At 37.2% G+C, this 72,089-nt stretch overlaps 3 pseudogenes; 2 read left to right on the top strand and 1 right to left on the bottom strand.

Moving 5' to 3' along the window:
* Nucleotides 1-23,869: 23,869 nt before the first annotated feature.
* On the bottom strand, nucleotides 23,870-25,646 carry LOC149178477 (cytochrome P450 86B1 pseudogene; annotated as a pseudogene).
* A 5,661-nt stretch (nucleotides 25,647-31,307) lies between these two features.
* On the top strand, nucleotides 31,308-52,282 carry LOC149178476 (cytochrome P450 86B1 pseudogene; annotated as a pseudogene).
* Nucleotides 52,283-53,705: 1,423 nt separating this feature from the next.
* Nucleotides 53,706-57,475, top strand: LOC149178475 (uncharacterized; annotated as a pseudogene).
* The last annotated feature ends 14,614 nt before the right edge of the window (nucleotides 57,476-72,089 follow it).

The following is a 72,089-nucleotide window of genomic DNA, read 5'->3' as shown; positions in this document are numbered from 1 at the left end:
TGCCCATGATCATAGATCAATCAGCTCCCATGTGTGTAAAAGATAGTTGAGTCTCGGCTCAACTCATGCCCCAAGTGTTGCCATCAAGGCATCATCATCATCGTAACTCCATCACTCCAAAGTGTCTCATATCGATCCTCCACATCAAGTCACACCCATGCATGTACTTGAAAGTATGCACCTGCATCAAAGTCCCTGACCTCAGCTCCTCAAAGCATCAGATCTTCTAAGTCCACCATGTATGAAGTCCCCCAAAGTCACAACAAACTCATGTCATCATGAGCTCCATAAGTCATCCCCAACCAACACTCTAGCAAGCATACAAGTCTCGGCCCAAAGGTCCCTGCAGATGCCTCAGCTCTCTATGTAGTAGGAATGCTCCATAGTCTGCTCACAACTCCACCCAAGTCCATGGTCTTGTTGCACAAGAGTGTACAACCTCTCCATAGGCTCATAAGTAATAAGTCTCCATGTCACACTAGCAAATCCACCTGCACAACATTCCTGCCTTGGCACTCCTCATTGGATGCCCATAAGTGACACCTCTACAAGTGCTCCACATAATGTCCCGGCATAAGACTGCCATGCTTCATGTCTCCAACCTGATGTCCATGACTAAGTTGCCCATGTAGTCCAACCAAGTAGACTCATCACAACCATCGGCCATCCTCATCCAAGTTTGCAATCTTCGGTCTAGTGAACTCGGTCACCCAACCATATCATCATCATAAGTCCCTTCCATCATAGCTCCCCCACTGAAGGTTCCACCAAGACTATCTCTTGGTCTCGGCCATGAGAAGTCCACCCAAGCATCATCAAATCTGTGCCCTCCTCAACTTGTCCATGAGTCATGCCGGGCACTTAGCCAAAGTGGCTAAAGCATGACCCAATCATCCACAATGATCATCAAGTTCCACCCTTGTCACGGGCCTTTGTACCTTCTACCATAAGGTCACAAACAACCCCAACAAGTCCTGCAACAATCAACAATCCTTGCTTCTCCATACAAGGTCTCATCATAAACATCCATGGTAAGGTGCTCCCTAGCATCGACAAACTGACTTTGTCCTTCCCTGCATACGGTCCATCTACCAAATGCTCAAGTGAGACACAGGTATCAATACTTGCTTTATCATCATGAGGCTCCACCATGAGAGTACCCTCATCCATACATGTCTGCAAACTGCACGATCCTAGTCCAACTTGATCAATCTCAAGCTCATCCTCCATCATGGTCATGTCTGCAACATCTTCAATCATCATCACTTCCTCTTCCTTGATAGCACAATCTGCAACTTCATCTTGCTCCATTGTCCAACCAAGTTGAAGAAGCTCTCCTTCAACATTCTTTTCCAAGACTTCAAGCTTATCTCGGATCCGGGGATTCTCTTCCTTCAACCTCTTCAACCTGTATAAGGTGAGCAAGAGCTTCCCTTCACCTTCTCCCAAACTTGCCATGCCTTGTACTTCGTCTTCCCCGGTTCGTACTTTGTTTGGTCCACAGATGCCCAAACCGTGTATACCTGCCCACACACAGTCCCACTTGCCCACCTGACAAGTGCCCAAATCGTATGATCAGCACGTAGTACCGCCTGCCCAACTCTACGATACCCGGTTCCAACCTTTACCAGCTTCACCAAGTTCCTTGCAACCATGAACCAGCCCTTGTTCACTTCGTGTGAAACAGCTTCCTTCACCTGCAAGTACCCTTGTCACTGTCACGAGCAACCCTGCTCAAACCGAGTCTTGAAACTACCTTCAAATGCTTCAACACCTGAACCTTGTTCAAGCCTCAATATCACCTGTCAAATTTCCAAGTGTATACACACTTGCTTCGCCCAGCTTCCTGCAAGACTTCTCCAAGTCTTCAGACTTGCTATGATACCAACTGTCAAGTTGTGTATCAGCTTCAAACCTTCACGAGCAAACCTTGCTCTGATACCAACTGTCACGCCCCCAATTCTTTTTTCGTTTAATTGAGCGGGTGCGGCACCGCCTAAGTTAATAACTTGTTCACCGTTAGTTAACTTTACGAACTACGCCTTCAACAATTCATAATAAACATGAATTCATATTATTAATGTGCGGAAACCATCAACAATATAAGAATAATAATACAACTCGTCAATAATATAAAAGAATAATCTTTTATTATATAATGAGAATTTACATGACCGGGAGCCGCGCTCAACCGGCGTTCAATAAACAGGAGGGCGCCCGCCCGTGCAAGAGCGCACGGCGGTCTGCCAAGACTCCACCAAGAATACAATATACAATATCAAGTTTACACCATTCGGCGTTGGGCGGGTAGGCGCACCCGTGCACGGCCCTCACCCGAACCACAACCCAAACCTGCGTAACCTACGTGCGGTGGGCGCCCGTGCGCACCACTCCACACACTCTACAACTCGCGCAGCACAAGATCATTTTGTCGTGCCCGACTCGGCGGGCGCATCCCCAACATACTCCAAACTGCGGCTAAGTGTTGCCTCGCACCTCCTGTGCGCACCTATATCAAGTGCGAAGATCCCATGCGAAGTTGTCTCCCCAAATGAGCGTGCGCATCAAGAGTTTATACCATTGCTTCGTGTGGCGACCAGCTCCATGGCCGACCCTTCAAACGCCCAACCGTTGTGTCTTTAAGTGTTTTATGCCGTCGACTTGCTTAATCAACCCTTCGGTCGGCTTATGTGTGGGGCGAGCTACCAAGTCGCCCTATAAACGTGCGGGCACTCTCCCACCTCTGCGCGCATATGTGGATGCCTTCGTCGATTATGGAGCGCCCGCGTTTATACTTAGTCATTTTCCACACTTCGTTGTCTCTCGCCTGAGCTGCGCGCCCATCGTTCACCGTGCGCGCGTGCACGCGCTCTTGGTCGCCCGGTGCTTGCCCGTCATATCACAACGAAGGCCTTACATTCTCCTCCACCTGAAGTCGTTGTCGTCCTCGACAACATACCATCCTCCAAGCATCAATATCCATGATGTCGACTCCCCTCACATATGGCAAACATCCCGGCAACATATGTAGGACTCCATCTCCACCATGTCTCATCTTAGCAACCAACTGTCACCAAGATACTCCATACCAATGTATGTCATATATCAGATGTCCATGATCATTGACCACCCTGTCACAATCTCCCCATGCTGCTCTCCACCATGGAAGGTTGATCCCTCCAACTCAAGCTACATGTCTGCCGCAACAATGTGTCAAACCTCATCATGTGTCGTCCTCATGTGAACCGCTGCCATGATACTCCAACAAATGCTAACACATCTCTGCACACTGCTAGCCCTCATGCCTGAACTAGTTGGGTAGCTAATCCAACTATCACGCTCAAACCATGAGAATGCACATCCTCATGCCACCATCAGTTGTTTCTCAAAACATCCTGTTACATCCTCAACTCGATCAAGAACCCATCTCCATATAAGTGTAAGCCATGCTCAGGTCCATGAAGTAGTCCTCATCCCATCTGCACCATGCTGTCCATGATGTTTGGTGTCGATGTGCTACATGAAATCAGCCACATCTACTCCAACATCATCCATATGTGTGCCTCCTCCATATGAAGAGACCTTCTCATCAAACCCCAACTCTCGGTATGCCACATCCAAGTTCATGAAGCTACCTCCATCACATTTGCAATGTGTCAACCCTCAAGTCCCCATAGAAACAGTTATACACCTGCCTCATCTATCCATGTGCTGCCCATGATCATAGATCAATCAGCTCCCATGTGTGTAAAAGATAGTTGAGTCTCGGCTCAACTCATGCCCCAAGTGTTGCCATCAAGGCATCATCATCATCGTAACTCCATCACTCCAAAGTGTCTCATATCGATCCTCCACATCAAGTCACACCCATGCATGTACTTGAAAGTATGCACCTGCATCAAAGTCCCTGACCTCAGCTCCTCAAAGCATCAGATCTTCTAAGTCCACCATGTATGAAGTCCCCCAAAGTCACAACAAACTCATGTCATCATGAGCTCCATAAGTCATCCCCAACCAACACTCTAACAAGCATACAAGTCTCGGCCCAAAGGTCCCTGCAGATGCCTCAGCTCTCTATATAGTAGGAATGCTCCATAGTCTGCTCACAACTCCACCCAAGTCCATGGTCTTGTTGCACAAGAGTGTACAACCTCTCCATAGGCTCATAAGTAATAAGTCTCCATGTCACACTAGCAAATCCACCTGCACAACATTCCTGCCTTGGCACTCCTCATTGGATGCCCATAAGTGACACCTCTACAAGTGCTCCACATAATGTCCCTGCATAAGACTGCCATGCTTCATGTCTCCAACCTGATGTCCATGACTAAGTTGCCCATGTAGTCCAACCAAGTAGACTCATCACAACCATCGGCCATCCTCATCCAAGTTTGCAATCTTCGGTCTAGTGAACTCGGTCACCCAACCATATCATCATCATAAGTCCCTTCCATCATAGCTCCCCCACTGAAGGTTCCACCAAGACTATCTCTTGGTCTCGGCCATGAGAAGTCCACCCAAGCATCATCAAATGTGTGCCCTCCTCAACCTGTCCATGAGTCATGCCGGGCACTTAGCCAAAGTGGCTAAAGCATGACCCAATCATCCACAATGATCATCAAGTTCCACCCTTGTCACGGGCCTTTGTACCTTCTACCATAAGGTCACAAACAACCCCAACAAGTCCTGCAACAATCAACAATCCTTGCTTCTCCATACAAGGTCTCATCATAAACATCCATGGTAAGGTGCTCCCTAGCATCGACAAACTGACTTTGCCCTTCCCTGGATACGGTCCATCTACCAAATGCTCAAGTGAGACACAAGTATCAATACTTGCTTTATCATCATGAGGCTCCTCCATGAGAGTACCCTCATCCATACATGTTTGCAAACTGCACAATCCTAGTCCAACTTGATCAATCTCAAGCTCATCCTCCATCATGGTCATGTCTGCAACATCTTCAATCATCATCACTTCCTCTTCCTTGATAGCACAATCTGCAACTTCATCTTGCTCCATTGTCCAACCAAGTTGAAGAAGCTCTCCTTCAACATTCTTTTCCAAGACTTCAAGCTTATCTCGGATCCGAGGATTCTCTTCCTTCAACCTCTTCAACCTATATAAGGTGAGCAAGAGCTTCCCTTCACCTTCTCCCAAACTTGCCATGCCTTGTACTTCGTCTTCCCCGGTTCGTACTTTGTTTGGTCCACAGATGCCCAAACCGTGTATACCTGCCCACACGCAGTCCCACTTGCCCACCTGACAAGTGCCCAAATCGTATGATCATCACGTAGTACCGCCTACCCAACTCTACGATACTCGGTTCCAACCTTCACAAGCTTCACCAAGTTCCTTGCAACCATGAACCAGCCCTTGTTCACTTCGTGTGAAACGGCTTCCTTCACCTGCAAGTACCCTTGTCACTGTCACGAGCAACCCTGCTCAAACCGAGTCTTGAAACTACCTTCAAATGCTTCAACACCTGAACCTTGTTCAAGCCTCAATATCACCTGTCAAATTTCCAAGTGTATACACACTTGCTTCGCCCAGCTTCCTGCAAGACTTCTCCAAGTCTTCAGACTTGCTCTGATACCAACTGTCAAGTTGTGTATCAGCTTCAAACCTTCACGAGCAAACCTTACTCTGATACCAACTGTCAAGTTGTGTATCAGCATCAAACCTTCACGAGCAAACCTTGCTTTGATACCAACTGTCACGCCCCCAATTCCTTTTTCGTTTAATTGAGCGGGTGCGGCACCGCCTAAGTTAATAACTTGTTCACCGTTAGTTAACTTTACGAACTACGCCTTCAACAATTCATAATAAACATGAATTCATATTATTAATGTGCGGAAACCATCAACAATATAAGAATAATAATACAACTCGTTAATAATATAAAAGAATAATCTTTTATTATATAATGAGAATTTACATGACCGGGAGCCGCGCTCAACCGGCGTTCAATAAACAGGAGGGCGCCCGCCCGTGCAAGAGCGCACGACGGTCTGCCAAGACTCCACCAAGAATACAATATACAATATCGAGTTTACACCATTCGGCGTTGGGCTGGTAGGCGCACCCGTGCACGGCCCTCACCCGAACCACAACCCAAACCTGCGTAACCTACGTGCGGTGGGCGCCCGTGCGCACCACTCCACACACTCTACAACTCGCGCAGCACAAGATCGTTTTGTCGTGCCCGACTCGGCGGGCGCATCCCCAACATACTCCAAACTGCGGCTAAGTTTTGCCTCGCACCTCTTGTGCGCACCTATATCAAGTGCGAAGATGCCATGCGAAGTTGTCTCCCCAAATGAGCGTGCGCATCAAGAGTTTATACCATTGCTTCGTGTGGCGACCAGCTCCATGGCCGACCCTTCAAACGCCCAACCGTTGTGTCTTTAAGTGTTTTATGCCGTCGACTTGCTTAATCCACCCTTCGGTCGGCTTATGTGTGGGGCGAGCTACCAAGTCGCCCTATAAACGTGCGGGCACTCTCCCACCTCTGCGCGCATATGTGGATGCCTTCGTCGATTATGGAGCGCCCGCATTTATACTTATTCATTTTCCACACTTCGTTGTCTCTCGCCCGAGCTGCGCGCCCATCGTTCACTGTGCGCGCGTGCACGCGCTCTTGGTCGCCCGGTGCTTGCCCGTCGTATCACAACGAAGGCCTTACATTCTCCTCCACCTGAAGTCGTTGTCGTCCTCGACAACATACCATCCTCCAAGCATCAATATCCATGATGTCGACTCCCCTCACATATGGCAAACATCCCGGCAACATATGTAGGACTCCATCTCCACCATGTCTCATCTTAGCAACCAACTGTCACCAAGATACTCCATACCAATGTATGTCATATATCAGATGTCCATGATCATTGACCACCTTGTCACAATCTCCCCATGCTGCTCTCCACCATGGAAGGTTGATCCCTCCAACTCAAGCTACATGTCTGCCGCAACAATGTGTCAAACCTCATCATGTGTCGTCCTCATGTGAACCGCTGCCATGATACTCCAACAAATGCTAACACATCTCTGCACACTGCTAGCCCTCATGCCTGAACTTGTTGGGTAGTTAATCCAACTATCACGCTCAAGCCATGAGAATGCACATCCTCATGCCACCATCAGTTGTTTCTCAAAACATCCTGTCACATCCTCAACTCGATCAAGAACCCATCTCCATATAAGTGTAAGCCATGCTCAGTTCCATGAAGTAGTCCTCATCCCATCTGCACCATGCTGTCCATGATGTTTGGTGTCGATGTGCTACATGAAATCAGCTACATCTACTCCAACATCATCCATATGTGTGCCTCCTCCATATGAAGAGACCTTCTCATCAAACCCCAACTCTCGGTATGCCACATCCAAGTTCATGAAGCTACCTCCATCACATTTGCAATGTGTCAACCCTCAAGTCTCCATAGAAACAAGTATACACCTGCCTCATCTATCCATGTGCTGCCCATGATCATAGATCAATCAGCTCCCATGTGTGTAAAAGATAGTTGAGTCTCGGCTCAACTCATGCCCCAAGTGTTGCCATCAAGGCATCATCATCATCGTAACTCCATCACTCCAAAGTGTCTCATATCGATCCTCCACATCAAGTCACACCCATGCATGTACTTGAAAGTACGCACCTGCATCAAAGTCCCTGACCTCAGCTCCTCAAAGCATCAAATCTTCTAAGTCCACCATGTATGAAGTCCCCCAAAGTCACAACAAACTCATGTCATCATGAGCTCCATAAGTCATCCCCAACCAACACTCTAGCAAGCATACAAGTCTCGGCCCAAAGGTCCCTGCAGATGCCTCAGCTCTCTATGTAGTAGGAATGCTCCATAGTCTGCTCACAACTCCACCCAAGTCCATGGTCATGTTGCACAAGAGTGTACAACCTCTCCATAGGCTCATAAGTAATAAGTCTCCATGTCACACTAGCAAATCCATCTGCACAACATTCCTGCCTTGGCACTCCTCATTGGATGCCCATAAGTGACACCTCTACAAGTGCTCCACATAATTTCCCTGCATAAGACTGCCATGCTTCATGTCTCCAACCTGATGTCCATGACTAAGTTGCCCATGTAGTCCAACCAAGTAGACTCATCACAACCATCGGCCATCCTCATCCAAGTTTGCAATCTTCGGTCTAGTGAACTCGGTCACCCAACCATATCATCATCATAAGTCCCTTCCATCATAGCTCCCCCACTGAAGGTTCCACCAAGACTATCTCTTGGTCTCGGCCATGAGAAGTCCACCCAAGCATCATCAAATCTGTGCCCTCCTCAACCTGTCCATGAGTCGTGCCGGGCACTTAGCCAAAGTGGCTAAAGCATGACCTAATCATCCACAATGATCATCAAGTTCCACCCTTGTCACGGGCCTTTGTACCTTCTACCATAAGGTCACAAACAACCCCAACAAGTCCTGCAACAATCAACAATCCTTGCTTCTCCATACAAGGTCTCATCATAAACATCCATGGTAAGGTGCTCCCTAGCATCGACAAACTGACTTTGTCCTTCCCTGGATACGGTCCATCTACCAAATGCTCAAGTGAGACACAAGTATCAATACTTGCTTTATCATCATGAGGCTCCTCCATGAGAGTACCCTCATCCATACATGTCTGCAAACTGCACGATCCTGGTCCAACTTGATCAATCTCAAGCTCATCCTCCATCATGGTCATGTCTGCAACATCTTCAATCATCATCACTTCCTCTTCCTTGATAGCACAATCTGCAACTTCATCTTGCTCCATTGTCCAACCAAGTTGAAGAAGCTCTCCTTCAACATCCTTTTCCAAGACTTCAAGCTTATCTCGGATCCGGGGATTCTCTTCCTTCAACCTCTTCAACCTGTATAAGGTGAGCAAGAGCTTCCCTTCACCTTCTCCCAAACTTGCCATGCCTTGTACTTCGTCTTCCCCGGTTCGTACTTTGTTTGGTCCACAGACGCCCAAACCGTGTATACCTGCCCACACGCAGTCCCACTTGCCCACCTGACAAGTGCCCAAATCGTATGATCAGCACGTAGTACCGCTTGCCCAACTCTACGATACCCGGTTCCAACCTTTACCAGCTTCACCAAGTTCCTTGCAACCATGAACCAACCCTTGTTCACTTCGTGTGAAACGGCTTCCTTCACCTGCAAGTACCCTTGTCACTGTCACGAGCAACCCTGCTCAAACCGAGTCTTGAAACTACCTTCAAATGCTTCAACACCTGAACCTTGTTCAAGCCTCAATATCACCTGTCAAATTTCCAAGTGTATACACACTTGCTTCGCCCAGCTTCCTGCAAGACTTCTCCAAGTCTTCAGACTTGCTCTGATACCAAATGTCAAGTTGTGTATCAGCTTCAAACCTTCACGAGCAAACCTTGTTCTGATACCAACTGTCAAGTTGTGTATCAGCTTCAAACCTTCACAAGCAAACCTTGCTCTGATACCAACTATCACACCCCCAATTCTTTTTTCGTTTAATTGAGTGGGTGCGGCACCGCCTAAGTTAATAACTTGTTCACCGTTAGTTAACTTTACGAACTACGCCTTCAACAATTCATAATAAACATGAATTCATATTATTAATGTGCGGAAACCATCAAAAATATAAGAATAATAATACAAATCGTCAATAATATAAAAGAATAATCTTTTATTATATAATGAGAATTTACATGACCGGGTGCCGCGCTCAACCGGCGTTCAATAAACAGGAGGGCGCCCGCCCGTGCAAGAGCGCACGACGGTCTGCCAAGACTCCACCAAGAATACAATATACAATATCGAGTTTACACCATTCGGCGTTGGGCGGGTAGGCGCACCCGTGCACGGCCCTCACCCGAACCACAACCCAAACCTGCGTGACCTACATGTGGTGGGCGCCCGTGCGCACCACTCCACACACTCTACAACTCACGCAGCACAAGATCGTTTTGTCGTGCCCGACTCGGCGGGCGCATCCCCAACATACTCCAAACTGCGACTAAGTGTTGCCTCGCACCTCTTGTGCGCACCTATATCAAGTGCGAAGATGCCATGCGAAGTTGTCTCCCCAAATGAGCGTGCGCATCAAGAGTTTATACAATTGCTTCGTGTGGCGACCAGCTCCATGGCCGACCCTTCAAACGCCCAACCGTTGTGTCTTTAAGTGTTTTATGCCGTCGACTTGCTTAATCCACCCTTCGATCGGCTTATGTGTGGGGCGAGCTACCAAGTCGCCCTATAAACGTGCGGGCACTCTCACACCTCCGCGCGCATATGTGGATGCCTTCGTCGATTATGGAGCGCCCGCGTTTATACTTAGTCATTTTCCACACTTCGTTGTCTCTCGCCCGAGCTGCGCGCCCATCGTTCACCGTGCGCGCGTGCACGCGCTCTTGGTCGCCCGGCGCTTGCCCGTCGTATCACAACGAAGGCCTTACACTTGTGGTTTGATTGTCCTCCTAACATGCGCACCAATTAATTTTCAAAGTGAAATTGTTCTTCCCCTCCCACCACTTTGATATAGTTTGCGGACGCGAAGATTTTTGAAGAATAGACAGGTTTAATGGTAAAATGCTTTTGTGTCGTCAATGTGAAGTAATTAAATTACATGAACTTGGTGTAATTTATCAGGTTGCAGTAGTAAAACATTGTTTGATTGCGTCATTTAAATAAGTTAAGAGACTTCTAAAATCTCAAAAGAGTAGTTATCGATTCTTAAAATTGCAAAAGTACGCAAAAAAAACAAATTGTCAACTAATTGAATCTTATTTATAAACGCCTCCAACATCAAAGTATAATCATTTCAGTTTTAACACGTCTTTGTAAAACAGACCTAAACCTGTAGAATGGATTCCCAGGTTTCCTTGACTAGGGCTTCGGAAACTCCACTTCCTACAGAAATCTGAATGTCAGCATGGCACACAACTTCAAATCCTTTTCTTAGCTCCCTTGACTTTTAGTTTCAGACAGTAGCTTCAGAGTCTTGACATTTGTAGAATCCAAAGCTCTATGGTTTTAACTTTTTTAAGATGTAAGCTTCTCATTAAATAAAGTAAATAAAGAGGCTAGCTTCTCATTAAATAAAATGAATAAAAGGATGCTATCTGTCGCATTAATATTTGTCCATCCATGGTGCCTCCTTAGTATTGGGGATGCAAGGATATGGTAACTATGTATATGAATGTAACTATGTACATATGCCGTTGGGATGGGATGGTAACTATGTACGGATATGGTAACTATGTATATGCCGTTGGGATGGTACCTGCACTACACGGAATTATGGGCAGTGAATACAAAGTCTGTTAGCAGACAACTATTTGACTCAATATTCTGCACATTAATGCTCGCCACCTGCTTTCTAATGGTTACAGACCTGTCCCATTGCGATACGAATTGTTTCATAGATCATGTCTGCATGTTCATGTTCCACTGCTGTCAATGCTAGTGAAAGCCAACTGTTCATCAAAACCTTCTAAAGCCTAGGTTGATATGTTGATTTTGCTCAATATACTTTGTTTCACATACTTGCTACGGTTATCAGAGAGAAGGAAAATGAAGGTCAAAGAAAAATCAAATTTATTTATCTTCAAAATCTAATACTACAGACAAGACAATTACATTTTCTATATGAATCCGTCGGTGATTTTCTAGGAAAGATTATCAAGGCTCGTGGCTGCGATATTATGTTGACATGGATCCACTTTGTATTCTTTCGTGGCCATGGTTTTGCTATTATATACTTCATCCGCAATGTACTTGATTTGGCGGCCCTGCGTTTTTGACACAACTGTATTTTCGCCATGATTCTCACATATGATGTCAATCTGCCATACCATACATAAATTTAGATATTAGAAAATGATAAAATAGAAATGCACAGCAATTTAAACCAACAAATTCAGATAATTCAACACAATTTTACCTTTTGATAGCCCACCCCTATTAATCAACTGATAGGTTGTTGCCTCTGCATGCTTAAAGGAGAGGCCTTTGCAATTCCAACGAGCTATTAGCTTAACTAGTGGGTTAACATAATAATGCTGCCCATTCTCCGTTACTCATCAAAAACCGCGATCAATACTATTGCCTTAACCAATTCAGGCCAATCTAAATCATGAGCTGAGCATGCTCCTCATATGAAGCTTTGGTCTAACTCGATAGAGTAGGCTTAGGCTTTATGGGAAGGTCTACCATTCTGTGTCCACTACTTATGGGCAGGGACTTGCTGTTTAACAATTTCTCTGGTTCTTATATCTCATTATAGAAAAATTACAAGTTTATTATACCTTACCATAAGAAAATAATGTCTACCAGTCTGAGTCCACTACTTATAATCAGGGGGACAACTTCTAGTTAAGTTATTATATCTCATTATAAAAAATAACAAGTTTACTATACCTCACCATAAAAAAATAATATGGCCATTCTAGTGATAAGATTATTATTCACTATTACACTGGTGGAGTATAAAATGAAATCCCATAATGTTATAGATGGGTTATTCAAATATATTGGGTAACAACATATTACTTAGTAAACTCAATATATATAGTGAGGCTATTTTTAAGTTAATTGTAATTTTGGAAATATTTTGTAATTTTACAAAGTTAAACAATTAACTTTATTTATATCTAAAATATTCTTGAAATCTATAATCTACATAAATTTATAAATCTAAATCTAAAAACTATTAATATTATAATAGATCCTAAATCTAAATCTAAACTATTAATGTTGTAATACATCCTATAAACCCCATGGAACAAGATTGTACAACATTAATACATCATATAAACCCCAATTGACCAAGGTTGTACCTTTCTTTGATGAATCCGTACTTCTCGATCGACGTTAAACATTCCGTCGCTGCAAACATCTGTAAACGCGCGTCTGAAAGTGGGACCCTTTGGAAAACTTGAAAACTTAGTTGTGAGAATGTACTCCACATTTGTTGGATTGCTGGTACGGACAGTGGTTTGCGGAAGGCCTTCGGCAATACCGCATCCGATCAGCATTTGTGAAATCCAATCGTATAGATGGTAGAATCCCTAGGAAAGGCCATTCTGGAGGGATTCCGTTCTTTGCTTTTCTGTTGAGAAATAGAAGATAGTATGTGAAGGCCAGGAAACCGACGATCAAAACACCGGAGATACCCATTAACGCCTTCTGAAGAAGCATGGAGCATGCAAGCAGTTGTAGGCATACTTAACGTCATTGGTTTGGTTCAATCATGAATTTATTGCATTTTATTTTTGCACCAATCAACGTACCATGGATTCATTGCCTGGTTCAACGAATAAATAAGAGAACATGGACACTGCATTGACGGTACGCTACATTAAGTGCACAATTTTTTTGAAGAAACTTCTACCATAATTCAAGTAGTTTTTTTCCAGAAAGAAAAAGCATGATCTATTATATTGAGACTATATAAAGGTTTCAGATAGTACATATCAAGCAATTTGATGTTGGAAAGTCTAGGACCATAGGATACAAAAACTGGAGGATGAGATCCTCAGAGGAAGATGTAGAAGCTTTGTATAAACAGATACAAGATATTGGGACACCTCATGCATATTCGGAGATGAAGATCAGAGATAGATAAGAAGCATTCATAAGCCATACATATGCTAGGAAAAAAAGCAAAAAGATGAAAAACAGACCTATGGGAAGAGGAAAGAGATTAAAAGCCCAGGAGAGAGAAATCTTGAATGAAGAAGGATTCCTAGCCAGAAATTACCTTCATGGACCAGGTCCCTGTTTCTAGATGAAGACCCTCCTTTGACAAGCTGTTGGCAAGCTGGTTCTGAGCTCTATATTACTCATAAGGCCCCCAAAAAACATAATCTTGTCCATCCAAGCAGAAAGGTGTGGGCAACTGATACAGCTTTTTCCATTGACATGATCGACCATGGTTTTGGAGTCCCCAAAGATAGAAATGGATTGTATATCAAAAAATATACAGAAGGCGAGAAGACTCGCAAGGGCTTTTGCCTCAGCCATGATGTTAGTGCCCTTCCCTGCATTCCAAGAAAGACTATATTGAAGATTCTCGTCCATTATAATGAGAACCCCGCAGCCACAAGAGTTTTGCTGTGCAGCGCCATCAAAAAAAGCCCTTGGGGCCCTGGAGAGGAAGTCTTCTTGTCCATTTCTGTTGACAGCTTTTGATTTGGGTTACTTTTTTGAAACAGAGTCGTAGATGGTTATGATGCGTTGTAATATATCTTTTAGAGGCTCTTTTACATCTTTGAAAATAATTATGTTTCTCCATTTCCATGCACACCATAAGACGATGATAATGAAGGATCTCCATGAATCTCTCTGTCCGCTCCACCACTCAAAAGCTGCATGCGTAGAAGCATGAGAGACGAGAGGGAAGCGATATAAAATTGCCAGTTCATGCCATATTTGCTGTATAGATTTGCATTGGAAGAACATATGAAAATTGGTTTCCTCTTCAGATTCGCACATTAGGCACCTGCTTAGCCCATGCCATTTTCATTTCTTTAAATTTTCCCAGGACAGATTTTTATTGTTAAACGCCAGCGAAGTAAATTAATTTTGGAGAGCAACCTGTTTTCCACAAAGATGAAGGGAAAATGGGATTAGAGTGCACGGACTTTAAGCCAATCAGATCGGTGTATATATCCTTGATGCAAACCTGTATTTTTGCATTTGGTGTCCTCCAGATTAGATAATCATGCAACCTGGACCTGTGAAAACCGCAGCTTCTCAGGACATTTATGACTGTGTTCCATTGACTTGCCATAGTCTCCAACATACTAAGATCATCGGTCGATTTCCAAGAAGGGAGGGGGCCTTGCCATCCTGCTATAAGCTTGTCCCATGTGAAATAGCCTTTATTATGGAGGAAGATCAGGATCCTTTCGGGAAAGGAGATATTCTCATGTCCGCTCATGATGGGGTCTATACCAATGAGGATTCGACTGCCTATTTGTAGGCCCATTTCAGGTTCATTAGGAAATATTGCTCGACTTTGCGAAGTTGAGCCATATCGCAGACCCAAGCTTGGCCCCAATCGTTCCTAGTCGAAACCAATATTCTATGTCTTTGCCTCTCATGTATTTCATTTTAATGGTAGTGCTCCAAGGCCCTTCCCCATATATTCCCCTCCATAGAGATTTGCACAGAAGTGCTTTACCGAAGACCCTCAAATCCAATAATCCCCATCCATTCAAGTAGTTTTATATACCATGAACCATTTTTTTAGAGGAAAAAAACACTACTTTTAGATCAATATAAAAAAGAGTACTATTGGATCGATTTTCTATCTTTCCTTTTCTGGATTACATAATTCTCTGATCAAACTAGTTAGCTTTCTTTATGACAAAACATATTTGATTTGTGATTGTTTTCCTTTTATCCACAGTATTTCTATACTGGAGAATATAAACTACTACAAAAGTGCATAGGAAAGAGATATACTCTAGAACCGTATCTGTTAGGATAGGGAAAATAATTCATTACAAAGCTTATTTTCAACTACTTTTAATCTATATGTGTTTTTTACTTTTGAAACGTTATAACATAATTTAAAAATAAATTAATTAACATGTTTTAGATTTACTTGTATTTTTTTATTGTTTACTTAATTTTTATAGAAATTTTATTTCAAAATATAGAAATTTTGTTTAAAAATATAATTTCTATTGCTGATATAAAATGTGATTATAGTAATTTTAATTTATTTTAAAAATATCTAAATTCTGGGAATTTAGAAAAATAATAAATCAAACTATAATTTTATCTTATTTAAAAGGGAAAAATCAAAAACCTAATTTAAAAAAAAAAAAAAAAAATTCACCAAAAATTTAAATTTAACTATTTTTAATTTATTCTATTCAAAATAATAGAAACATTTATTTAATTTATTGAAATTTATTAACAAATACAACAAAATACAACCTCACAATTAAAAACGACTCTCTCACAACCTAATTTACCTCACAATTGAAAACAACTCCCTCAAAACATAATTCTCCTAGTAAAAAGATGAACATAAACCTTTTACTTTTAGTTTTGTATCCAAAAAACCCTTTATCAATTACATAAATTTGACCTAAGGTACAAAATTAAACCATACTCCAAGTTCTTTACATGGCGAGAAGGTTCTTCTTAAACTTGAAATCACCTTTGAATTGATAAAAAAAATAGTTTAGATGGAACTTGTTACTTGGCTTGTCATATGAATATACAGACTAAACGGAATTTTATTGCGTAATTAGGTTAAAACAGAAAATTATTACTTATTATAGAGCTAATCTGAATTATTACAGGAATGATGCAGATATAAATTATATTAACTAAAGAAATTCTTTTTCATTGTAAATGTAATAAAGATATACAAAAATTTTAAATGAAATTTTTTTTAGCTTAATTCAAATTTCATATATAACATATTATTTGGAATTTTAAATATTATTTTAAATAAAATAATAGTTAAATAAAATGTTTTTATGTATAATAATTATTTATTAAAAATATTTTTTAATTGAGCTATATTTAAATTGGAACCTATCTTGAAGGGAATCGAACATAGGAAAAAAAAATGGTGTTTTAAGTTTAGACCCTCAACTTCATGTTGAACGGAGCCGAACGGCACCAATACTATTACTTACTAGGCTATTTATCTTACATTTTTAATTTAAAAATTACAATTCAGTTGAAGGAAAAAAAATAAAATAAAATAATGTTTATGTTTTTTTTTTTTTTTTTTAACCTGAAATCTTGAATGCAATTTCATTGAAATTCGTTATAAAATTGATCGAAATTGCAACTTTTGATGCCCCATCAAATACAATTACTTTAATCTTGAATTATGCAATATATGTATCTTACACAATCTTTGTATTTTTATATGTATCTCGAATTGCGCAATATATGTAAATTTGTTACACAAAATGGTTGATTCTTGTAATACACCTATCTACAAGTTAGTAATTTTTTTTACTTAATGTTAACTTTTGTATTAAACCTAAAGTGCATGAATAGGTTTACTGGTTATTGATATTAATTTTCCCAGTCTCATTATTTCAACCTGAAAAGTCGAGGGTAACGCATTTTCCTTTTACGTTATTGGAAAAGATTTTCGGTGGTTAGTGGATATGACGAGGTTTACTGCTGGCACTGCCAGCCCTTAACACTTGGCTCCGGAATTTAATTCCACCGGCTCTATCACGTGAAGGGGTGAGGTCCGGGTACCCCTGGAATTCGCGCCCTCGATCCTACCACCCTCATCGACAACTTGGATGATCCGCTGCCCATCCAAGGGCTGTGCTGTAACAAATGGCTTCTCCTTGGTTTATTCGGGGGCGCGAGGTAACCAAAAAAATTTCCCAGTATCATGCAGCCGCTCTGACTTGCCTGCTATGAACCCGTCCATACTCCTTTGCTCTATGTGGATGCCGCCGGTCCTTCATCCTGCCGAGCACCAACCTGGAACCTGCCTTGGTTATTACAGCTTGGTCTTCTGGTAAGTGTTGTGCCATGCAGTAAAATTTTTTTTAAACATGGTTCGTTTCCTTATCTTGCCCCTTACAGGGTTTTGTTTGAATTATTGCTTAATCATCTAATGGGTTTTCTTATTTGGCTTGTTCCATGGTCGAGAATGGTGCTGTCAACCTCCAACATCTGCTCATTGGGTCTGGTCGATGCTATTTGGCCTCTCGAGTTCCTCCGGCTCCTAAATCGCCTAACAGGTATGTTCCTATCAGCAGCACTCTTGTTATGGTCAATTGCAAGCCTGGTTGCTAGTACTCATTCCTCGAATGGTAAACAGAGGGGTTTCTCTTTTTAATTTTTTTGGAAAAGGCCAAGCGGCCCAAGACCTTACGTCTACTCTTCGTTGTTTGACACAGAGAGATGGCGAATTCTTACGCCATACCAGAGTGCCCTGCACCCTCCCGGCTTCAGGGAAACTTGTCCTCGGTGTAGCTATGCCGAACTGAGGCCCTGGATATTTTGGTGTTTATAAACATTGATATGCCTTTGGGCTTCTCTTGAATTGTTATGTAATTAATTTTTATTTATGGACACAGCACAGGGTATAACCCTGGTGGATACCTCTCGTTTGGTTACAGTTTGTTATTACAGTGCACCGTTGTTGTTTATTTCCATTTGCCGAGTTTAAGTTATAGCCTTCGCGGCCATTCTATATGCTATTTCCAAATGTGTTGGCTTAACCTCTTCTGTGCGGTGCGTCATCTGTTGTAACGTTTTCTTTAGCTTTTCTCTCCAGGGTTTCGGAATTATGGCGGTTTATCTGTGGATATCTCATTGTAATTTTTTTGTTAATGCACAGTTTTGTACATTGAAGCACCACTGTAATATTTTCGCATGTTAAATTTTTCCTTGTCGCATTATGTATAAAGCGCACCCCCGCATGGGAGCTGGATGTCTGTTTGGCTAACCTGTGATGCATGAGGGCATTCACCTTCGGAACTAGCGCTAGCATTCGGCTGGCCTACCCTGTGAATAGTTTTATGATTTTGTATTCTTTTTTTTCCTAAACCTAATATCACTTCTCAGAGGTCTAGTTAATGGTTATTGTAGCGGCAGCGTGAATATCTACCGTCGTATGGTTGGTTAAATGCAAGTTCATTCTTCTGTTATATATATACATGGATATATCTTTGCTTTTCTTTCAATTACAGTTGTGGATACTTGCGAATGGAAAGAAAGACAAGGGTTCTGTATTTTTTTTAAATAAATGAAACCCTTACGAATACTAACTCTGCCACTTCAATTGTTTTCCTCAGACTCTTGTAGATAGTGGTCCTACCAACCGCACATTAAGCCCCTATACTCTGTTCCTTAAAGCTTACTACGTTCTCATGCATCTAAACGTGCTTAGGAGGTAGTCTTTAAAACATCCAACAACTGCCTACTGTGTAAGTTTTCCTTTTTGCCCATTTTCAGGGTCGGCCTCTTGCCTTTCAGATTCTGCTGTAAGTTCTTGAATTTCCCACCTTATATTTATGTATATTTTATTGTCAGTCCCTGTAGACTTTGCCCACGGTTATCACTTAATTTTATTATAAGAGAAAACAAAACTCTTCACATCCACTATCTCGTGCCACAGTAAGAATAATTCTTGAGGAAGACAACTATATCACCCTACGGTTACTGTAAGAGGAAACCCTCCATACCCTCCTACAATAGAAATGTATTTCAAAACAGAAATTTACCAGCTATTCTGTTCCAAGGGATTCTTTTACATACCTGGAATTGCTGACTGTTAAGATCTTTCTGATAGTCACCCAAACCTGGGTTTGCTTCAATTCAACCGCCCGTCCATGAGATTCGTCTTTTGAGACCAGAATCTCCCCCCTTGCTTCTTGCTAGACCACAGTCTTCTGCACGATGCTCGTACAGTGAGCAAGGCTATCTGGTCATCACTAGACTTAGCCACTTTTCTTTCCTTATTGGATTCTTTTCTTTTTCTCTTCCTGTCCCTAGAGCACAGATTTTTCCTCCTTCCCCCCTCCTTTTCTTTGAAAACTTTTCCAGTTAGGGGAGGTAGTTAGGGTTGCTTGCACAGCAACTGTCTTCCACCTCAAAAGGACAACTTCCTCCTTGAGAATTACCTCCTTTAAGGAAACATGCCTTACCTCTCATAATGAAAACAAATTATATTTAAATTTTAAACAGATAATAATAACAGACTCAGTTTATTTTTACCACAGTAAATCAAATATTTACATTTTATCCCGGGGCATTACAATTCTGCGGGCCAATAAACTATAATGGAGTTTCACGGATTGGTTAGTTTTTGCGTTCAAGAAATTTAGCTGGACATAACTGACTTGAGGTTAAACTTGACAATTCTCGATACAAAAAAACAACAACAAACCAAAAAAATAAAATAAAATAAATGGCTATTTTTTTTAAAATAATTTATTTAAAATAAGAAATGATTATTTTTTCGTATGTGTGATGGAACTATATTTTAATTATGTTCAATATATCACTCCAATCAAGACAGAAAATTGAGCAGTGACTTTACATTGAGTGTCTTCACATATATGCATAATGACTATTTAATACGTGCCTCTTATGTAAAAAATAATTAATAGCAAAAGTTATTTGTTCCACAAATAACTTGTCATTTGATGTATAATTAGCATGAACATGATTATTATTTTTGTCATTTGAAAATTGATGATTGATTAAAAATACTTACTTTCATTAGTTCAATAAATCATATAAAAAATGTCTACTTTCTTTGTATATATATTTTAGATCTTTATTATTCTAAAATCTAAATTATGAGATTCAAATTTTTGTTTATAAAGGCTCATCAAGCTACATAGTTTGATTGAGCCATAACTCTCAATTGAGCCTCTAATCATGTAAATGGCTCAATCGATGGTTTATCAAACCCTTGATCGAGCTATTTGAATTTGAAATTTAAATGCTTGATGGAGCGTTTAAAAGCCTTTGAAGTCCCCAATCCACAATTTCAGCACCCCTTCTGCAAAATTCCCTACAACATCATTTTATGCCGTAGCAAACTTAGGCAAAAAATTGTCCTTAGGTGGCAAAGTTGGTTATATTGGATTCATGAAAGAATCTTCTATCTAATGACATATGAGTTTCATATTTTAGAATTCATATGATATTTTTCATCTAATTTCTTTTAAACATAATGCTTGAAATTTTTTTGAACAATTTTAAAAAGGTTGAATAAAATATTATCATAAAATATAAATAATAATTTTTTTTCAAAAAATACTACTATCTTAGTTTACAAGTTCTCTTCAAAAATGTACCCTTGGCTTTTCAATTTATTTAAATAGTTGAAAAAAACCCTTAAGCTAACACGTGTTTGCAAAATGCAATTGAAATATTACTTCTTCAACTTCAATATATATATATATATATATATATATATATATATATATAAAAATTACACATTTTAGACTAAGTTATGCTATGTGAACACACACATACATTTTAAGATGTGTGAAAATTTGCAAGGACAAGCATTTCATTTAATGGAAAATTGATATAATACAGGACACTATTTTTTTTTTGCAAAATGTATCATTAGGACAACACCATAATTCTCCACAATTTGCCTTTTCACTCCAAATCAAAATCACAATGCTTGTATGAATTTTGAGAGCTTCAATTCGATAAAAGAAGAAAAACTTGAAATTTCATCACCACATTTGGCCCAAAAGTATAATCCATCTTAATGCATTCACCCAATTATGACTACACAAGTCAATAAAAAAACAAAAAAAATGAAATCTATACATCGTCCAAAGAGTAGAAAGTTGAAACTATGAATTCCACAATCCTCTTGCAATCTTGAGGTTTGGTAAAATTAGCGAAGCAAACAACACCTTTAGCCTTGCATTCTTTGGCTACTTCAATTCGACCGTGTCGTTACCACCACCAAATTTGCACCTCTCTTCATTTTCTTCCGCACCATGGGCTGTGAATATACACCCACTTCAATATCAATTACTTTTCTATTTGCCTCCCCAACCGGGTTCGACCCCCAGCTACATGTTGCGCTACCGTCAGTTTGGCACAACTATTGTATTCTTCCTCATATTGTATATATTGTATATATGTTGTACTGGGTTAATATAAACACTTCTAAAGAGGATCTTACCCCTCATTAAAAAAAATCTGTTCATTATATTTCCATATAAGAAAGTTTCAAAAATTAATGTATTATAATGTTTCTGGTTACACTCCAAAAATAACTTCAAAGATCAATGTAGTTAAAAAGATCGTTTAAAAAACACCTCCACTATGTTTTCACAAGGGAGCACATACCCATTATGGTTGTATTGGCCTTTTTTGTTTTTTTGCCTTTGGTTGTGTTCCCTCATAATGCAATTTAATGGTGGTGTTACAAGGAATGGAATAGTTAAAAGACAGAAGTAACATGGTTTCCTCGTGTTGTTATGTGTCATGCATTCTTTGAAGTATCGTATGGATAATATAAGAAACTCTATTTGTAGGCAATTTATTGGTCAGTTTTTAAGATGGAATATAATGTAATGCAGTTATTATTGGTTCATTTAGCTTATTGGTCATTCTTCAAGATAGAAAAAAATGTAATGGAGTTGTTATTGGCTCATTTCGCAGAAAGGGCTTTATGAAATCTGAATTTTATTTAAGGGAAGATTTTGGTAAAATCTTAATTATAAAAGGAAACTAAATGATTTCACCTCATTCATGGCTTGATTCTGATCTCCCACATTTTGAAATGTTTTCAAAATTTACAATGTATAATGGTCACTCATGAATCTTCATGAACAAAGATCAAAGACAATTGCAATGCTTAATTTTGGGAAAAAGAAATGTGTGGGAAAGTGGTCATAACCACGAGGAAGTAATTAAAGAAAGAATTTGAGGCAATGACATTAAAACTTTGAAAAACGAAAGATTGTAGAGGCCATCCAAGGACGCCCAAATGCAATTTAGCATTTCAAGTTTTTCTAAGGACGCCCAAATGCAGTTTAGCATTTCAAGTCTTGTGTTCCTCTCCTGTCTCATTTCGATTGTAGAGGCCATCCAAGGACGCCCAAATGCAATTTAGCATTTCAAGTTTTTCTAAGGACGCCCAAATGCAGTTTAGCATTTCAAGTCTTGTGTTCCTCTCCTGTCTCATTTCGATTTGGCACTTTACATTCAAAAAGTTGCATATAGGATATTTTTTTTTAACCAATATTCTTTATAATGTTTTTTTTTTTCAGAAGAAAAAAACTCTCTATAATTACTTCTTGTTTTTTTTTTTTTTCTTATAGCATTGAACTTCACCAACTTTTTCAAAAATTAAATATTTGTCTCTATATGATTTTATAGACTCGAGAGAGGTAGTGCCAAAAATATTAGGGGCTTCACAATATTTCAGTCACGATTTATAGAATTATATTAGTTTACAGTGTTTTATTTTATTGGTTTATTTCTGGTTAATATGAATTTAAAACTTTATCGTAGATATTTTGTATTTCTCATTAAGATATTAAATTTAAAATATTTAGTAATTTTAATATTTGTTCTAGATTATTGAAGTAACACCATTATAATATTAAATGGAGGGAAAATAAATTTTAATTAATAAAATAATTTAAATCATATTTTATAATAATTAATTTTTTTTAATTATTTTAATTTCATAGGTAAATCAATATACAAAAATACTATATAATTAAATTAATATATAAAATTCTAATCTGAGTGTTACTTTATATTAACAAACATATTTTTCTCCATTTAACTATCATCAACTCCTTAGTTTATTTTATTTTAAATTGGTTTACATTATTATTATTACAAATAATTAATTGTGTTATAATTTTATTTTAAATTGGTTTATATTTTATTATTAATTTTTTCAACCAATTAAGTTAATAAATTAGTTTAATAGGTTTTACATTATTACTATTACAAGCAATTATACATTGTGTATATATGTGTAAGAAAGAGAATTCGTAAACGTCATTTGTTTAGAAAAAGGGTGGTTGGCATATAAAAGGATTACATTGCAGAGGCCTATAAACCAATATGTTGGTCTAACTTATACATTGAGACATGGAGACCTACAGAGTATGAGTTACTAATTTTGAAAAAGACAAAATTACCAAAAACTAACATCAATAATTATAATTTATCTTTATTTTCAAATCAAACAAACTAAAACTACATGCACACCAAATAACTTTAATTTAAAAAAACTATATATATAAATGACATACTACCAAATAACTTTAATTAAAAAACCATATGAATTTAGTTTTCTTATTACACATTTATTTTTCTTTTCTTTAAAAAGGAAAAACCTATTTTTTTAATATTTCATAGTGAATAAAAAACATACAATCCCTTTATTTATTCATAAATCAATATTCAAATTATTGATAGTAGACACAAGACTACGTAGTTGAAAGAAATCGCATTATGTAGCAAAATGCGCTTTTCGACACACAGTCACCGATACTAAATTACTATCGTGCAAGTACAATGGCAAACGCCGTGATATATCATGTAGACCTTATTTGTCAGTTCCTCTTGGTTGGAGTGTAACCCTCAGCCCATTTTTCATAAAGAGAGTCAATCCCCGTACCTTATAATTCAGCGGTTCACCTTCGTTAACCAGTTTCAGTTTGTAACGATATAAGATGGATGCCGCCACGTGCTTCATCTGCAAATATGCAAAATCTCTCCCCATACACATTCGAGGGCCTCCATGGAAAACAGGATATTTGTAAACAGATTGGTTCACGAAAACACCCTCATCATTAAGCCATCTCTTTGGCTTGAATTCCATGCAGTCTCTGCCCCAGATGCTCTCCATTCTTCCCATGGCGTAAGTAACGTAAACAATAGCAGTCCCTTTCTTCATAGGTGTCCCATCAGGCAACACGTCGTCCTCTATCGCCTCCTTTCTGCCCAATGGCACAGGAGGGTAAAGTCTCATTGTCTCGGACAAACATGCATGCAGATAATGCATTTCTTTCAGCTCCTCCCTTCTCAAACAAAGTGGATCACCGGGTTTGACATGACCTGATCTCTTCTTTAAAATGCGGTGGATCTCCTTCAAAATATTTTCTTCCACATGGGGATGTTGAAGAAGCAGCCAAAAGAACCAGGAAAGTGCCACAGATGTTGTGTCGCTGCCGGCAAGAATGAAGCTCAGACAAATGCCTCGTAAGAAAGTGTCGGAATATGGGATTCCATTTTGGTCCAAAGATTTCATAAAAATAGATAATATATCTGCATGGCTACGAGACATTCCAAGTTTTCCCATACCCAATTCCTCCCTTCTAGCTGAAACGATCTCCATGACAAACTGGTCGATGATCTTCAGAGCAGACTGAAGTTTCGCATCGATCCCCAAACCGAGAAATCGCATGATCTTTCTCAAATATACAGGCATTAAAAATCTACTATATGATGCTTCAATAGCATCATCGAATGCTTTCACGAAAGGAATGGCTGGCAGAGATGGAGATAAACACCCCACATCCACCCCAAACGCAATTTTGCAGATGTTGTCAAACGTGAAACGAAAGAGCATGTCTTGAAGATCGGTGGCGCTTCCCTTGGATATGGTGTTGTCCAGGGCAGGAATGAGATTTTGGCGCAGCGAGTCTTGTACGGAGTTCAAGACATAAGTGAGACTAGATACAGAGTTAAATTCTACCACAGACGCCTTTCTTTGTTGAATCCATAGTTCTCCATCGACGTTAAACAATCCATCACCGAAAACATCTCTAAACGCGCTCCTGAAAGCAGGACCCTTTGGAAAACTTGAAAACCTAGTTGTGAGAATGTACTCCACATTTGCTGGATTGCTGGTAAGGACAGTGGTTTGCGGAAGGCCTTTGGCAATAAAAGTTCCCCCGCATCCGATCAGGATTTCTGAAATGGAATCGTATAGATGGTTTAAATGTATAAACAATGAGGGGAGAATCCCTAGGAAAGGCCATTCTGGAGGGATTCCGTTCTTTGCCTTTCTGTTGAGAAACAGAACATAGAACGTGAACGCCAGAATGATGACGATCAAGATAACGGAGATACCCATTGAGGCCTTCTGAAGAAGCATGGAACATGCAAACAGCCGGTGAATTCCAGGCATACTTAGCAGCACGCTGCCTCTAACAACATTGGATGAGTGGGAACATGCATTTATTGCAAATTTATATTTGCACCAATCGCAGGACTATGGATTGATTGCCAGGACCATGGTAAACGTTACATCGACGAAACGTGGAGAACAGCCTTTCATTCCGGACGATAGTTGGTGTGACAAGCTAATTGGTCGTTGATATGTCTTTTCATAATTAAATTAGTCAGTTTCTTATTTACAGAGTTGCTTCTCTGGGAAATTATTTTAACCGTAAGTGTTAACTTTATGTTCAGCCAGGGATATTGGGCATGAAAAGAATTACATATTTCTATCGTATTGAATTGTACCATTAAATACAATAATAAAAATATTTTAATTATATATTGTTAAAAAAATTGCAATTTCTAATCTATTAAATAATGAAAATCATTTTCTCTAAATACTAGAAGTTAAAGTAAAATATTTATCTATATATAAATATTGAAAATATGATATAAACTTTTAAATATTTTCTATAAAGTAAGTATCCATATATATTACTCTTATAATAATATAGATAAAACTCACATTTAAAAGATAAAATCTTTACTGTTTTTTTTCTCTTTTTTTAAACTTATTGTCACTATTTTGAAGAATTCACAATAACTAGTTATGAGTTAGAAGGTCAAAAATAAAGTTTCTTAAAAAATACTAGTTCCTTATCTATATTGGAAATGTCAATTTGATGATGGTTTTTCTTTCCACATAAAGGCTTCAACAACCAGAATCTCTCACTAAGAAGAAAATCCCACATCTATTTCTTCTAATCTATCTCTCTAAACATGATCTAATTGGTACATTTGGTTTTTGTAATGCCCTACTTTAATCAATATGAATAATTGGTTGCTCATTTTCCTCCATCTAATCAATGTCAATAAGTGAAATCAATTCCTTCGAAAAATCCAAACTCTGATTTTTATTTTGTCTATTGGTAAATTTGGTTTTTGCAATGCATTACTTTAATCAATATGAATACTTGTGTCAGGCCAGGGTAACTCCAGCAATTGAACGAGAGAAAACAAGAAGGATTGATTGATTTATTCATTAGCCAACACTTTATTTATACACATATAAAACGGATCAGTTCATCTTCTAGATGACTGTCCGACTTCACCTCATCCGTTTCGGATTAGGTGTCAACATTCCCCCCCTTAATCTGAAGGGATGTTGGTGAGTCCAAGCATCATTCTGAATTTTTCAAGCTTTTCTCTTCCAAGCGCTTTGGTGAAGATGTCTGCAATTTGCTCGTTTGTGGAACAATGACGAAGATGGATTGTTTTGGCCTCAACATGATGTCGGATCAGATGATATTTAGTATTGATGTGCTTAGTACGATCATGGAACTTTGGGTTCTTGGCCAACTTTATTGCAGATGTGTTATCAATCATGAGTGGAGTTGATTGTATTTGTTTTACCTGCAAATCTTCAAGAATTTTCCTGAGCCACACAATTTCTTTCGTTGCTTCAGCTGCTGCCACGTATTCTGCTTCTGTTGTGGAATCTGCTGGTACTGATTGTTTGCGTGATCTCCAGGAGACAGCTCCTGATCCAAGACTCATAGCATATCCTGAAGTAGATACCCCGGTTTCTTTGTCTCCATCGAAGTCTGAATAAGAGTATCCAATCAAGTTGAAGTCGTTCACCTGTGTATACTTGATTCCAAGGTCTTGAGTTCCCTTCAAGTACCTTAGAACTCTTTTTGCAGCAGACCAATGTCCCTCACAAGGCCTTTGCATAAACCTGGAGAGGATTCCAACAACAAATGAAATGTCTGGTCTGGTAGTAGTGAGGTAGATGAGACTTCCTACAAGCTGTCTATACTTTGTTGCATCCTCAAATTCCTTTCCTTCAGTAGATGTGAGCTTCAAGTTTTGTTCCATTGGAGTAGAGAGGGGATTGCACTCTGTCATGCCAAATCTGTATAACAAATCTCCAATGTATTTCTTTTGAGAAAGAAATATGGACTTTGGATGTTGGGTTACTTCAATGCCAAGATAGTAATGAACATAGCCCAAATCAGTCATTTCAAAGATTTTTCCTAATTCTTTCTTTATGGATGCAATATAGCTTTCATTGTTCCCTGTCATTAAAAGATCATCTACATATACCACAAGATATACAACTGTTTTTCCAACTTTCTTGACAAATAAAGTTGCATCATCAAGATCAAAATGATTGAAGTTGAGTTTCAGAAGATGCTCAGTTAGTTTTTCATACCAGGCTCGTGGTGCTTGTTTGAGGCCATACAAGGACTTCACAAGTTTGCATACTTTGTGTTCATGTCCTTTCACAGCAAATCCTTCAGGCTGGGACATAAAAACATTCTCTTTTAGATCTCCATTCAAGAATGCAGTTTTTACATCCATTTGATGGACTTTCCAACCGTTCTGAGCAGCTAGTGCAAAGAGTGTCCGGATGGTGGCCCATTTTGCTGTGGGGGAAAAAGTTTCCTCATAATCGACCCCTTCCTTCTGTGCAAAACCTTTTGCCACAAGCCTAGCTTTGTGCTTGTCAAGTGAGCCATCAGCTTTGTACTTGTTCTTGTAGACCCACTTGCAGCCAATTGGTTTGGTTCCAAATGGAGGATCAACCAGCTTCCAAGTGCCATTCTTTATGAGGGCATCATACTCCTTCTGCATCGCTTCTTTCCATTCATCATGAGAAGCAGCTTCTTTGAAGGAAGTTGGTTCAAAATCTGTAGACAAGTTCAATTCACAATCATAAGTAACATCCATATCAACAGGTGAATTAGAGTTATCTACATCACCTCCATCTTGTCGGTTTGAATTTCTGGTTCCTGTTTTTCCAATTTCATCAGGATGAACACTTTCAAGTGTCTTTGTCAGCCACTTTGGGGGACCTTTCTGAGATGGTCCAGGCTGTTCTGTTGATTGAGTTGGGTCTGAATCAAGATTGAGTCTCCCAATTCTATCAATTACATCACTTAAAGCATCATCCGTTGTTGGAGTGTCATGCAGGGGAGATTGTTCTTCAGAAGGAGATTCCACATGTTGATCTAGTATAGGAATCCCCCCTTCAAGATGTGGAATCTGATTATCAAACTCTTGAAATGATTTCGGTTTTGTGAATCTATCCAAGCGATCAAGTTGCCGCTCAACAACATTGTCAGATTTGGATGATTCAAGAAAAATGACATCTCTAGATAAAACAAACTTTTTATTTACTTCATCATAAAGGCGGTATGCTTTAGATGTGTTTGAATACCCCAGGAAGATACACTTACGACTTCTTGCACCAAGTTTGTTTCTATGTACCTTTGGTATTAAAGCATAACAGGTGGAACCAAATATCCTGAGATGTTTGACCGAAGGAACATGTCCATACCACAATTCATAAGGAGTCTTGTTTCTTATAGCACTAGATGGACATCTATTCTTTATATATGCAGCACATAGAACAGCATCAGCCCAAAACATTGTCTTTACATTTTTGAATAAAAGCATGGATCGTACCATATTCAAAATTGTTCTGTTCATTCTTTCAGCTACACCATTCTGTTGAGGATTATAAGGCACAGTTGTTTGATGTTTAATCCCATGTTGGCGAAGATAGTGTTCAAATTCATTTGATGTATATTCTTTTCCATTATCAGTGCGAATAGACCCAATATGAGATTGTGCATCATTTTCAATCCACTTATGAAAATTCTTAAATGTTTGAAAAGCATCAGATTTGTTCTTCAATAAGTAAACCCAACACATTCTGGTGTAATCATCAGTAAATGTCATGATATATTTATTTCCATTTGCAGAAGGAACAGGCATTGGACCACATAAATCTGAATGAATAAGTTCAAGCTTCCTATGTGCTCTTGAATGTGAATCATGAAAAGACTGTTTGCTATGCTTTCCTAGAATGCAAGCATCACATTGTTTATGTTTTCTAGGAATTGTAGGCAAACCAGCAACACCATTTTTCTTCAACAAGCGGAGACTATCATAGTTTAAATGCCCAAATCTAGCATGCCATAATAAACTTGATGGAAGTGCACCTTCTTCATGATGAGAAATATATGAGAAATGCTGTGCATGAGCAGAGGTTCCTTGCAGTTTAAGGAGTCTTTCTTCTTCTATACCCCTCATGACAAGTGAGTGGTCAGATGCCTTTCTTACCTCAAGCTTGCCATCAAACATGTGAATGGAGTGACCTTGCTGGCGGATGTGAACCAAGGACAGCAAGTTTCTCTTCAGCTGTGGGAGATATAGAACATGATCCAGAAGAAAGTCTGGAAGACCAGGCAGTTTAAGCCTGACTGTGCCAAGCCCTGATGGCTTGATTTTTGACTGATCTGCAAAGTATACTGCTCCATCAACATTATCAGTGAAATCTTCAAAAAAATCTTTCCTATGAGTCATATGACAGGTTGCTCCTGAATCAAGCAACCAGTCATTTTTCGACGAAGTAAGTGAAGCATTAAACAGATCTTCATTTACTCCAATGTTACATTGTGCCTCAATATAGTGAGCGGATTCAGGTGCTTTACCTTTGTCTGAGTCATCAGTTTTACCTTTCTGCTGATTTCTTCTCTGCTCAATCTTTTCCCATGGTAGCTTGCATGTAGAAGCATCATGAGATCCTTTTTGTTTGCAGCAAATGCAATGTAAGTCTGCCTTTTCTTCTTGAGGGTGTCTTCCCCCCCTGCCTCTGAAGTATCTTCTTCTTTCTCTTGAATGCATACTGTAACAAAATATCTCTGCCAAAAAACTTATGTAAACAAAATCCTTCTGAAAAAATATCTCTGCCAAAAACTTCTGTAAAAACATCCTTATATCATAGCCTTATGCATTTTATTTTTCTTCCTATGTTTGCAATATTACTATGTTTGAATGCATTCACTTTAAAACACATAAAGGATATATTACTTCAATATATATTAAGCAATACTAAAGCATTCTGGAAACATAAAAGCAATGCTCTTCTGTTGATTGATATAAACATAACAGCGATGCTCTCATATAAACTGCTCTCATAAAACACATTCCCATTATAAAAAACGCATCTCCATATAAACTGCTCATATAAAAAACTCAGGAAAACGCATCTCCATATAAACTTCTCATATAAACTTCTGTTTTAAAAACTTAGGAAAACGCATTTCCATATAAACTTCTCATATAAACTTCTGTTTTAAAAACTCAGGAAAACGCATTCCCACTATAAAAACGCATCTCCATATAAACTGCTCATATAAAAATCTGTTTTAAAAACTCGGGAAAGCTGATATGGAAGACCAATACCACTGTTTTGAAAAGGAGGGCGCTCAGCATATCACATGAAAACGCTGCCTTACGATTTACGCTGACTTTGTGGAGCACCGGCCTTAAGATCCTTGACCCACTGAATGTTAAATCCCTTACGCAGTCTCCAGCTTAACTAGAATGATCTCGTGTCTCTTCATAAGACGGCAGCCACTAATATATATTGAGTAAAAAAAACACAGCCGCATTTACCATTATAGAAAACGCAGTTACAGAAAACGTGCCACCATTAATAATGTATATTCAGTAAAAATTGAACGCAGCCACTATTATATGAGACGCAGTCTTCATACCATAATGTAATCAGTCTTCTTCAAGAAAAAAAACGCAGTTACCATTACTTGCAGTAAGTATGGGCCGAGGGTGGACTGATACAGGCAGCGGAGCACCTAATCTCAGAAATTCGTATGGAGCTCTATGTCACACAGACTTCGTCGACCTCCGCACAAACAGAATCTCGCTCAACGCAAATTCTCCAACGTCAATACAGAGTCCTCATGCAAGGAAACTGAAGCTCAGAGTGCTCAGGACAGAGGCAGCAGAGCCTGACATACAACAGCGCATTCCAGGGGCGCTCATGACAAAGGGCGCAGTTATGGACAGAGGCGCAGAGACAGGTATGTCAGAGGCAGCGCAGAGAGCAGATGTGGCCAGCAGGAGTTACAGCTAATTTGGGGACTGGGACCTGTGCTCTGATACCATGTCAGGCCAGGGTAACTCCAGCAATTGAACGAGAGAAAACAAGAAGGATTGATTGATTTATTCATTAGCCAACACTTTATTTATACACATATAAAACGGATCAGTTCATCTTCTAGATGACTGTCCGACTTCACCTCATCCGTTTCGGATTAGGTGTCAACAACTTGGTTGCTAATTTTACTCACTCTAATCAATGTCAATAAATGAACTCAATTCTTTTGGAAAATCCAATATTTTTATTTTTATTTTGTCTATTTTTTCATAGGATGAAAAGTTTAAGCACTAGGATAAGTATCCCATAAAATACCTAGAAGATTATAAATCTCACACTTAGATGTTGTTTCTTCCTGATCCAAGACCTATGTGTATTTAAAAAATATGCATTTAAAAATGTTTTTCTCTAGACCACCTACAACTTTATCAAGATTTGATTTTATGTAAGTGCCTAATGTATCCTCAATATTCTCAAAAACCAATAAATACCGATTATGTAAGGGAAAATTAAGAAGACAAACCAAAACTAGAGTTCTAGTTATGAATATAATGTTAGTATCAAATTTTTAAAAACAAAGAGCCTTGAAAAATCCCATGCTCCCCAAAACCAAAGACCCTCCTCAAATACTGGATGATAATTAGCATAATCATAAAATTGAAAAATAAGAATTTTTTTTTAAACACAATGAGAGCTCACTATTCTTTTTCCAAGTCATGTGAATATATTGGAACAATGTGAAAGTAAGAGGCTAATACCAATTGCATTTTAAGAGAATAAATCATTATTTTTCATATAAAAAATGTATATCTATATTACCTACATTGTTATAATCTCCACCATTCACACTTCCGTTGCATGCTCCACTATATATGCATTAGAAAGAGTGGATGACTTTGAATTAGTGGGAGAGTTAGATCCGTTTTTCAATTCATCCCTAAAAGATGCCTCAATCCCTATTATATAATCAGATTTATGAAATAAGAGTTAAATATTTGCAAATATGATAATCAATTAATTGAGAGATTCTCTATTTGTTTACTCTCGTAAGGAAGACATTGTTGTGAAACATGAATCTCCAAAATATATTCTAGTTTTTGGTTTAAATCTACCAAATATTTGTTTGATTTCATCCACACACATAATGATTTTAAAGAGAATCTTAATCCTAATATGAAGAGATCTTCTAATTCTTTATCCTCATAAAGAAGGCATTCTTGTAAAACATGAATCGCAAAGTATACTCTAGTTTTTTCTTTAAATGTATTATATATTTGTTCAATTTTATTCACATATATATGCTTTATCAAAGAAAAAATTGATAATAATATGAAATTATGATTTAGTATGATTATCTACAACAACAAAAATTGTAGTATAAGATTTATTTCTATATATTAAGAGAGATTTGATATATATACTTTGTATTAAAACCTACCATATATAGAGATAGAAAATAGATACTACATTTAGATATAAATAGACATACACAATGCAAATATAAATATTTCAAATATATATATAAGTATCTATATTTTCATGAGTTTTGAGTTCTAGTTTTATGAGATTACATTCGATTTTAAATGGCTAAAAAAATTACTTAAAAAAAATCCCTTCAATCCTTGATATATGTGAGATTAACATAGAAGCATATTGATAATTATACAAATAAGGGTTATTAGAAAATACAACTTAATATGACTAATTAATCTTTTATCATAAAAATAAAAATATCTAAAATGCAAGTTAATTTGAAAAATTATCAATTTTAAATTATCTTTGAGAATACCTCTATTGTCTCTAAAAAAAAAAAGTAACAATTGTAAGAGAATATATTTAGACTATCTCATATATTAATTATTGATATTGTACCACTAGTAAAAGATAAAATGATACATATATTATATACAATAATGTATATAATGTTCTAAACAAATATTTCACAAAGTTAGAAGTTTCAAGTAAAAAAGAAACCAAAATAAATAAATAACTATTTTCCTTTTTTTTCTATTTTAATGTATTTAATTTTAATTTTGATTTTTTTAACTTTTTTTTTGCTTTTATCTATTTTTTCAATTTTACAATATTATTTCAATTCTCTACACTAATAAAATGGAGCATATATATATATATATATATATATATATATATTCAAAACACGAGTAATGCAATAAAATAATGGCTAATAAAGTGATTACAGAAACTAATAAAAATTATATAAAATCATGATTTATTTATAACTAAAATGCATTTCTCTCCAATTAAAATTAAAAATATTAACCATTTTTACTAGAACCGGTTACCCTTCTTATACTATTTTAGAAAACTTCTTATATTATATATAAAAATAACATATCATTTCATAATATTATTATATAATTATTTTTCAAACACAGGTTTATTTAAAACTTTCATAATTAAAAATAACATTAACTTATATCAATGGTTTTTAATTATTTAGTTTAGTTATTCTTCTTATACTATTTTATAAAAAAATCTTACATTATACTTAAAAAATAACATATCATTTCATAATATTATTATATAATTATTTTTCAAAGACATAGGTTTATTTAGAACTTTCATAATGAAAAATAACATTAACTTATATTAATGATTTTTAATTACTTAGTTTATAAAATATCTATTGTCTAATCCATGATGAGTATGTTTATGAACATTATTTTCTATTATATTATTAATCATTTTTAATTATCCTAATAAATGTGTTTATTTTAAAATAAACTTATCAATAATCATTATATAGATGATAGTGATTTAACTTGCATAAAATATTCTAGATTATTAATAACAATATACACAAATCAAAGTTTGAGATTTATCTCCAAAGTTGTTATGTCTATTTTGTCTTTTTAATGAAATTGATTAATTAAAAAAATCACATAAATAAATGTTACGTGAAGTAAGTTATCGTTTTTTGGGCATGTGATGTTGGTAAGCTATGATATTGACACATGGTATTGTAACAAAACCTAATCACAAATTAAAAATATTTATGATAAAGTAAGAGTAAATCTCTATAATTATTAATTTTGTAACATGTTTTTTAAATATATATGTAACAATTTTTTAAATATATATATGATTCTATTAATTTTACCAACAATTTAATCTATATAATTATTCTAATTATATAATTATTATAAACCATCATTTAATTTATATATACTTTAATTATATAATTATTATAAACCACTTAAATTAAAATAAGAAAAGGGAAATTATTAATTTTTCACTTCTTCCCCAAAAGAAAATGACCTTTAACTTTCATTACCTTTAAATCTATTTTATATACATAAGTGAATTGCGTAAAATGCGTTGAGAAGCTCAAAGGACCTTAATGAATTACATAAAATGCGTTGAGAAGCTGAAAGGTTTATATTAAATATTTTAATGTTAATATATCTCTAAATTGTATTTTATACATGTTTTTAAGTTTATATGGTAAAAACAAAGAAAATGACGTTAACTTTCCTTAACTTAAAATTTATTTTGCATACATAAAATGTGTTGAGAAGCTGAAAGGTATATTAAGTATTTTAATGTTAATATATGTGTAAATTGTATTTTATACACGTTTTTACGTTTAGGTCGAAAGTTCGACAGACTCATCCTCATCCATATGATGGATGAGCGATAAATCCCTCACCCTGCCGGGGGCATCCTCACTGTCATCCAGCCTTTCCCTTATGGTTCTTCAAGTTCCTCTCCTGGCCAAATTTGTTTATATAATGGTGTAAAGGTGTTATAAAAATAAAATATATGAAAATGTAAAATTATCATGTAATTTTGAAAATATTTAATAAAAATACGATTTATAATTTAGATTTCATTTGAGTTAAAATAAAAATAATTTTTTTTTGTGAAATGTCTTCTAGGGTTGGGATGCTCTCCACATTTTCTACTCTTTACCTTTGGGTAGGGGTGTGGTGAGAGCCGGGGAGAATGTTTTCCTAACTTTTTTTAAGAAGATATTTAAGGAAATATTTTTGTGGTATGGGGGACATGTTTTGGGTAGGGGTGTGATGAGATCTTGGGAAAATGTTTTCATACATCTGTTTTTAGGGGATATTTAAGGAAATATTTTTGTAGTATGGGGGACACATTTCCTTGAAAATGAAGCATCTTAGCATCTTTTGATTTTTGGTCCAAATCAAATTAAGATACAATGAAAATAAGGATAAAGCTTTTAAAGTGTTGACTTTGGTATTTAATTGTAATATTAATTTTTTAACAAAACAATATTCACATTTATCTTACTTTTCATATTTTTTGAATTCAATTTTTAGAGTTTGAGAGTCGTTCCAACTTTAGGGAACTTCATATAGATAAAGTAGAATTTCATATTCCTTTTTAAGAGATTTAAGAGTTTCAAGATTTTAGGATTGGTAGAATTATAATGTTTTATTTAATTGGATAATGATGAATTAATATTGGCATATAAAAACAAAAAAACATTGAAATTGTCAAGTGGATTAAATTCTAAGTAAAAAACAATATCGTACAAATTAAATATATATATATATATATATATATATATATATATATATATATATATATAATTTAACTTTCCATAAAAAAGAGAGTACAAGATCACAATATAAATTAACATTAGCATATAAAAAAAAAACAACTATCGAAAATGTCAAGTAGATTAAATTTTAAGTAAAAATACAATATCATACAAATTTAAAAAATATATATATCTAAAATATAATTTTAACTTTTGGTAAAAAAAAAACAAGATTACAAGTTAATTTTAATTTTAAAATATACTAGTATTTTTTTTCTAAGTTTGGTAGGATTACATCTTTATCATGTCTAATATACTACTTTAATTATGACAGGGAATTGAACTAAAGACTTTACATCAAAAAGTACCTTAACATAGCATCTCATCACCATCTATCCAAAACCCCATAAACAAATACATAATTAATTTAAATAGCATAAATAATTTAAATAAAACCAAAATATTAACTTTATCAATTAAAATATAATATGCTTTCAAAAACCTGCATTAAACACATGTACCATAACTGATCTCAAATAACTACCTTAAGACCAATTCAAGAGAAAAATGAACCATAGTTATATGGACTACCTACATGGTAAATAAACATTAAAATGTTAAAATTTACATGTCTTACTATAATAAATTTGCATATGAATTTTACTATAACAAAAAAATATTTACCTAACTAGCTGTTCCTACTTACCTTTGAATGTAAATTTTATTATCATTATCAGTGTTCCTAGCTGTTCCTACCTTTGACTGTAAATTTTATTATCATTATCAGTGTTCAAGTGGCATGCCATGTTCTTGTCATTTAATAGACAGAGTGCCGGTAATCAAATTGACAATTATAAATCTGCACGGCAGCCTATGCAGCCTATTTCCTTAGCAATTTGCTGTTCCTCGGCTTACTTGATCTTTAGGAATATACGGTAGAGTTCAGATTGAGTTTATGTTGGACCATTGAAAATAAGTAGCTTGTTTATGGATATTAAATGAGCCAAATGGTATATATTTATCTTTAGGAATATACGGTAGAGTTCAGATTGAGTTTATGTTGGACCATTGAAAATAAGTAGCTTGTTTATGGATATTAAATGAGCCAAATGGTATATATTTATGATTATTAGATTTTAACTTATTAATTAATAAATATATAAATAAATATATACAACCTCCACTTATTTAATGCCTATTAACCAATATACCAATTGTATATTTGTTGCCCTGACTTTCCAACCTAACGTGATGGACGGTGCCTCTCCCTGAATGAATGGTTGGTCCTGGAGCCTATAATAAGATACCAACTTTATGAAAACAGTGGCAAAAATGAATTCTTGACCACTCAATCAAGAAGTTGATAGATTTGATAACTCGGAGACCTCCAGCCTCGCCCTGTTTGAATGGTGGGTCCTGGAGTCTATAATAAGATACCAACTTTATGAAAACAAAGGCAACAATGTGTCCTTCACCACTCAATCCGACCAAGAGAGAAAAAAATAATTCTTCACAACAATCTGGGTTGTCATGACTTGGCAGTTGGCTTGACTGTCCCTTTACCACTTGCAGTAAGAGCCCTCTCATTATAAAGTGTTAAATTCAGGCCTTCTATTAGTGAGAAATGATCGAGTGAAATACTGCAGAAATTAATTCGATTTTTGGAAATATTTTGGAATTAGATGTACAGTTCACTCATTTATCTGATTCTTGAACATTCTAAAAAAATAAGGATGACAATGAAAGACTACCAACCGCCACTTAGTCAACGTCACTCTCAAAAATTAAGGAAGACTATGACAGACTACCAGCTGCACCTTAGCGTCTTTGGATCTCACAGTGGCTATGGTGAGTGAAGACAAAACCTGAGCCTGCGTACCTATTCGCATTAATGTTTTCTTTTCAAATCCTCTCTCCAACGAGTAGTACTGTGGCGCCTAAATCGGTTGGCAGAACCTAATTATCTTGATTTGGGAATTAGAATAAAAAATCAAATAATTTAGTTATTTAGTAATAATGTATCAAGCACTAAAAAATTAAATTTTTTAAAATGTAAATATTAAGTTTTGCATTCTAAAAATTGATGAGATTTGATGCTTCTGGACTCTTGATAAATCCGTAAATAAAATAAATCTATACTTATACTAGTTACAATTATAACACCTTGGTGGAGGATGTCATTCTTTGGTGCTCGTTTAATATCAAAACTTACCCTGTTGGTGGCCGAGCTGCCTAGATCCGATTTAAAGTGGCCGAGCTGCCTAAATCAATTTAAAGTGGTCGAGCTGCCTAAATCAGACTGAAACTAGCTTTGGAACTAATGAAACTCCTGCCTCCACCCTTGCCGTAGGTGTCTCCCCCTTTCCTAGAGTGGTCTCTGCTAAAAGGGAGTGTGTGCAGTGAACAATAGTGGACCCATCCACGTACATAGATAAGAAAACAAAAGTGAACCCATCCTATTCCATGCTAATTTCAAACAGATTAAAGGCAACCACTTTAGTCACTAATATTGGAAATACAAAATTCTATAATAGGGTTGATTTAAAAAGCTAAAAAAGCATAGTAAAATTATTGGGTTCGACAATGCCGCGTATGTATACATGCACTGCTTGACAATGTGTATAAAGAAATGTATTGATGAGTAACAACGTGTTAGGAGAGGAAGGTCGGTTGAGGGGACAGAGAACGGAGCAAGCACTAGATGAAACAGAATGAAGTTCAGGCAAGTGTGAGCCGCGAAACAGAGTGTGGCTGAGTAGATAGCATGAACACGGCAAAGTGTCGCCGAGGTTTGGAAATTTGGTGACACGCTGACTATGGGGCTTTACTTAATGAACCTCTCACATACGTACATGGTTTTATTCAATGAACCTCTGACATATGTACATTCGTGAGATATTAAACAATATCTTTAATTTGACCATGTATTGGAAAATATGTCTAAAAATCACGTTATATAACCCCCTACCAATACAAACCCAATACACCTTCCCAATTTAAAAAACCCCTACTTCAACTAGATATTGTAGGTATCCATTTTTTCATTAATTTTTTTTATACCCCTTTATATTTTTTCATTAACTTTGAGCTCCATTTTTTATACCTACTAATATAAAAACCCTTTATCCCTTATATATCCTCCAATAAAATATGTCATTTTTTCCTTAATATAAATCCCCCAATATGAAGGCATGTTGTATGGTATCACTTTCCCAGTGAAGCCCCTGTGACGGTGACTAGGAATCGAATTTTGGTGTTTTGCTAATGAAGCTATAAAATTTGATAATTTTACCTTGTACAATGAGGGGGCTTTGTCAGTCCCGTGGATGTGATACAATGGTTAACTAGGGAGATTTGGTCCCCACATGTCACATGGTCCAATCCTAGGAAAGATTATGTATGTCTGAGAGTTGCTCCAAGCAAGAGAGTTGTGTCATAGGGTTGAGGCTGCCCAAAATTGGTATATTTTCACAGTTGTACTAAAATAAATGTTAGTGAGTCATTTTAAATTAAGTAATGTCTATGATTATGGTTTATACTACATTGTGCTACACTATGTAGTTGTGAAATACGCTTGAAGGGTCATGGTGTGCCAACAATGCCTTGTAACCCTACAGAGCCCCTTGAGTCGTGACAAGTGGTATCAGGGAAAATGCAATGGTACATTGAAGTAGCAAGTATAAGAGCTAGAGCTAAACTCAAGGAAGTGGTTGTAGGTTAAATTGCTTTTTCATTGGATGTAAGTGTGGGAAGGGAACTTCCTATGATCGATTCCCAAGAGGGAAATGTTAGGTTAGCTCGTGTGAGTTCTAGCAAGTTGATACAAGGGAAGCATCTTAGGAAAGGAGGGATGTCTAGCCCTTGACAACGAAAGGGTTTGACTATCGAAGTGGCTTGTGAGGAATAAATTTGGAAGGTCGATGCATTTCGATTTTTGGAAAAGTATCCAAGAGATCACCCAAATATGGTCTACTCTGATGGATAAGATGGAGAGATTGGTAGATGAGATTGAAAGCTTTTAGATGGGACCGGATACAAACTTGGAGAAGCACCCTATAGCTTCCATGGAAATGTTATTGGAATTGAACTGTTGATCTGATTGAAAAACCCCTATGAACTAGGAATTGATCAGAACTTGTTAAAAAACCAGACCAAAAACCTAGTAAACCAAAAACACAAAATATTCAAATTTTAAAGAAAAACATATATATTCATGTGCATATGTATGAATCCAAACCATCTATACACAAATATGAAAAATTTATCATTTATATAGAAAGTAAGGGTGAATATAACCAAAATAACACCTAGTTCAAATCATTGTTGAACAAACATACATCAAGAAATAAGATCTAAATGGCCTTTATAGTCTAAAATAAACATGATACTACAAGAATACAACTACAATTTCTAATGGCCATGATTAGAATTGTCATCCTCATCCTCATGTGCATAATGAGTAGCCTCGAAGTCTACAATGTGAATTTGGTTTGATTCCCCTAGCCTTGAAGGTGGTACTTGTGATGTCTCTCTCTACGAAGCATGTGCAAGTGGGTCCAAGTCCAACTAAAAGAGGTATTCATTTTCAAATACCGGTTGTTGAAACACTTATCCACATAATGTGCAATCCATTGTGAATCCTATTGACTCTCTCTTAAAAGAAACAAAAATTGAATCTCAAGTTCTCAACAATAAGAATTAAAATTGAGTCATAGGTGGAGTCCTCTCTCCATGAGTTTTATGAAGTGATATTTGTGCAAGTCAGTTTTTCTTGCCTAAGAAAATTATTCTAAAATAATTTGCACGTTGGGTTATTTTATTTTACATGAAAGTGAACTATAAATCTTTTACATCCTAGGTTCATAATTTGTTGCAACTCAATTGATAAGTCAAATTGGCTTAAAAATAGTTGGTTGAATTTCATTGCCCCTATATACATAATAGGGGAGATTTTTGAGAACTGGTACAAACAAAAAAGGGGTTGGGTATTACCCACTCGAATTTAAGTTTATTATGCAAACATACACTACCTAAGTTCTGACTTCCACATAGAGCATTATATTATGGAGTGACCCTTGATATATGCCACGAGCGCTATAGTATGAGTTTGGTGTTACAAATATCATGTGCAAAAATATTTTTAATCCAAAGTTTAAATGATAATGCTTGACCCTAGCTCATGAGCATCATCCCATTAATGATGTAGCATTTCATGAATTCAAGATATAATATTGTAGGATTATGGTATGAGTTTTCATTGAATGAGAAATCTTATAATGATCATGTCAAACTTTGTGGTGTTATCCATGTAAGCACAAATTTGGCAAATAGACTAAATTGTAATGTTGTTTTGATGATTTGACGTGGTGACAGTTAGGCTGATGGTACTCTCTACGTTATTGTGAACTGACACTCCGTAAACAAAGACAAAAATTCTTAGCCACTACCTGAGTGGGGAGGTAGTTTCTGTAACGCCTCCTCCCACATTACCCACTTTGACAAAATCTTTAGGGTGACACTGTGATATGACCTGACCTCCAAGTTTCAGTTATGGAAGTGGGACCTATAATCCAGAAACTTACTAACATCCCTTAGAGACTACAGATCACTCAGGAGCCTACCAACCACCACAGGTGATTAATCCCTAAGATAGAACTCTTTTTCATTAGGTTTACTCCCCAACCGCACCCTTGACACATTGTGCATGTGGTTATGAGGCTCCAACTGCACCCTTGACACACTATGCATGCAGTTATGAGGCTCTAATCGCACGCTTGACACATTGTGCATGCAGTTATGAGGTTATAACCGCACACTTGACACACTATGCATACAATTATGAGGCTCCAACCGCACCTTTGACACACTCTGCATGCAGTTATGAGGCTCCAACCGCACCCATAAACCTGCCTTCTTGCGGTTATGACTCAAATTTCCTATTCAGTGCATACGGTTGCGAGATCCGTGCCACTTTTTCAAACTAGCCCCCAAATCACTACTTAGAACTACCTATAACTTCCCATAATCATGACAATGATGATAACAATACTAGACAATCAAAACTTGAGCAAGAGTTTTACAAATACATGCTTGATACAAGATAAACATTTCGTCGAACATATGAAAAACATATAAGCCATAGGTCATGGATGCATATCTAATCATAAACTTCTAAACTTAATATGAGAATCACCAATAAGGCTCAATGCCCTCTCAAACTAGCTGCATCAACACCTGTTAGCCCATGCATTCATCAACCAAGTAGTAACTTATCAAATCACGAACAAGAGTCATGGTTAGAGAACATTATAAAACCATGCATATAACCTGAATAGAAACTATGAAAAATCATCAATAAGATCACCATAATAACCAATACAAGTGCTCATAGATCACAATAAGAAAATAACTCATATTAACATATGAAAATTCCAACCAAGTCAAGGACTTCCACGTACCACCCAACCATAGATTGGGCTGAACCAAATCTCTCTTTTAGCCAATCACCCCTGCACCATATTCCAAGCATGAATGTGGGATCATAAGGGTTAAACCAAAATAGAACCAACCAAGGCTTCTAGAGGCCAAACCACCTCAACCCTCAAACACAGTGATCTCACCTATATGGCCCAGAAATCACTAACATCAACTAAATCGGTCTCTACCCAAACTCTCGAGGGCTTTAGGAACTAGTAACTCAACCCACAACCTCCAAGGAACCTGAGTTGTTTCATGGCTACAAAGAATTTGTCACAACCTATATGCTCTAGGGACTAGTAACTCAACCCATATCATCTAGAAATCCCATGTCGTTTCAAAGCTCCAAATAATTTGTTCCAACCCACAAACATAGGAAACGTGAGAACCAATTGGAAAACCAAATGGGAAAACCCACTACATCATGGCTATCCAGGAAATGGCAAGGCAAGGTTAAAACCATTGTCAATCCTGGCACATCTCCATTCCAATGACAACACATAACCAAGGAACCACATGCATATACCATGCATCCAAAAACTAGCAAGGAGATCACACATGCAACCTGTTACCTACAAAGTAAGCTTGATGTAGTTGTTGATCCAACTGTCTCCTTGTGCTACCTTGCTTTCCTTTGCTTGGTTTCTCCAAATCCAAGTGAATGCTAGAGTGCTCTAAGAATGCTCTAAGTGTGCAAGAGTATGAGAGAATGAGAGTGTGGAAGGAGGGAACCAAAAATTAATTGACTAAAGTTGTAATGATCAAAGGCTAAGCCAAAAGCTTTGAACTATTTCTCTTATGCATTTTTATCATTGATGTCCCATTTTTTTTTCATTTTCCTTCATTTTCCCTCTAATTTCCCTTGCATGCAAATTTGTGTCTCTTCATCTTCCTTTTCTCCTATTTTCCTTTATTTTCATTATTAAATGGAATTTATTGTCTCTTTTCATTTACCAATGCCTTTGCCAATTTTAGCCATTATTAAACCAAAAGTGATGCCCACTATAATGTTTTCCCACCATTCAACTTGGAATATGTTTCCCATAACCTTGGTCTTATTTTATTTACGTGGAAACTCAACTAGGGGTTGTTATAGTTTTATTTGGGTGCGATAGTGAATACAATTTTGGAGCTAAACATTAGAAAAATGTTGGGAAAATTTGTGGCAAAGAAAGGTCGTCTTAGTTGTGGTAACTACCTAGAACTACCTCTCATCACCATTTTAAAGGATCGAGAAAATGTATGCCTCTGTCTCCATTGGATGTGGAAAGCATACACAGTAATCAAGCATGTTAGTATATATCAATAAGGGTTAATCCCCCCATCATGTTCCCCGTCCATTTCATTGTGTCTTTTCATGCTTTGTATGTCTAAAACAAGAGATATGGTGCATGTTGCCAACCTTCAACTTTTATATTATTTACTAAAGCTAGCATGAAAAGTATATATATCGTTATTTTCTTATACCATGAACCACTAATACCTCAGGTCTTTTATCGTACACATGAAGTGAGAATTTGTCTTTGCAACATTGTTTCTAGAATGGTTAGTATTTAAAACGTCCAACCTCCAATATATGCACAATTCTGAAGATTAAGCCATTTCTCCTTGTAGATATACAAATATTTAGACTCGTTTTCTAGTCAAATTTTGTAGCTCCTTTTGCAATGCCTTACCAAAAAATTATGACCATGCAATGTTTCCTCCTACTCGTCCTACCTCATCAACCTTTTTAATGATCATAAACCCACTCATCATATAATAAATCATGGATATTCATCTATATATCGAATGTGGCATGAATAAATATCTCTTAAGCTCTAATTAAACAAAATTATATATATATATATATATATATGAAGACCATGTTTATTTAAAACCCCACTAGAATTTATACATGTCCCAGTGGTCTTAGCACTATTGAAAGTCTAGTTTTCTTTCATAAATAAGTGGCATTTCATCTCAGTTTATGAATCTTTAATTAGCTGATGAACTCTATCATTATTTTTGTATTACTATGATATTCCCACTCAACTTGATGTTGCTTCTCCCCTCCTCCTTTGCAAAAACACAAAAGGGGCTTATTCCATCCAAACATTGTTATTTTAAATCAATGGTATAATAATCATTTTCCCATAGTTGACATCTTCTACTTCTTAACATATGATTATGCTTCCCTCTCATCTCGAGTCAACTAATGATAATGATGTCATAAAGTTTTGGAAGTCACCACTAACTCATCATCAAGTTGTGAATTACAACCTAACCACCCCACAACTCTATCTAGATAGTATGGCCTCCACCCATGATGTACATTTTATTTTTTTGCGGTCTTCATTCTCACATATGAAGCTCCCATTGTTGCACAAAACTGATGTGAATCCAATATATGATGACAAAGGAAACTACTTTTCCCTTGTTTTCTGTATAAATTATTCTAACAATTGATACATAGTTTCGAATAATATAGTAAGCATTTCAAAACAATGGTCTATAGCTTTCAGAAGCCCTTTCATAGTATGACACATTGTGTCTCAAAATCAATCAATTCTTCTTGGCATATAAGAGAATCCCCCCATTTCAGTATCACATTAATTCAAATCTCATAGCATGTATAAAAGGAATCCTTTTTCGAGCTAAAAAACATCCTTGACTTGTCATCGGTCTTGAGATAAAACTTTGTGGCTCTACGATAATATCCTCGTTGTCACATGTGGCATATATTTATCTGTTTTCCATGTTTGTTCGATGTCATATTGTCATATGCATAGCAAAATCATTAATGCGTGGTAAAAATTAAAAAACTTGTTACATATATATTAAAAAAAATATGTTACAAAATTAAGAATCAGAGAGGTTTATTCTCACTTTATCATAAATATTTTTAATTTGTGATTAGGTTTTTTTACAATATCATGTGTCAATATCATAGCTTACCAACACCACATGCCCAAAAAACGATAACTTACTTCATGTAACATTTATTTATGTGATTTTTTTAATTAATCAATTTAATTAAAAAGGCAAAATAGACATAACAACTTTGGAGATAAATCTCAAACTTTGATTTGTGTATATTGTTATGAATATTCTAGAATATTTTATGCAAGTTAAATCACTACCATCTATATAATGATTATTGATAAATTTATTTTAAAATAAACACATTTATTAGAATAATTAAAAATGATTAATAATATCAATAGAAAATAATGTTCATAAACATACTCATGATGAATGAGACAATAGATATTTTATAAAGTAAGTAATTAAAAATCATGGATTAGAAAATAGATATTTTATAAACTAAGTAATTAAAAATCATTGATATAAGTTAATGTTATTTTTAATTATGAAAGTTCTAAATAAACCTATGTATTTGAAAAATAATTATATAATAATATTAGAAATGATATGTTATTTTTTTAGGTATAATATAAGATTTTTTATAAAATAGTATAAGAAAAGTAACTAAACTAAATAATTAAAAATCATTGATATAAGTTAATGTTATTTTTAATTATGAAAGTTCTAAATAAATCTATGTGTTTGAAAAATAATTATATAATAATATTATGAAATGATATGTTATTTTTATATATAATATAAGAATTTTTATAAAATAGTATAAGAAGAGTAACTGGTTCTAGTAAAAATGGTTAATATTTTTAATTTTAACTAGAGAGAAATGCATTCTAGTTATAAATAAATCATTATTCTATATATTAGTTTCTATAATTACTTTGTTAGCCATTATTTTATTGTTGATTTTGCATTACTCATGTTTTGAATATAAATATTTTTATTTTTTATTTTTTATTTTTTTTATATTTAATTTTATTTTTGCACCATTTTATTAGTGCAAAGAATTGAAATATTATTGTAAAATTGAAAAAATAGATTAAAAAAAAAAAGAAAATGCTAAAAAAACAAAATTAAAATAAAATACATTAAAATAGAAAAAACAAAGAAAATAGTTATTTATTTATTTTCGTTTTTTTTTACTTGAAACTTGTAACCTTGTGAAATATTTGTTTAGAACATTATATACATTATTGCATATAATATATGTATTATTTTATCTTTTACTAGTTGTACAATATCAATAATTAATATATGAGATAGTCTAAATATATTCTCTTATCATGGTATTAATATTTAATTTACAATTGATACTTTTTTTTTAGAGACAATCAAGGTAGGTAAATCTGAAAGGACCACACTCTCTGGCCAAAATAATTCTCAAAGATAATTTAAAATTGATAATTTTTCAAATTAACTTGCATTTTAGATATTTTTATTTTTTATTTTTATTTTTATGATAAAAGATTAATTATTCATATTAAATTGTATTTTCTAATAACCCTTATTTGTATAATTATCAATATGATTCTATGTTAATCTCACATATATCAAGGATTGAAGGGATTTTTTTTAAGTAAATTTTTTAACCATTTAAAATTGAATGTAATCTCATAAAACTAGAACTCAAAACTCATGAAAATATAAATACTTATTGAAATATTTATATTTACATTGTGTATGTCTATTTATATCTAAATGTAATATCTATTTTCTATCTCTATATATGGTAGGTTTTAATACAAAGTATATATATCAAATCTCTCTTAATATATAGAAGTAAATCTTATACTACAATTTTTGTTGTTGTAAATAATCATACTAAATCATAATTTCATATTATTATCAAGTTTTTCTTTGATAAAACATATGTATGTGGATAAAATTGAACAAATATATAATACATTTAAAGAAAAAACTAGAGTATACTTTGCGATTCATGTTTCACAATAATGCCTTCTTTATGAGGATAAAGAATTAGAAGATCTCTTCATATTAGGATTAAGATTCTCTTGAAAATCATTATGTATGTGGATGAAATCAAACAAATATTTGGTAGATTTAAACCAAAAACTAGAATATATTTTGGAGATTCATGTTTCACAACAATGTCTTCTTTACGAGAGTAAACAAATAGAGAATCTCTTAATTAATTGATTATCATATTTGCAAAGATTTAACTTTTATTTCATAAATCTGATTATATAATAGGGATTGAGGCATCTTTTAGGGATGAATTGAAAATCAGATCTAACTCTCCCACTAATTCAAAGTCATCCACTCTTTCTAGCGCATATATAGTGGAGCATGCAAGGGAGGTGTGAATGGTGGAGATTATAACATTGCAGGTAATATAGATATACATTTCTTATATGAAAAATAATGATTTATTCTCTTAAAATGTGATTGGTATTAGCCTGTTACTTCTACATTGTTCCAATATATTCACATGACTTGGAAAAAGAATAGTGAGCTCTCATTGTGTTTCAAAAAAAATTCTTATTTTTCAATTTTATGATTATGCTAATTATCATCCAGTATTTGAGGAGGGTCTTTGGTTATGGGGAGGATGGAATTTTTCAAGGCTCTTTGTTTTTCAAAATTTGATACTAACATTATATTCATAACTAGAACTCTAGTTTAGGTTTATCTTCTTAATTTTCCCTTACATAACTGGTATTTATTGGTTTTTGAGAATATCGAGAATACATTGGGCACTTACATAAAATCAAATCTGGATAAAGTTGTAGAAGGTCTAGAGAAAAACATTTTCAAATGCATATTTTTTAAATACACATAGGTCTTGGATCAAGAAGAAACAACATCTAAGTGTGAGATTTATCATCTTCTAGGTATTTTATGGGATACTTATCCTAGTGCTTAAACTCTTCATCCTATGAAAAAATAGACAATAAAAATAAAAGAGTTTGGATTTTCCTAAGGAATTGAGTTCACTTATTGACATTGATTAGAGTGAGGAAAATTAGCATCCAAGTATTCATATTGATTAAAGTAAGACATTGCAAAAACCAAATTTACCAATAGACAAAATAAATTTACCAATAGACGAAATAAAAATCAAAGAGTTTGGATTTTCCCAAGGAATTGATTTCACTTATTGACATTGATTAGACTGAGGAAAATTAGCAACCAAGTATTCATATTGATTAAAGTAGGGCATTGCAAAAACCAAATGTACCAATTAGATCATGTTTAGAGAAATAGATTAGAAGAAATAGGTGTGGGATTTTCTTGTTAGTGAGAGATTCTGGTTGTTGAAGCCTTTATGTGGAAAGAAAAAGCATCATCAAATTGACATTTCCAATATAGATAATGAACTAGTATTTTTTAAGAATCTTTATTTTTGACCTTCTAACCCATAATTAGTTATTGTGAATTATTCAAAATAGTGATAATAAGTTAAAAAAAGAGAGAAAGAAGAAAAATATTAAAGATTTTATCTTTTAAATGTGAGTTTTATCTATATTATTATAAGAGTAATATATACGAATACTTTATAGAGAAGATGTTTAAAATCTTATATCATGTTTTCAATATTTATATGTAGATACTTGTTTTACTTTATATTTTACTTTTAGTATTTAGAGAAAATGATTTTCATTATCTAATAGATTAGAAATTGCATTTTTTTAACAATATATAATTAAAATATTGTTGTGTTTAATGGTACAATTCAATATGAGAGAGATGTGTAATTCATTTCATGCCCAATATCTCCTACTCAACATAAACACTTGTGGTTAAAAAAATGTCAATGTCATATATATATATATATATATATATATATATATATATATATATATAGATATTTCAATATCTACCTCTTATATATATATATATAGATAAAGAAAGAAAGAATTAAAAGTTAAAAAAATAAAAATATTTTATTAATGCATAGTTTTTATGTCAATGTCATATATAAAAATAAATAAATAAAATAAAATAAAATATTTCAATATCTACCTTATATATATAAAAAGAAAGAAATAATTAAAAATTAAAAAATACAAATATTCTATTAATGCATACTTTTTATAAAATAGATATGTGTAATATAAAGTTGGCAAAGGGCATTTAAAAAGGAATATTAATAACAAAAATAATATTTCAATATCACATTTATAAAACACTTATTAATATAAAGTATTTTTTCTTAATAACTTCTATAATATATATATATCATTTTTTTAATACCATAGGTCAATATCTTAATCATTGAAAAAAATGTGTATCTGTCTATATCTTAATCATTGAAAAAAATGTGTATCTGTCTTATAAACAGAGATAAAAAAGCACGATTTATTATATTATAGAATTTTTTAACTTTTAATTACACATCTTCCATTTATATAATATTTATTGGATTTTTAATATTTACCTATATATATGAAATTTATTTTAATTTTATATTGAAATAAATATATATAAATTAAATATTTTATTATTATTACTTAAATAATTAAAAAATTTATCATAATTCAGTGATTAAAGTAATAATAAGACAATTATCACTAACTTATTTGTAAACATTAGTTAACTAATTACCATTACTATTATTCAACCACACCACTTAACATTACCCTTTGATACGTCCAAAAAAAAATTTAAACGTAAATTTAAAAAATAATTTACATTTTAAAAACTTTAAATACATAATAAATAATATAAATTTAAATGAATTAAATGAAGTAACTGAATTCGGATAATTTCCCAGAGAAGCAACTCTTTAAATATGAAACTGATTAGTTTAATTATGAAAAGACATATATCAACCACCAATTAGCTTGTCACACCAACTATCGTTGATGGAAAGAAAGGCTGTTCTCCACGTTAGCTTGTCACACCAAGTATCGTTGATGGAAAGAAAGGCTGTTCTCCACGTTTCGTCGATGTAACGTTTACCATGTTCCTGGCAATGAATCCATTGTCCTGTGATTGGTGCAAATATAAATTTGCACTAAATGCATGGTACCACTAATCCGATGATGTTAGAGGCAGCGTGCTGTTAAGTATGCCTGGAATTCACTGGCTGTTTGCATTTATATTTGCACTAAATGCATGGTACCACTAATCCCACTGGCTGTTTGCATTTATATTTGCACTAAATGCATGGTACCACTAATCCAATATTGTTAGAGGCAGCGTGCTGTTAAGTATGCCTGGAATTCACTGGCTGTTTGCATGCTCCATGCTTCTTCAGAAGGCCTTAATGGGTATCTCCGTTATCTTGATAGTTCACATACTATGTTCTACATCTCAACAGAAAGGCAAAGAACGGAATCCCTCCAGAATGGCCTTTGCTAGGGATTCTCCCCTCATTGTTTATACATTTAAACCATCTATACGATTCCACTTCACAACTCCTGATCGGATGCGGGGGAACTTTTATTGTCAAAGGCCTTCCGCAAACCACTGTCCTTACCAGCAATCCAGCAAATGTGGAGTACATTCTCACAACTAGGTTTTCAAGTTTCCTAAAGGGTCCAGCTTTCAGGAGCGCGTTTAGAGATGTTTTCGGTGATGGATTGTTTAACGTCGATGGAGAACTATGGATTCAACAAAGAAAGGCGTCAGTGGTAGAATTTAACTCTGTATCTAGTCTCACTTATGTCTCGAAGTCCGTACAAGACTCGCTGCGCCAAAATCTCATTCCTGTCCTGGACAACACCATATCCAAGGGAAGCGCCACCGATCTTCAAGACATGCTCTTTCGTTTCACGTTTGACAACATCTGCAAAATTGCGTTTGGGGTGGATGTGGGGTGTTTATCTCCATCTCTGCCAGCCATTCCTTTCGTGAAAGCATTCGATGATGCTATTGAAGCATCATATAGTAGATTTTTAATGCCTGTATCTTTGAGAAAGATTATGGGATTTTTCGGTTTGGGGATCGATGCGAAACTTCAGTCTGCTCTGAAGATCATCGACCAGTTTGTCATGGAGATCGTTTCAGCGAGAAGGGAGGAATTGGTTATGGGAAAACATGGAATGTCTCGTAGCCATGCAGATATATTATCTATTTTTATGAAATCTTTGGACCAAAATGGAATCCCATATTCCGACACTTTCTTACGAGGCATTTGTCTGATCTTCATTCTTGCCGGCAGCGACACAACATCTGTGGCACTTTCATGGTTCTTTTGGTTGCTTCTTCAACATCCCCATGTGGAAGAAAATATTTTGAAGGAGATCCACTGCATTTTAAGGAAGAGATCAGCTAATGTCAAACCCGGTGATCCACTTTGTTTGAGCAGGGAGGAGCTGAAAGAAATGCATTATCTGAATGTATGTTTGTCCGAGACAATGAGACTTTACCCTCCTGTGCCATTGGGCAGAAAAGAGGCAATAGAGGACGACGTGTTGCCTGATGGGACACCCATGAAGAAAGGGACTGCTATTGTTTACGTTACTTACGCCATGGGACGAATGGAAAGCATCTGGGGCAGAGTGCATGGAATTCAAGCCAAAAAGATGGCTTAATGATGAGGGTGTTTTTGTGAACCAATCTGTTTACAAATATCCTGTTTTCCATGGGGGCCCTCAAATGTGTATGGGGTGAGATTTTGCATATTTGCAGATGAAGCACGTGGCGGCATCCATCTTATATCGTTACAAACTGAAACTGGTTAACGAAGGTGAACAGCTGAATTATAAGGTACGGGGATTGACTCTCTTTATGAAAAATGGGCTGAGGGTTACCCTCCAACTAAGAGGAACTGACAAATAAGGTCTATATGATATATCACAGCGTTTGCTATTGTACGTGCACGATAGTAATTTAGTATCGTTGACTCTGTGTCGAAAAGCGCATTTACTACATAATGCGATTTCTTTCAACTACGTACTCTTGTGTCTACGGTCAATAGTTTGAATATTGATTATGAATAAATAAAGGGATTGTACGTTTTTTATTCACTCTGAAATATATGTGACTTCCTTGTTGGTTGCTTACAGTAGACTTATATCTAAAGGATGGGTTAGAGACCTTGTTGGTGTTGGTGTTGGTGTTGGTTGCTTACAGGAGACTTATATCTAAAGGATGGGTTAGAGACCTTGTTGGTGTTGGTGTTGGTGTTGGTGTTGGTGTTGGTTGCTTACAGGAGACTTATATCTAAAGAATGGGTTAGATACCTATATACTTTTTTTACTTATATATATGATTACTAATATATTACCATACCTTTCATAGCCATATAAGATAGCTAGTTCATAGAGTTCATACATGCTCTATTAGTATCCCTATTCAATTAGTATTGGTTGCGTTCACTATGATTCACTTGGTTCCATAGAGGTATGATTACTTATCAATGTACGATGAAGCTTAGTACTCTGAATTACTAGTGATCAACTTGGTTTAGCTTACTCTATTGACTCATTGCTCTTAGATAAATGGGTAACACTATACTCATATGTTTAAGCATAACAATGGTAATCACCTTATATGTGTAAGATAACGAACACAGTGCTGATACATGATACTAGTCATTACAATGTTGCATATTCATACCTTATGAACATTATATATACCATTGATTTACCTTACTTAATCAACATGAACAATCGATGTGTGTCAAAATATGCGCCCTTAGCTCTTTAAATTCCTTAGAATGTGTCTTGATTGGGTTCACACAGGCCAATAATTTTTTACACTTAGAGAAACACAGCCTACATGGAAATCTTCCCAGAAATTTGTGCAGTTGTGCCATGTTTGTAAAAGATTGACAGTGCAAATGTCGAGAGTTTTTAAAAACAAAGAAAATGAACCCCAAAAAATGTGTGATTGGCTTCAATACTGATTCTAAATCCTTCTAAATGATATTTTAGGTCTATTTATTGTTCCAAAATGGAATGGAGGGAGAAAGAACATGAAGCCAATGATGCAACAGCTTTAGAAGATCCAGATACCTTGCATGCCATGAATTGACTATTTATCCTACCCTTGTCTTCTGGGTACCACTATGACCTATTGTTCTCACCGAGGAGCCTTGCCGATACTCGGAATCACTTAGAACCCACTGCATTCTAGGAAGGAAATCTCTGCGATCCTTTCATTTTAGTCCTACCAAATCATACATTTACCCACATGGTGGTGGGCTGGCTGCTGGCTAGATGTTTCTGTATGTGGTTGTCCACCGGACGAAGGAAGATGATGTGTTAGAATACCTTAGAGAATCAAACCATTCTGGACCCTTTGCTTTATTCCCAATTGAACTTGGTTCCTCCTCCTTCTGCCTCATCTGGTGAAAGTGTAGCTTCTTTTCTTTTTAGTAACCAGAAGTATAATAGGAATAGGAAGAGGAAGAATGGCTCACTCATATGGGTGAGGAAGGATGGCTCACCTGACAACTATTTACCCACCCACCCCAATCCCCGGCGTTAAGCCCGTCTCGACCAAAGGGAGAGGAGGGTGAGGAAGGATGGCGAAGACCAACGCCCCCCCACCCAATAAGTAAAATTGAGAAGAAATAAAGAAAAGGGGATAACCTTGCTCTCTCTTTGGTCGAGCAAGCGGCTTCGCACCTTGTTCGAGCCGGCCGAAGGTGTACTTCCTTGCCCCCCGGAGGGACAAGCGGCTTCGCACCTTAAAGATTGTTTCCAGAAATCCAATCTGTCCCGGCAGGAGGGCCTCAGATATCGAGGGGGAGCAAAAAACGGGCTTTGCTCCCCTTTCCAATATAAGAAATAGGGGTTGAAGTTCAGACCGCTCACAGTAGTAGTACCAATAGAGAAGATCATGAAAGAGGCGATAAGAGCGGTACCCGAATCCATTTACGATCTCGAGTTTCCGGACACATCGCACTTCCGCCCGGGTCGAGGCTGCCACTCGGCCCTAATACGGATGAGAAAAGAGTGGAGAACCTCTCCCGGTGGTCGAGAGTTCGTTACCTCACCCTCGTTTCAAGTCATCTTGGAATTCGGCATAAGAAAGTGTTTCCACACCATCGACCGACATCGACTCATCTCAATCTTGAAGGAAGAGATCGACGATCCCAAGTTCTTTCGCCTCACCCAGAAACTGTTTTCCGCCGGACGACTTGTAGGAGGTGAGAGGGGTGGCCGCCCTTCCTACTATGGGGTGGTCCCACACAGTGTACTACTATCGGCCCTACTAGGCAACATCCACCCACACAAGCTCGATCAGGAGATAGAGAGGATCCGACAGAAGCACGAAATTCTGATTGTTCAGATAATCAAATTGGTTCTATTAGAGACAGGTCGTATTGATGACCAAGAAAACTCTGGGGAAGAGGCAAGCTTCAACTCTCCCCCAGTGCCAGTGGGAGGAGACAACAGAGCCATCATTGTGGGGGGGGGTAAGAAGCATCCAACGCGAAGCGGCGTTTTATTCCCTTGCCCTCAGAAGCGCAAGCCCTCCGGACCTTGTTTTTTCGTGGCACACCCCCCCCCACAAGCACCCCCCGACGAAGGGGGGACCAGAAAACGCCTTTAGTTTCCCCCCCTTCCCTTGCCGCCTTCTTTAACAAGCCCTCGAGCCCCCTTTGCGCCACCTTCCTCATTCGTGAAGGAGCCGCCGGGTTGACCCCGAAACGAATAAAGGAAGGTGGAGAACGCCCCTTCTATAATAAGAAGAATAATGGGGTAGCGTTCTCCATGAAAAACCCTATTAGGTGTTGCAGAAGAAGGGGCCTGCTGATAGAGCTGGGCGGGGAGCTAGTTATCGTCGGGTTGGAAAGACGCCTAGCCCGTAAGCAGGGGCTATCCCCTGTTCACTTCGATGACCTATACTTAATTAGGATTTGTCACGCGCGATATGCCGACGACTTACCACTGGGAATCGTGGGTACCGTAGAGCTCATAAGAGGAATCCAGAAACGTATCACCCACTTCCTACAATCCGGCCCGAACCTTGAGGTAGGCTCTGCAGGATCAACTTACATAGCTGCACGGAGTACGGTAGAATCCCCCGGTACGGTCATTCGGGAAGTCCCTTCGAGGGCGACTCCCATACAATTCTTGCGAGAGCTGGAGAAGCGCCGGAGAGCAAAGCACCGTATCCATATCACAGCTTCCCACCTACGCTCCGCCATCCATTCCAAGTTGGAGGACCTAGGGAGGAGTATCCCGATCCAACAGCTGACGAAGGGGATGGAAACAGGGAGTCTACAGGACGCGGTTCAACTAGCGGAGACTCTTGGAACAGCTGGAGTAATAAGTCCCCGAGTGAGCGTGGGCGTATTATGGGAGACCGTCAAGCACATCCGGCGAAGATTAGGGGAAATCTCGTGCCGGAGCAACGTGCCATCAGACGTTCAACAGGCAGTCTCACGATCAGGCAAATCGTTGAGCGTCTGGGAGTTGTCATTGTATACTCCCAGAGAAGCGCTGGGGGGTCGGGAGGCGGGGGAAGGAGGGGGACACTGGAAACAGACGGGATCTTTTAGCAGCAAATTACCCATACAGATAAAAGCGCCTGTGAGAAAGATACTCCAAAGGCTTCGGGATCGAGGTATCATTAGCCGGAGAAGACCCTGGCCGACCCACGTGGCCTGCTTGACGAACGTCAGCGACGAAGACATCGTAAATCGGTTCGCGGGCGTCGCGATAAGTCCCCTGTCCCACCATAGGTGCTGCGACAACCTCTATCAAGTCCGAACGATTGTCGACTACCAGATCCGCCGGTCCGCTATATCCACCCCTGCCCACAAGCACAAATCCTCGGCGCGGAAGATAATCCCAAAGTACTCCAAAGACTCACACATAGTAAATCAAGAAGGTGGTAAGACCCTTGCCGAGTTCCCCAACAGCATAGAGCTTAGGAAGCTTGGACCAGAGTCATTCCTTACAAGTCAAGATCTGAACAACGAGGAGCACGCGTACAAGACCTTATATCAGGTGTACATACGAGATGTACGAAGCGTGATCCGTCGGTCTGAACCGTTGTTGCGGGGGGGGGGGGGGGGTGTGGGGAGGAGGGCGGCCCCACCCACCCTTAGATAGAGCATGCAGATGCGCCATGTTGGCCTTTTGGATTCCTTCGGTAACCCCGCCCGGAGGAAGGAGCTATCAATAAATGAGGGTACGCACGCATCCGACGCAAGGTTATTACTTACCTGAGTTAGAAGGTAAGTACCTTCCGTCCGTGCGAGGACGGGTTCGAGGACCTAGATGTTGCGTCGAAGGGATACTCAATATTCCCGGGACGGAGCCGTATGACGCGAGAGTGTCACGTACGGTTCCTTTGAGAAGGGTGTGATACCACCACCTATCAGGCCCGACGAGCGGTCCACGGAGCTGCATCCCCACTCACCCAGTCTATGTACATTGCTCCTTCCAGGAGGTCGGCCGCCTATCCCAGATCTTCCCATTTCCAAGAAGATCCCGGGCTCGATCTGGTTTAGTATAAAGGTGATTTTCTCCCCGTTCTTATATATATGGGTCCGTGCAGCATTTCCACGATATCGTCATGATCAATTAATGGGACTTGGCCGGAAGGTCTTCTTGCCTCTATCATTAGCTTGGGTAGTCTCTGTTTCTGGTGTTCCAGTAACCTTTCAATGGCTCCCTCAATGAAAGGAAAGTGTCTGAAGAAGCGGGCTACTCCCCGAAAATGCCCGCCCGTAGGTTCCAGTGTTGTCGGGGCAAACTCGCTCGTTCTGCCTGCTATCGTGATCCTGTTTTTAGATCCAGTAATCGAAGTTCCCCGCCCGCTTCGCTCGGGCTATCCTTTCGCCTCCTTATCGCCATGCCAGTGAACAAGCCTCAAAGTAAGTCCGATAATGAATAGGATTGGCATCTGGATATTCATTCTCAGATGTATCCGTAAGGTTCTCCCGCGAGGGGAATAAATAGAAGTGTCCTGTGCCGGCCTTCCTTCCTTAAGGAAGCCTTAAAGTGCCAACCTTCCTTTCCCTTACGGTCAAGCGGCCTTACGGCACCTTAGTGAGTTCGGGGTCAACTTTGCGGAGCATTTACCCTACCAGGAACTCCGCAAGAACTCCGCAGATTGCGGAGATGTCATTCGCTCATCTCATAAACCTTAAGCCTAAGAAGACAGGTTTGAAGGGAGGACAGGTAAGATGACAGGTCCTAAATTCATTTTACTTATTGGGTGGCCCCTCTCAAATAAGTAAAAAAAAGGGCCTGCTTACGCATCCTCACTCTAAAGCCTAACCCTCAGAGAAAAGGTAAAGTGTCGTTCTGTCCGATTATTCATTCATTTCAGCGCTCCGGGGAAGGGAGGGAAACCCATCCATGAGGCAGGCAGAAGGGTACGGCCCCATAAAAGCCATAGGGGTTGGGTGCACGGGAAAGGCGAGTTTCTATTTTGGATTTAGCCTGGGAAAGCAGCAGAGGTAGGGAATATCATTGCAAAGCTCTGCATAAGTAGCACATACAAAGCCACTAGAAGAGGCATAGAGACAGGGCCAGTCGCAGGAGGATCTTGATATGAATAGAAGAGCTTACTAACCATAAGATTTGATCGAGTGAAAGCATCAAAGCCAGTCCTATTAGAGTGGTAGGGCGGTCCAACGGACGATGCCAACATATACCTCGAACTCGAACTATCACCTCTTCCCTCATATCCCTACAGACTTCACCTTTAGCCCTCTGCCCTCTTCCTTCACCTCCATCCATACATCCTATGCCCGCTAGATCTATCTAAAGAGATATATCTAGAGTATCGGTATTTAGATGTATATCTTTCTATCGATATTGAGATTTAGAGATATATTCGGCTGACTGGAACTGACCTTCCAATACTGGGGCTATCTATCGGCAATGATCAATCGGCTATGATATCCTATGCTCTACGGCAATGCCAGCCCAACCGAGTAGCCCAACCGAGCAGCCCGGGAGCCAAGCCAAGTAGCCCAGCCCAGGATCCCATGAGCTCAACCTATAAGCCGAACCTATAAGCCCAACCGAGCAGCCCAGGAGCCCAGCCCAGACATAGAATCCATTCAAAGAAGCCGTTAACAGGGAGCCATCCGTTCGCAAACTGCAAATAGAAGCTGAAAAAGAGCATGCACCTAGCCTAGCCCCGTGTTATTTCACTGCGCATAGAAGCCATTCACTCACTGCATAAGCCGTTCACAGAAACCATTCACTTAAGCCCAACCTTTCCAAGTAGCCCAGCCCAGCTATGACTAGTATTGAGTGCATCGACTCTTGGATCGACTACCAGCTATTGACAATGACCCTATGTCTGTGCCTCAATCACTTGGCCCCGTACCATACCGTGCATGTTGGGTGTATGTGTCATGTTGTAGAGGGGAATCCGGTATGTGAGAATATGGGAGGCCCAATCCTCTCGTCCATTGGTGATGCGGGCTGTCATTGGTCCGTCCGTTGGACCGCCCATCTTGAATACCTAGTCCCACCCCTCTCGAATATGTGGGCTGCCTCATTCGTCCTCCGGACCACCTATCTCTAAAGATGTGGGCGATGCATCAATCAATCACTTTCTGGGCAAGCATAACCCACCTCCTGGCTATCAGCTTCTGGAAAATGGGTCTCGCCTCTCCAAGAAGACTGGCTTTTTGAAACCCCTCCCTCGTATAATCCAATCAGTTAGCCTCTCTCGGAAAACGAAAGAAATCCCCTCCTCGCAAAAGACTATTCAGTTAGCCAATCTAAGAAGACTGTCTTAGTCAAACCCCTCCCTCGTATAATCCATTCATTCAGCCCTCTTTGTGCGAATGCCTGCCCTCGGATAAGCTTATCTTCCGTATAGTCTAGTGGACTGAGAAACAATCCAGAGGGTTAAGGCCAGGAGGGATTACACTATGAAGGGACAGGTTACAGACGCCCACCCTAAGGCGCCATCAAGGTGAGCTTCTGTCTGCTCTAGTTTCCCTTCATATTAAGCCCATCTCTTCCTGCCAAGACAATTAGGTCTGGGATTTATGGATCTCTATCTTACCTTAAGGGCCTACTTCGGACTTACTAACTACAGGAACGCCATAACCTTCCGTTAGCGAGGAGATACTGCTCTAAAAACTAGGCCAGATACATCAATCAAACTTATTTGACTAGAGAAGAAAGCCCTACGGAGAGCATCCCTGGCCTAACCATCTTTACACTACAGGAAATATTGAGAATTCAATAAATAAGCCCTAGATCGAAGTCGTACCTAAGCCCTAGATCGAGGTCCTACCCAAGGGGGAGGAGATACAGCTCTACAGACTAGGCAGCGACTCAGAGCCATTTTGACTCCAGAGGATGCCCTCTAATCTCCTTCTTGCGCATTCAATCGTATGAAATAGAAGCGCTCAGACCATGATGTGTACTGCTGGGCGGAAGCCATACGAATTGGGGGAAGACAGATCTTGGGCTCCTAGGCTCACTTATATCTTACGCATTCACGAAGAGGAAGGAATACGAATTGGGGGAAGACAGAGATCCCCCAGCTAGGCTAACATAGATCTTACGCATCTCCTCAGTCTTTACTTTTTCTTTATATGGGGACAGATACAGAGATGCATATGCGGAAAATTTGATTGACCTTGCCCCTCCTATTTCTTCTCTGGCGGCTTCGCACCTTATTATATTACGACAATTTGATCCATTCATTGAGACCAAAGCCAAGGGTGGGGTCAACAAGCCAAGCGATACACGAGCAAAGCCAAGCGTTGGGTTCACGAAACAAAGCCAGAGACAACCGTCCACCAAGCCAACCCAAACAAAACCAAGCCATACATCCAAGCTAGTTACCCCCATACCCATACCCATACCCATCAATCTAGCCATCCAACCTATCTATCCTCCATCTTACTATTATATGTATTTTAGACAATACATATAAAGGATCAAAGCGAGAACAGAACAGCCGGGATGGGATCAAAGAGGGTATTCAGGGTCGAGAGCGGCTAAAAAAAATAGGTTTTTCTTTTTCAGAGAAAAGAAAAATAAATGTGTAATTAGAAAACTAAATTCATATCGTTTTTTTTTTAAGTAAAGTTATTTGGTGGTAGGTATTTTTTTTGATGATGAATTTTGCGCATCTATTTTAGTTTGTTTGATTTGAAAATAGGGATAAATTATAATCATTGACGTTAGTTTTTAGTAATTTTGTCTTTTTCAAAATTAATAATCCATACTCTCTAGGTCTCTATGTTTCAATGTATAAGTCAGACAAATATAGTTACTTATTTTGGTTTATAAGCCTTTGCAACCTAATCCTTTTATATGCAAACCACAGTTTTTATAAATAAATAACATTTACCCATTCTCTCTCTCTTACACATATATACACAATTAATTACTTGTAATAATAATCATGTAAAATGTATTAAACTAATTTATTAACTTAATTGGTTGAAAAATCTAATAATAAAATATAAACCAATTTAAAATAAAATAAATTAAAGAGTTGATAATAGTTAAATAGAGAAAATATTTATGTTAATATAAAGTATAACACAGATTAGACTTTTATATATTAATTTAACTATATAATATTTTTGTATATTGATTTACTTATGAAATTAGAATAATTAAAGAAATTTAATTATTATAAAATATGATTTAAATTATTTTATTAATTAAAGTTTATTTTCCCTCCATTTAATATTATAATGGTTATAATGGTGTTCCTTCATTAACCTAAAACAAATATTAAAATTACTAAATATTTTAAATTTAATATCTTATGAACAAAAAAATAAACCAATAAAACAAAATATCGTAAACTAATATAATTCTATAACCATAACTGAAATATTTTAAAGCCCATAATATTTTTGGCATCTACCTCCCTCTAGTCTATAAAATCATACAGAGAAATATTTAATTTTTGAAAAAGTTGGTGAAGTTCAATGCTATAAAAAAAGACTGAGAACAGGGATAAACTGCAATGAAGTAATTATGAAGAGTGTCTTTTTCTTCTGAAAAAAAACATTATAGAGAATGCAGTGATTATAATTGTTTTGAATGTAAGGTGCCAAATCGAAATGAGACACGAGAGGAACACAAGACTTGAAATGCTACACTGCATTTGGGCGTCCGTAGAAAACACCCCATCTTTTCAAATAATCAGTTTCGTCATTAAGTTGGAGGATGGCCTCTAAAATTTTTCGTTTTTCAGAGTTTTAATTTCATTGCCTCAAATTCTTTCTTTAATTACTTCCTCGTGGTTTTCCACACATATCTTTTTCCCGAAATTAAGCATTGCAATTCTCTTTGATCTTTATTCAGATTCATGAGTGACCCTTATAGATTGTAAATTTTGAAAACATTGGAGATCAGACTCAAGCCATGAATGAGGTGAAATTATTTATTTTCCTTTTATAATTAAGATTTTACCAAAATCTTCCATTAAATAAAATTCAGATTTTATAAAACCCTTTCTGCGAAATGAGCCAATAACAACTGCATTACATTATATTCTATCTTGAAGACTGACCAATAAGCGAAATGAACCAATAACAACTGCATTACATTATATTCTATCTTAAACACTGACCAATAAATTGCCTACAAATAGAGTTTCTTATATTAACCACACGATACCCCACACGATACCTCAGAGAATGCATGACAGAAGAAAACCATGCTACTTCTGTCTTTTAACTATTCCATTCCTTATAACACCACCATTAAATTATATTAACCACACGATACCTCAGAGAATGCATGACACAAGGAAACCATGCTACTTCTGTCTTTTAACTATTCCATTCCTTATACACCATTAAATTACATTCTGAGGGAACACAACCAAAGGCATAAAAAAAAAAGGAAATACAACCACAATGGGTATATGCTCCCTTGTGAAAACATGGTGGAGTTGTTTTTTACACGACCTTTGTAATTCGTTTTTCATAACTAAATTGATATTTGAAGTTCTTTTTGGAGTGTAAGCAGAAACATTATAATACATTAATTTTTGAAACTTTCTAGTCTGGAAATATAATGACAAACGAAGTAATTGATATCGAAGTGGGTGTATATTCATAGCCCATGGTGTCACGCCCTTACACCTACGGTGATCTTCCAACTGCTTGTAGCGAGGTGCGGCACCACCGAACGCTTTCTTTTTAACAATACTAACGTTTATGGGCTACGCCTATACCAACATGAACATACTTAACTTGTGTTCTTATGACCGAATAAAGTGTTATCCTTTATACTTTAACAAAGAACATTCTCAATCATTAACCACGTACAATAAACCGAGAACAATACACAAGTATAAAGGGAGGGGCAACTCCCGGTAAAGTCTGCCCAACAATATATTATAACAGCTTCTTCAATTTTACAATACAAGTGTGCTTGACAAACTTCAAGCCAACACTTAGAATAATTTTACAACAGGCATAAAACAACCTTATACATCATCATATGCACTCTTGCACAAAGAAGAATGTCCACCCGGACCACCTATCTTACTTTGTCAAGTCCTGCACACAATCTGCACACCTCGGCACGCTTGCCTTCACCCAACCCGCACTTAAGTCAAAACTGCACCTTTAGTAGCACTACGCATGAGGTATGCGTAGTCTACTTTTACCCCTGCTGTTTTACCCCTATGCGTATAAAAGATGAGCGAAGATTCGATGCCTTAATGAGCTCTCATGCTCATGTATATATACGCTCTACACCTTGGGATATAACTTTGGGCCGACATGTTAAATGGTATTATGAAGCCCTTACGTCATATCTTTGGTATATATTTATGTTTCATGTTTAATTATTATAAACCTTCGTATTACATAGTTTTAATCTTGTCGTATATGTACGTGCTCCATTATATTTTATGTTTTATTATTCCACGCATATATAAACCTCCATATTGTTTATATAATATGTGCATCCACATAACACTTAGTCGTATTATGTGTTTACATTATCGTCGCAAACTGTCGTTCAGCGCGCCCGTGCGCCCGACCGCGCGCCTGCCCGTGCCCGTGCACGATCGCCCGCCCGGCGCCCGTCGCACCCGCAACCGGAGGTCCTTACATTCTCCTCCACCTGAAATCGTTGTCGTCCTCGACAACATACCATCATCCATGATGTCGACCTTTCCACACAAGGCAAACATCCCTGCAACATATGTAGAGACTCTTCTCCACTATGTCTCGGCTTAATGACCACTGCCACCAAGCTCACCATACCAAGGTATGTACCTCCATAATCCATGCTCAGGTTCATGGAAACTCCATCCATCTCATCTGCAACATGTTGTCCATATGTGTGTCTCCTCCAAAGTGAAGAGATCATCTCATCAAACCGACTCTCGATGTCCCCCATTCAGGTCCATGAAGCCCTCTCCATCATCTGCAATGTGCCATCCTCAAGTCTTCATTCAACTCTCGATGTGCCCCATTCAGGTCCATGAAGTCCTCTTCATCATCTGCAATGTGCCATCCTCAAGTCTCCAATCTTATCAACTCTTGATGTGCCCCATTCAGGTCCATGAAGTCTCCTTCATCATCTGCAATGTGCCATCCTCAAGTCCCCATGTCACACTAGCAAGTCCTCCTGCATAACATTCCTGCCCTAGCACCTTGTTAGGATGTCCCTTGACATCTCTACAAGTGCTTCCACACAATGTCCTTGCATAGGTCTCTGCCATGCTCCATGTCTTCAAGTCTCCAACCTGATGTCCATGACTAAGCTGCCCATGTAGTCCAACCAAGTAGACACATCACAACATCTGGCCATCTCATCCAAGTCTTCAAACTTCGGTTTAGTGAACTCGGTCACTCAACCATCTCACCATCATGTCATCATGTCATGAGTCTCTTCATCATAGCTCCTCCACCAAAGTGTCCATCAAGACTATCTCTTGGTCTCGGCCATGAGAAGTCCACCCAAAACATCACAAGTGTGTGCCCTCCTCAATCTGTCCATGAGTCATGCCGGGCACTTAGCCAAAGTGGCTAAAGCATGACCCATTCTTCCACAATGATCATCAAGTTCCTCCCTTGTCAAGGGTCTTTGCACCTTCAACCATAAGGTCACAAGTAGCCCCAATAAGCTCTGCAATAGTTGACAATCCTTGCTTCTCCATACAAGGTTCCATCATAGTCATCCATGGTAAGATGTCCTCTTGCCTTGGCAAACTGACTTTGCCCTTTCCTGCACACGGTCCATCTCCCAAACGCCTAGATGAAACACAAGTATCATCACTTACTTCATCATCATGAGGCTCCTCCATGTGAGTGACCTCATCCATACATGTTGACAAACTGCACGATCCTGGTTCAACTTGATCATCCTCAAGTTCATCCTCCATCGTAGTCATGTCTTCAACATCTTTGATCATCACGGCTTCCTCTTCCTTGATGGCACAATCTGCAACTTCACCTTGCTCCATTGTCCAACCGGGTTGAAGAAGTTCTTTCTCAGCTTCCCTCTTCAAGGCTATGAGATGTTCCAATTCCTTCTGTCTCATCTCGAGCTCCTTGAATTCAGCTTCAATCAACTCTCCTTCCTTTGCAAGTCGAAGAACTCCCTCCATATCAGGAACCCCTTCCTTAACTAAGGCCTGAAGAGCATCCCTTGTTTTAAAGAACCTTTTGCGACATTCCACAAATCCCTGTGTTACTCTCTCTGACTCTTCAAGTAGACTCCTTCCGAATTCTTTGAAGGATGTATAACCCAATTTCTCCAAGATAGACATCTTCACCTGCAACCTGAACCGGCCCTTGTCTCACTTCGTGTGAAACGGTCTCCTTCACCTGCAAGTACCCTTGTCACTGTCACGAGCAACCTTGCTCACCAGCTCCAACCGAGCTCTGATACCAACTGTCACGCCCCTACACCTGCGGTGATCTTCCAACCGCTTGTAGCGAGGTGCGGCACCACCGAACGCTTTCTTTTTAACAATACTAACGTTTATGGGCTACGCCTATCCCAACATGAACATACTTAACTTGTGTTCTTATGACCGAATAAAGTGTTATCCTTTATACTTTAACAAAGAACATTCTCAATCATTAACCATGTTCAATAAACCGAGAACAATACACAAGTATAAAGGGAGGGGCAACTCCCGGTAAAGTCTACCCAACAATATATTATAACAGCTTCTTCAATTTTACAATACAAGTGTGCTTGACAAACTTCAAGCCAACACTTAGAATAATTTTACAACAGGCATAGAACAGCCTTATACATCATCATATGCACTCTTGCACAAAGAAGAATGTCCACCCGGACCACCTATCTTACTTTGTCAAGTCTTGCACACAATCTGCACACCTCGGCACGCTTGCCTTCACCCAACCCGCACTTAAGTCAAAACTGCACCTTTAGTAGCACTACGCATGAGGTATGCGTAGTCTACTTTTACCCCTGCTGATTTACCCCTATGCGTATAAAAGATGAGCGAAGATTCGATGCCTTAATGAGCTCTCATGCTCATGTATATATATGCTCTACACCTTGGGATATAACTTTGGGCCGACATGTTAAATGGTATTATGAAGCCCTTACGTCATATCTTTGGTATATATTTATGTTTCATGTTTAATTATTATAAACCTTCGTATTACATAATTTTAATCTTGTCGTGTACGTGCTCCATTATATTTTATGTTTTATTATTCCACGCATATATAAACCTCCATATTGTTTATATAATATGTGCGTCCACATAACACTTAGTTGTATTATGTGTTTACATTATCGTCGCATATCGTCGCAAACTGTTGTTCAGCGCGCCCGTGCGCCCAACCGCGCGCCAGCCCGTGCCCGTGCACGATCGCCCACCTGGCGCCCGTCGCACCCGCAATCGGAGGTCCTTACATTCTCCTCCACCTGAAATCGTTGTCGTCCTCGACAACATACTATCATCCACGATGTCGACCTTTCCACACAAGGCAAACATCCCTGCAACATATGTAGAGACTCTTCTCCACTATGTCTCGGCTTAATGACCACTGCCACCAAGCTCACCATACCAAGGTATGTACCTCCATAATCCATGCTCAGGTCCATGGAAACTCCATCCATCTCATCTGCAACATGTTGTCCATATGTGTGTCTCCTCCAAAGTGAAGAGATCATCTCATCAAACCGACTCTCGATGTGCCCCATTCAGGTCCATGAAGCCCTCTCCATCATCTGCAATGTGCCATCCTCAAGTCTTCATTCAACTCTCGATGTGCCCCATTCAGGTCCATGAAGTCCTCTTCATCATCTGTAATGTGCCATCCTCAAGTCACCAATCTTATCAACTCTTGATGTGCCCCATTCAGGTCCATGAAGTCTCCTTCATCATCTGCAATGTGCCATCCTTAAGTCCCCATGTCACACTAGCAAGTCCTCCTGCATAACATTCCTGCCCTAGCACCTTGTTAGGATGTCCCTTGACATCTCTACAAGTGCTTCCACACAATGTCCTTGCATAGGTCTCTGCCATGCTCCATGTCTTTAAGTCTCCAACCTGATGTCCATGACTAAGCTGCCCATGTAGTCCAACCAAGTAGACACATCACAACATCTGGCCATCTCATCCAAGTCTTCAAACTTCGGTTTAGTGAACTCGGTCACTCAACCATCTCACCATCATGTCATCATGTCATGAGTCTCTTCATCATAGCTCCTCCACCAAAGTGTCCATCAAGACTATCTCTTGGTCTCGACCATGAGAAGTCCACCCAAAACATCACAAGTGTGTGCCCTCCTCAATCTGTCCATGAGTCATGCCGGGCACTTAGCCAAAGTGGCTAAAGCATGACCCATTCTTCCACAACGATCATCAAGTTCCTCCCTTGTCAAGGGTCTTTGCACCTTCAACCATAAGGTCACAAGCAGCCCCAACAAGCTCTGCAATAGTTGACAATCCTTGCTTCTCCATACAAGGTTCCATCATAGTCATCCATGGTAAGATGTCCTCTTGCTTTGGCAAACTGACTTTGCCCTTTCCTGCACACGGTCCATCTCCCAAATGCCCAAATGAAACACAAGTATCATCACTTACTTCATCACCATGAGGCTCCTCCATGTGAGTGACCTCATCCATACATGTTGACAAACTGCACGATCCTGGTTCAACTTGATCATCCTCAAGTTCATCCTCCATCGTAGTCATGTCTTCAACATCTTTGATCATCACGGCTTCCTCTTCCTTGATGGCACAATCTGCAACTTCACCTTGCTCCATTGTCCAACCGGGTTGAAGAAGTTCTTTCTCAGCTTCCCTCTTCAAGGCTATGAGATGTTCCAATTCCTTCTGTCTCATCTCGAGCTCCTTGAATTCAGCTTCAATCAACTCTCCTTCCTTTGCAAGTCGAAGAGCTCCCTCCATATCAGGAACCCCTTCCTTAACTAAGGCCTGAAGAGCATCCCTTGTTTTAAAGAACCTTTTGCGACATTCCATAAATCCCTGTGTTACTCTCTCTGACTCTTCAAGTAGACTCCTTCCGAATTCTTTGAAGGATGTATAACCCAATTTCTCCAAGATAGACATCTTCACCTGCAACCTGAACCGGCCCTTGTCTCACTTCGTGTGAAACGGTCTCCTTCACCTGCAAGTGCTCTTGTCACTGTCACGAGCAACCTTGCTCACCAGCTCCAACCGAGCTCTGATACCAACTGTCACGCCCCTACACCTGCGGTGATCATCCAACCGCTTGTAGCGAGGTGCGGCACCACCGAACGCTTTCTTTTTAATAATACTAACGTTTATGGGCTACGCCTATCCCAACATGAACATACTTAACTTGTGTTCTTATGACCGAATAAAGTGTTATCCTTTATACTTTAACAAAGAACATTCTCAATCATTAACCATGTACAATAAACTGAGAACAATACACAAGTATAAAGGGAGGAGCAACTCCCGGTAAAGTCTGCCCAACAATATATTATAACAGCTTCTTCAATTTTACAATACAAGTGTGCTTGACAAACTTCAAGCCAACACTTAGAATAATTTTACAACAGGCATAGAACAACCTTATACATCATCATATGCACTCTTGCAAAAAGAAGAATGTCCACCCGGACCACCTATCTTACTTTGTCAAGTCCTGCACACAATCTGCACACCTCGGCACGCTTGCCTTCACCCAACCCGCACTTAAGTCAAAACTGCACCTTTAGTAGCACTACGCATGAGGTATGCGTAGTCTACTTTTACCCCTGCTGTTTTACCCCTATGCGTATAAAAGATGAGCGAAGATTCGATGCCTTAATGAGCTCTCATGCTCATGTATATATACGCTCTACACCTTGGGATATAACTTTGGGCCGACATGTTAAATGGTATTATGAAGCCCTTACGTCATATCTTTGGTATATATTTATGTTTCATGTTTAATTATTATAAACCTTCGTATTACATAGTTTTAATCTTGTCGTATATGTACGTGCTCCATTATATTTTATGTTTTATTATTCCACGCATATATAAACCTCCATATTGTTTATATAATATGTGCGTCCACATAACACTTAGTCGTATTATGTGTTTACATTATCGTCGCATATCGTCGCAAACTGTCGTTCAGCGCGCCCGTGCGCCCGCCCGTGCCCGTGCACGATCGCCCGCCCGGCGCCCGTCGCACCCGCAACCGGAGGTCCTTGCACATGGTGTGGGAGAAAACGAAGAGAGGTGCAAATTTGGTGGTGGTAACCACACGGTCGAATCCACCGGAGGAAGTAACCAAAGAATGCAAGGCTAAAGGTGTTGTTTGCTTCGCTGATTTTACCAAACCTCAAGATTGCAAGAGGATTGTGGAATTCATAGTTTCAACTTTCTACATTTTTGGAAGATGTATAGAGTTTATTTTTTTTATGTTTTTTTTGTTTTTATCAATTTGTGTAGTCATCACTCATAATTGGGTGAATGCATGAAGATGGATTACACTTTTGGGACAAATGTGGTGATGAAATTTCAAGTTTTTCTTTTTTTATCGAATCGAAGCTCTCAAAATTCATATAAGCATTGTGAATTTTGATTTGGAGTGAAAAGACAAATTTTAGAGAATTATGGTGTTGTCTTAATGATACATTTTGCAAAAAGAAATAGTGTCCTATATTATATCAATTTTTCATTAAATAAAATGCTTGTCCTTACAAATTTTCACACATCTTAAGATGTATGTGTGTGTTCATGTAGCATAACTTAGTCTAAAATGTGTAATTTTTAATATATATATATATATATATATATATATATATTTATTGCATTTTGCAAACACGTGTTCGCTTAAGGGTTTTTTCAACTATTTAAATAAATTGAAAAACCAAAGGTACCTTTTTGAAGAGGACTCGTAAACTAAGATAGTAGTATTTTTTGAAAAAAAATTATTATTTATATTTTATGATAATTTTTTATTCAACCTTCTTAAAATTGTTCAAAAAACTTTCAAGCATTATGTTTAAAAGAAATTAGATGAAAAATATCATATGAATTCGAAAATGTCAAACTCATATGCCATTAGATAGAAGATTCTTTCATGAATCCAACATGACCAACTGTGCCACCTAAGGACAATTTTTGGCCTAAGTTTGCCAGTGTATAAAATGGTGTTGTAGGAAATTTTGCAGAACGGGTGCTGAAATTGTGGATTTAGGACTTCAAAGGCTTTTAAGGGCTCCATTGAGCATTTAAATTTCAAATTCAAATAGCTCGATCGAGGGTTTGATAAACCATCGATTGAGCCATTTACATGATTAGAGGCTCAATTGAGAGTTATCGGTCAATCAAGCTATATAGCTTGTTCGAGCCTTTACAAACAAAAATTTGAATCCCATAATTTCGATTTTAGAATAATAAAAATCTAATATATATATATATATATATAAAGACATTTTTTATATGATTTATTGAATTAATGAAAGTAAGTATTTTTAATCAATGATCAATATTCGCATTTTTCAAATGACAAAAATAATAATCATGTTCATGCTAATTATACATCAAATCACAAGTTATAGATATCTTTGTGGAACAAATAACCTCTACTATTAATTGTTTTTTACATAAGAGGCAGGTACTAAATAGTCATTATGCATATATGTGAAGACACTCCTTGATGTGAAATCACTGCTCAATTTTCTGTCTTGATTGGAGTGATATATTAAACATGATTAAAATATAGTTCCATCACAGGTACAAAAAAAAATCATTTTTTATTTTAAATAAACTTTTTTATTTTTAAAAAAATAACCATCTATTTTATTTTATTTTTCTGGTTTGTTGTTGTTTTTTTTGTGTCCAGAATTGTCAAGTTTAACCTCAAGTCAGTTATGTCCAGCTAAATTTCATGAACGCAAAAACTAACCAGTGCGTGAAACTCCATTCTAGTTTATTGACCCGCAGGATCAACCATTTTGTGTAACAAATTGCGCAATTCGAGATACATATAAAAATACAAAGGTTGCGTAAGATACATGTATTGCCTAATTCGAGATTTTTGAGTAATTGTATTTGATCGCGGCATAGAAGTTGCAATTTCAATCAATTTTATAGCGATTTCAGGTTCAATAAAAAATAATAACCCAAGCATTAACTTTTTTTTCTTGAACTGAATTGTAATTTTTAAATTAAAAATGTTAGGTAAGTAGCCTAGTAGGTAATAGTATTGGTGCATCTTTCTGAAAAAAGGTAATAGTATTGGTGCAGTTCGGCTCCGTTCCACATGAAGTTGAGGGTCCAAACTTAAACACCATTTTTTTTTCCTATGTTCGATTCCCTTCGAGGTAGGTTCCAATTTAAATACAACTCAATTAAAAAATATTTTTAATAAACAATTATTATACATAAAAGCATTTTATTTAGTTATTATTTTATTTAAAATAATATTTAAAAATAAAATATTATATATATATATATATATATAATTTTAATTAATTTAAAATTCCAAATAATATGTTATATATGAAATTTGAATTAAGCTAAAAAAAATCATTTAAATTTTTTGTGTATCTTTATTAAATTTACGATGAAAAAGAATTTCTTTAATTAATATAACTTATATCTGTATCATTTATCTAATAATCCACATTATCTATATAATAAGTAGTAATTTTCTGTTTTAATCTAATTATGGAATAAAATTCCATTTAGTCTGTATATTCATATGAGAAGCCAGGTAACAAGTTCCATCTAAACTATTTTCTTTTATCAATTTAAAGGTGATTTCAAGTTTAAGAAGAACCTTCTCGCCATGTAAAGAACTTGGAGTATGGTTAATTTGGTCTATTAGGTCAAATTTATGTAATTGTAAAGGTTTTCTTTTTAAGGATACAAGACTATAGGTAAAAGGTTTATGTTTCATTTTATCACTGGAATTATGGAGTTGTTTTCAACTGTGAGGTGAATTATATTTTGAGAGAGGTTTTTTTATTGTCAGGTTGTATTTGTTAATAAATTGCATAAATGTTTGTATTATGTTGAATAGAATAAGTTAAAAATAGATAAAATTAAATTTTCGGTGAATTTATTTTTTTAAATTAGGTTTTGTTTTTGTTTTTTAAATAAAATAAAATTATAGTTTGATTTATTATTTTTTCTAAATTCCCATAATTTAAAATTTTTTAAAATAAATTAAAATTACTATAATCACATTTTATATTTACAATAGAAACTATATATTTAGACAAAATTTCTATATTTTAAAATAAAAT

The sequence above is a fragment of the Pinus tabuliformis genome, chromosome 4_1 (genome assembly GCF_031772625.1).
Source record: "Pinus tabuliformis cultivar Carrire ecotype Pingquan chromosome 4_1, CPIR1, whole genome shotgun sequence".
Lineage (NCBI taxonomy): Eukaryota > Viridiplantae > Streptophyta > Pinopsida > Pinales > Pinaceae > Pinus > Pinus tabuliformis.
This window is presented reverse-complemented; position numbering and strand designations above follow the sequence as displayed.